The following is a 72089-nucleotide window of genomic DNA, read 5'->3' as shown; positions in this document are numbered from 1 at the left end:
CCATCCCTTCATTTTCAGTCTGGATGTATCCTTAAGTTCAAAATGGGTCTCTTGTAGACAACATATGGATGGGTTCTGTCGTTATAGCCAATCTGCAGCACTGTGCTGTTTTATGGGTCTATGCTTTGTTCTATTTGTATTTAAGACTGCATAATTCTTATTGACTTAAAGTTCACTGATTCTTTTCTGAGCCATACTAAGTTATAGATGAGTCTATAAAGACACTCTTTGTCTCTGTTAGAGTTTTGTTGTTATTTGCAGAATTGTTACTCAAGTCTTTCTGAAATCTATATCTCTCCAATGAAATTTATCATCTGGTCATATGTATTATCTCCTTTTTCATCAGAACTTTTAATATATTGTTATTTTTAATATTGGATTAGGTCAATGATCAATGTCACATCTGAGTCTGGTCCAAAAATTACTTTTTCCTTCGTATATCCATTTATACTTTTTTATCTGCCTTTTTTTTTTTTTTGTCTTATTTTGAAAACAGCATCTTGTAGTGGAGAGGAGAGTAGAGAATGAAATGAAACCTTTTTAAATCAAGATATAATTCACATATCATTAAATGTATCCATTTAAAATGTATAATTTGGTGATTTTTATTAGAAACATAGGTTGTTCAATTACTGCTATCTAATTCAAAAACATTTTTATTACTTCAAAAACAAAAACAAAAACGTACTGCCCCATTAGCATTCATTACCATTCCCTCCTTTCCCCTTCACCAAGAAATAATAACATTTTTTGTCTTTTGCTTTGGCTATTCTGTACATTCCATGTAAATAGAAGCATATAATATGTCCTTTCATGTCTTTTTTCACTTAGCATGATGTTTTCAAGGTTAATTCATATTGAAGCATTTATGAGTATTTCATTTCTTTTTGTAGATGGATATCTCATTACATGGATAGACAATATTTTCTTTATTCATTAGGCTATTGTCAGCCACTTGGATTGTTTCTACTTGTTAGCTAATATGCATAATGCTCCTATGAACACATTTACACATTTTGTTTATAACATGCACTTGGGTATATAGACTTGTTTTCAGTTCTCTTGGGTACATGCCTAGGAATGAAATTTCTAGGTAACATGATGACTTTAAATTTTTGAAGAACTACCTTCTACTAGTGGTATATAAGAATTCCCATTTTTCCACATTCTTGCCAATACTTGCTATCATGAGTTCTTTAAATTTTAACCATTGTGATAGATGATAGATATGAATTGAGATTTCATAGCAGTTTCTTTTTTTTTTTTTTAATAAGCATTGTGATTTATTTTATTTATTTATTTGACAGAGAGATCACAAGTAGGCAGAGAGGCAGGCAGAGAGAGAGAGAGAGGAGGAAGCAGGCTCCCCGCTGAGCAGAGAGCCTGACGTGGGACTCGATCCCAAGACCCTGAGATCATGACCCGAGCCGAAGGCAGCGGCTTAACCCACTGAGCCACCCAGGCGCCCCATTTCATAGCAGTTTCAATTTACACACACACACACACAATTTTATAAATATTTAAAATCTTTAGGTAAACTTCTGGAATCTCCATTTCATACCCTTGATGTATAAACCTAGTCTTATACCAGCTCCATACATTCCTCCCCCCCTTTTTTTTTCTTTTTTAAGATTTTACTTATTTGAGAGAGAGGGAAAGAGAACATGAGAGGGGTAAAGAGGAGAGGAAGAGGGTGCCTGGGTGGCTCAGTGGGTTAAGCCTCTGCCTTTGGCTCAGGTCATGATTGCAGGGTCCTGGGATCAAGGGCTCTCTGCTCAGCAGGATCCTGCTTCTCCCTCTCTCTCTGCCTGCTGCTCTGCCTGCTTGTGATCTCTCTCTCTCTGTCAAATAAATAAATAAAATCTTAAAAAAAAAAAAAAAAAAGAGCAGAGGGAGAAGCAGACTCCTTGCTGAGCAGGAAGCCCAACACAGTGCTTGATCATGTTCTGAGCCAAAGGCAGATGCTTAACCTACTGAGCCACCTAGGTACACCAGTTCCACACATTCTTGATTGCTATTACTTTGCAATAAATTTTGAAATCAGAATGTGCAAGTCCTCTAATTATGTACTTCTATCTTAATCTTGTTTTGTACATTCTGTGTTGTTTGAATTTCCAGAGGAATTTTAAGATCTGGTTACCAGTTTCTGCAAATAAGACAGCTTGTATTTGTTAGGTCTTGTGTTGAATCTACAAGTCACTTTGGGTAGAATTATCATCTTAGTAATATTCAAAGTAGACAAGCTTGTCTTGTTTCTTATCTTAGGGACAATCTCAGACTTCCACCAGTAAGTTTGATACTAGCCTTGGATTTTACATAGATGCTGTTTATGAGATTGAGAAGGTCCCCCCCTTTTTTTTTCTGTGTCAATTTTTTTTATTAACATATTATGTATTATTTGCTATAGGGGTATAGGTCTGTAATTCATCAGTCTTACAGAATTCATAGCACTCGCCATAGCACATGCCCTCCTGAATGTCCGTCATCCAGCCACTCCATCCATCACTTCCCCCCTCCACTCCAGTAACTCTCAGTTTGTTTCCTGAAATTAAGAGTCTCTTATGGTTTGTCTCGCTCTCTGGTTTCATCTTGTTTCATTTTACCCCCTCTCTTCTTGTTTCATTTTAGCCCCTCTCTTCTCTATGATCCTCTGTCTTGTTTCCCAAATTTCACATATCAGTGAGATCATAAGATAATTTTCTTTCTCTGATTGACTTATTTCACTTAGCATAATACCCTCTAGTTCCAACCATGCCATTGCAAATGACAAGATTTTTTTGATGGCTTCATAATTTATATATATATATATATATATATATATATATATATATATATATATTTAACATGTTCTTTATCCATTAGTCTGTTGATAGACATCTGGGCTCTTTCCATAGTTTGCCTATTGTGGGCATTGCTACTATAAACATTGGGGAAAATGTTGCTCCTTCAGATCACTACATTTGTATCTTTCAGGTAAATAACCAGTAGTGTAATCACTGGGTCATAGGATAGCTCTATTTTCAACTTTTTGAGGAACCTCCATACTATTTTCCAGAATGGCTGTCCCAGCTTGCATTCCCACCAACAGTGTAGGAGGATTAAGTTTTCTCCACATCCTTGCCAGCATCTGTCATTTCCTGACTTGTTAATTTTTGCCATTCTGACTGGTGTGAGCTGGTGTGTCACTATGGTTTTAATTTGTATTTCCCTGATGCTAAGTGATGTTGAGCAATTTTTCATGTGTCTGTTGACCATTTGGATGTCTTCTTTGCAGAAATGTCTGTTCATCTCCTATGCCCACTTATTGATTGGGTTATTTCTTCTTTGGGTGTTGAGTTTGATAAGTTCTTTATAGATTTTGGATACTAACCCTTTATCTGATATGCCATTTGCAAATATGTTCTCCAATTCTGTCAGTTGTCATTTAGCTTTGTTGACTGTTTCCTTTGTTGTGCAAAAAAGCTTTTTTTTTTTTTTTTTTTTTTTTTTTTTTTAATCTTGATGAAGTCCCAATAGTTCACTTTTTCCCTTTGCTTCCCTTGCCTTGGGTGATGTGTCTAGGAAGAAATTGCTGCAGCTGAGGTCGAAGAGGTTGCTGCCTGTGTTCTCCTCAAGGATTTTGATGGATTCCTTTATCACATTGAGGTCTTCCATCCATTTTGAGTTTATTTTTGTGTGTGGTGTAAGGAAATGGTCCAGTTTCATTCCTCTGCATGTGGCTGTCTAATTTTCCCAACACCATTTGTTGAAAAGACTTTTTTCCGTTGGACATTCTTTCCTCCTTTGTCTAAGATTAGTTGACCATAGAGTTGAGGGTCCATTTCTGGGCTCTCTATTCTGTTTCATTGATCTATGTGTGTTTTTGTGCCAGTACCATACTGTCTTGATGATTACAGCTTTGTAATAGAATTTGATGTCTGGAACTGTGAGCCACCAGCTTTGGTTTTCTTTTTCAACATTACCCTGGCTATTTGGGGTCTTTTCTGGTTCTGTACAAATTTTAGGATTATTTTTTCCATTTCTTTGAAAAAAGTTTATTGCATTTTTACAGGGATTGCATTAAATGCATAGTGTGCTCTAGGTAGCACAGACATTTTCACAATATTTGTTCTTCCAACCTGTGAGCATGGAATGTTTTTCCATTTCTTTGTGTCTTCCTCAATTTCTCTCATGAGTACTTTATAATTTTCTGAGTACAGATTCTTTGCCTCTTTGGTTAGGTTTATTCCTAGGTATCTTATGGTTTGGGGTGCAACTGTAAATGGCATCAGCTTCTTAATTTCTCTTCCTTCTGTGTTGTTGTTGGTGTGTGGAAATACAATTGGTTTCTCTGCATTGGTTTTATATCCTGACACTTTACCAAATTCCTGTATGAGTTCTAGCAGTTTTGGGGTAGAGTCTTTTGGGTTTTCCACATAAATTAATATATCATCTGCAGGGTGAGAGTTTTACTTCTTCATCTTTGCCAGTTTGGATGCCTTTTATTTCTTTTTCTTGTCTGATTGCTGAGGCCATGATTTCTAGTACTATGTTGAATAACAGTGGTGATAGTGGACATCCCTGCCATGTTCTTGATCTTAGAGCAAAATCTTTCCATTTTTCCCATTGAGAATGATACTCACTGTGGGTTTTTCATAAATGGCTTTTATGGCATTGAGGTATGTACTCTCTATCCCTACACTGAAGAGTTTTAATTAAGAAAGGATGTTGTACTTTATCAGATGTTTTTTTTTTCTGCAACTATTTAGAGTATCATATGATTCTTGTTCTTTCTTTTATTAATATATTCTATCACTTTGATTGATTTGCAGATGTTGATTCAATCTTGCAGCCCAGGAGTAATTCCTACTTGGTTGTGGTGAATAATCCTTTTAACGTACTGTTGCATCCAACTGGCTAGTATTTTGGTGAGAATTTTTGCATCTGTGTTCATCAGGGTTATTGATCTGCAATTCTTAATGGGGTCTTTGTCTGGTTTTGGGATCAAGGTAATCCTGGCCTCATAAAAAGACTTTGAGTGTGTCAAATATTTTCATCATGGAAGAGTATTAGATTTTATCACATTATCTGTCTCTGTGTCTATTGGGAAAATCATATTATCTTGTATATTTTGTCCCAAACTTTGATTTCTGGAGAAAATATTTTCTTATTCATAGAATCAAAAGACCCTTCCAAACTAAAACAAAACATTCCTTTCAATCTCATATGATTTACTTTTTCCCAAATTTCTAGTCGTTTTGGAAGTCTTACCTTGTGCCTATTTTGTGGCAGATGCCTTGCATACATTATCTTCCTAGATCTCATTTCAGTATTTAAACAATGTAATGTTAGTGCATCAGTATCATTGTAGTTAATAGATCACTTTGCAAGTTGCCAGATTAAAATCTAACAAACTCTTGATGCCAAAATCCCATAGATTGTTGCCACTCTATCAAGATTTTCTCTATTATTTGGTTTCTTTTCATCTGTATATTTTAAAAAAAATCTGTTAGTCTGTTGCCACTGAATTTAATAAGTAAGTTGTATTACTTCCTTATATAAATTTATTAGTGAGATGGGGAATTGGTGCACAGAGAAGCAGCACAAAATAGAAGGATGCTTCTGATAGAATTTTTTAAATTGAGCTATAATTGACATACAATATTGTATAAGTTTAAGATATATAACATGTTTATTTAATATATTTATATACTGCAATATGATTACCACCATAGTACTAATTAACATATCTATCATATCATTATCTTTTTGTATGTAGTAAGGGTAATGAAGATCTAGTCTCCTAGCAATTTTTATTTATTTATTTATTTTTATTTATTGATTTATTTTTTTAAAGATTTTATTTATTCATTTGACAGACAGAGATCACAAGTAGGCAGAGAGGCAGGCAGAGAGAGAGGAGGAAGCAGGCTCCCTGCCAAGCAGAGAGCCCGATGCGGGGCTCGATCCCAGGATCCTGGGATCATGACCTGAGCCGAAAGCAGAGGCTTTAACCCACTGAGCCACCCAGGTGCCCCTCTCCTAGCAATTTTGAAGTTTATTATATAACATTGTTGACTATAATTACTATGCTATAGATGAGGTCTCTAGAACTTATTTGTCTACTAGTTGCAAGTTTGTATCCTTAAACATTGCCCTAATTCTCCCACCCCCTATACCTTAGTAACCATCACTCTACTCTGTTCTTATAAGTTTTCCTTTTTTATTTTTTATGTTTATTTTTTGTTTGGCTTTTTTAGATTCCACATACAAGTGCTCTCATGCTATATTTGTTTTTGTCTGTCTGACTTCTGTCTTTAACATAATGCCCTCAAGACTCATCCATGTTGTCACACATGGAAGGATTTCCCTCTTTCTCACTGCTAAAAATACTCCATTGTGTGTGTATATATTCATACACACATATAAACATACATATATATACATACAAGTAACATATATATATACATATATACACATATGTACAAATATCATATATACACACAAACACATATAAACATATATGTACACAAGTGTGTGTGTGTGTGTGTGTGTGTGTGTGTGTATCATCTTTTCCATTCATCTCTTGGTGGACACTTAAGGTGTTTCCTGATCTTGTGTATTGTGAATACTGCTGCAATAAACATGACTGTTAAATAACAAATGTTGATTTTACACTGAAATTTTATCTGACATTTATTATCATCTAAGTTGTCACACATATTTGCAATCCAATATTTTCCCACATGATTTCATCTTTGTGTTAAGTATTGCTCAATGGGAAATTGTTTCTCATAAGCCTGAGTATCTCATGTCTTCTTGAAGCAAAGCTCTATTAGTTGTAACTTAAATTCAGAGGACTTAGCTCACACTGTACTCACAGATTAGGAATTACTAATAGCTTATTTCGTGTTTTTAAAACTATGTTTTTATTAATGAGTTTATTTTAAAAAGTATCAGTGTTATTACCTTATTATTTTCTTTAAATGACAGAACCATATAAACAAATGAAAAACAGCAATTAATATTTGTATTCCCACCAAAAGAAAATTCAGCTACTTTAATAATTCATATTTGTCATAATTTATAATCATTTTTAATACCCTAAAGTAGAAAAAGTGAAAATCTCTGTAGTTATACTCTGTTAATTGAGTATCTGAGTATCTTCCAGGTTATCACAAAAAGAAAAATAGAAATTTTGGATACATTCTCAACTCTATTTTATTATTCTGCCATATGTAAGAGAGTATCTACAATTTCCCAAATGAGGTAATGAGAATAAGAAGCAATCATCCAAACATATGTGTTTTAAAATGGTATCTTTTTTTTGCAAAATAGATGTTCTAAAGATATACATTAAAATAAGGTAAAATCTTAAGACAATCAGAGATTTAGGGGAGCTTATTTAGAGAATATGTGTCAGAAAAATGTTGGCTCCAATGCAATGAAACACATTTTGAGTTTTAATTTTGGATTAGGATTTAGTCTAAGATCAGACTGCTATTGCAAAAATCACCCACTGAGTGAATACTACTCTGTGTGCTCCACAATCACCACCAACCCACAAAGTGCGGAAAGGCACTATGTTTTTTTAGATTATTGAACTTTCATTTTTTCACACCTCCTTCATATGCAGCTGGAGTGGCTTGAAGTCTCTGTAATAGGTTTGATTCATTGCTGCCGCTATGAAGACTCAGTTTTCATATTTTTAGATTTTTCACTAACAGGGATAGACTGTGTTAAGAGTTCATATATTTTGGAAGGAATTTTAGGGTATTATTGATCCTTTTAAATATTTATTTATTTTTATTAGAAATATCTGTAGTTGGAAGTAAGAATGATCAAGGAATGCATTATATTGTATATACTATTAAAGTTTGTGTATATATATTAAGTGTGTATCCCTGACCACTTCAAATTTGATTATGCTATATAAATATAGGTATATATAATTCTATCTTGTATTTTATATATATCATATATATTCAATATATATACATATATACATATGTGTATGTACCAGTGTTGTGTGTGTGTGTGTGTCTATATATGCCTGTGTAAGCATAATGAATTTAAACTCCAGTGGTTGGAATCAACATGAATTTAGAGGTAGTAATGAATAAATATTAATTCAATATATAAATTCCTATCCCATTCAGCTACACATCTACATCTAGATATACAGATAGAAACATATGAATTAACTCTGTGAAGGACAAAAATACTGTTTTTTTTTCTTTTATACCACAACTTATTAACCCATATTCTGTAAATATTTTTCAAGGTTAAGATTGAATAGAATAATCAAGGCACAAAATTAATGATTGTATTTATCTCTTCTGTAAATGCAGTTATTAATATGTAGATTTTGTGCCTTCAGGACGCATTCATTATTTATATTCTACAAATCATTGTGACTGCAGACTCTCCTAGTTAAGGATCTCATTTAAACATTAAAGTGAATTCCTATTTTAGTACCTATATACAAATATTGAAAATAAAATTGTAATTGGAGAATGATACTTTTAACTATGTTAATCTAGGTAGTTAGTAACCTAATTGTATATCTAAGACTAAGCTAAAATGTTTTATTTGGTTAACATTTATGAGCTAGATTGTATTAGGATGTTTTCTATAATCTGAAACTTCTATCATATGTCTTTCATATGAATTATCTTATTATATATTCATGTAGTGTGTTATATATTCATGAAGTGTGTTGTAATGACCCTGCAATGGTGGGCTGAGGCATCTTCATGCAGAATTAGGTTCAAAGTTTAGAGCTGATGATCCTACTTATGCATCAGAAAGGTAGGTATGAAGAGACTTATTACTCATATATAAGGTTTCCTTGGGAGAGCAGGGAAGACTTTTAAACTGGTCTGAACTGATCTGAGAGAGCAGGGAAGGACAACTGCTTTGGTTTTTATTGTATTTGGTGGGTAGAACTGAGGAGAGTTCCCAGGTGGGCAGGGGCTTGCATATTTTTGACTTCCCATTGGTGCCATAGGAGAAAATGCCAGGTCACTCATTAGTCCTAGCTGTGAAAAAGAAGGAGAAGGAGGGGTATTGGGGCTTGAAGTCTGTCAAACAGTCAAACATCCAAAATGGAGTCAGACTCTATAATATGGTAGAAACTACCTTCAGTGAAGTATTATTTACCCAAAGCAGAAATCTAATTTTTCTTTAAGTAGAAAGAACATTTGTTAAAATAGTTATTGATTCACAATATATAACTATACTCTTTATAATGAATAATATAGGGTAATTTATGGATCCCATGCATCATATTTTAAGCAAATGTAGTTGAAGAGCTCTGTCTATCACTGTAAGACTCTGTTTTTAACATAGACAGTATATCTGTCTTGTTCACTGCCAGTCTGCTTGGCATTTTCCAATTTTCTTAAGCATCTCTGAGTTTTGTCTTTAAGAAATAAAATTTCATTATTCCAGTTTCTTACAGGGTAGCACCATCAGATGGGTTTTCACTCTTATCTACGTGGCATTCTTTCAAAGCAGATGGTAACACCATGTACATTTTCTCTTCAACCTAAAATTATTTTTCTTGTCTTTTCATGTCTTTCATAGACCTCCTAATAGGATAAAAATTGCTTTACCTGATGGATATTCACAGTGATGTTTCTGCTTCTTCAAGATATGCCAAACATATCTTCTGGGCAGTACAAAAAAAGAAACAAAAAAAAATCGTAAATGTTACATAGGATATCAAAGTTACTTTTCTTCATTCATGACTTTTTCTTTTTTAACTTTCAAAATATATGCAATGTGGCTTTTTAAGTCCCCCCACCTTAATTAGGATGCCAAAATAGAGGTCATAGAATAGATATTTTTATAAGCCCATAACAATTATAGTAATTATAATTTTGATGAACCTATATAATTTATTTATAGCAACATTAACTGTTAATTAGTTTAAATCATCAAAAGAATTATTCATAGATAATTACACCATACTCTTATTTTTTGTTATATTACCATTTCTTAGACATACTAGTTTCATAACATATACACATATAATTTTCAGAAAAAAAGTCAAGGAGGTATTATTCTTTTGGCCCCTACATTGTTAATAATGATAATTCTATATTCCCTAACATTTTCTTTATCAACTTTTCACCTGAATTATCCTTAATTAATATAATAGAACTAATGCCAATTATTTTTGGAGTGTTAGCATGTGTCATTGAATAATCTTTTGCTCCTTTCCTCAAAGAGAAGAATAATGGACTAGACATGGATTAGACTAAAATAAGCAAGTAAACACATAGGAGGCTTCTGGGCAATATTCTGTTTGAATGTCAGGAGAGGACTGCACTAGTGGAAGAATCCTACATTTCCATACCAAATGTGGTAGGTTGCATGGCTATTTGAGATTGGATAAGAGCAGGATACTGATTAAGATTATTAAGAAGATGGGTTCTGCCAGTCAATGTACTAGATTAATCTATTGCAGATCAGTTATTCAGGAAGCAGAATCATAATAGGAAAATTCTCAGTCTCATATATGCCATGTTGAAGGCTCCTCAAACACCCTTTCCATTTCACTCTATTGTCCCTGAAGGGGGGCTCTAACATATGTTGGGTGAAATGGATCTGGTGTCAAACCAAACTTAAATATTTCTGTAATTTGGTAGAGTGGGTAGTTTTAAGGGCATGATAATTAGGGAAATAAATGAAGACAAAACAAATGTTTTCTTTGTATTTTTTTTTCTAGTAATAGATCACCAGTTTAATGGGAAAATCTAGAGAATTTCAGTTTTGAAACATAAAATATCCTCTGCCTGCAAAGAGTCAACTGAAGTAGATGTTCAGGAAATTTTTTTCTCCAAGAATACACTTTCTTTCCATTCAGTTTGTTCTTTTCATCAAATATTTTCCAAGAAGTTGATGGCTTTGCATACGCTACTCATTCTGTGACTTAAGTTAATTGGTCTGGGGATTGGCAATTCACAAGAGATCTGGGACATCAGTTTGTTTTAGTTATATTTTTCAGAATACGGGTTCAATAAAATCTTTTCCAGTGTCCTTAGAGATAAAAAATTGGGGAATGATGGAAAATTATTTTTCTGACATGGGCTCAAAGTCAGATATAAGATGAATGAAAGCGGAGATTATGCAATAATGTGCAAGTAATATGATAATTACTGAAATAGAGATATGTATTAAGGGTGGGGGGAAACAGAAAAATCCAAATTGACTGATTCAGTGTGAAATTAATGAGCAGGCATTATTTTGCCCGAACTTTAAAGAATACTTTTGCTGAGGGGACAAGAGAGGGCAGAGAAAAGACTCTTTTTCAATATAGGAATATTTTTCAATATAGGAATGTTTGAAAAATACTGTATATTCACAAGTAACTCAGTATCACTGGAGTAAGAATGTGTTCAACAAAGTGATGGGAATTGAAGCTGGCAGGTAAGCAACTATGACATTATACATGGACAATACATGCATACATGGATACATGGGCTTATACAATAAGCCCCAAAGTCATAACATTTACCTTGAAAAGAAAAATGATGTGACAGTATTACATGAAAAAACCAGCATCTTTAGTCATGGATTGGAAATGGTGGAACAAGAGATTGGGACACTCCAAATGAAGATTTTGAGACTACCTCTAGAAAGAGGTAATATTCCTTTACATAAGAAGATAACTTAGGGAGAGACAGGTGTATGGACTATTGGAAACACATAGGAGGTTGTAATTCAGATGCTTATTACTTGTTTTTGTTTTTGGAATTAGGGCATGAAACAAGATAGTTGCTATGATACTCATAAATTTGGTGCTTAAATTTTTGAAAGACTTGTGGTTTCTCACCATGAGTTTAGTGATGGGCACATTGAAGCTTAGTGGTCTTTAGGACCTCCAGGCAGTTGTAATGTACTTGCCACATGCTCATAACATTTGAGGTAGAAGTTTGTAATAGCTCAAACTATGGCAACTATGTTGCACTGAGCTTTGTGGACAGATACATCTTTGTAGTGAGGGGAATGTCCTATATATTATAGGATGTTTAGCAGCATCACTTGCCTTGACCCACTAGATCCCAGTAGCACCATCTTCTATTTAAAAAAAAAAAAAAATTCTGCAGACATTGCCAAATGTTTCCTGTAGGGAGGGGCAAATAATCATTGGCTGGGAACTACTGAGCCAGAGTAACAGCATGATTCATAGACATATGGGTAACTGCCATGTAGTGACTATAGAACAAGCAGAGAATAAAGCAAAGAACAGAGCTCTGAAGAGAATAGCACTGAATGGTAAAGAGAGGTGTCTTAGTCAGTTTAGGCTACTATAACAAAATACCATAAACTAGTTGGCTTACATATACCAGAAATGTATTGCTCACAGTTTTAGAGGCTAGACGCTCAAGATCAGAAGGCCAGAATATATGGTCAGGTTCTGTTGAGGAGTCCTCTTCAGTTTGGGCAGGGCTTATTTCTCATGGTAGAGGTGGAAGAGTTAAGGGAACTGCCTGGGGCATCTTTTGTAAGAGCTCTAATCCAATTCTTGAGGGTTCCACCCCCATAAGATAATGATCTCCCAAAAGCCTCCTAACCAAGACTTTGGGCCTTTGGTTTCTACACATGAATCTGGGGAGAGGACAAAAACATTCAGACTGTAGCACAGAGGAAAGGTGACTGAAAAAAGAGTATATAGTCAAGTATGAGACAGTTGAAGACAAAGGGTTAATAGAAAAGCCAAAGGTGAAGGAAGTCTTCCAGAGACCAAAAAAGAATTATACATGTTAAGTTAAAGATAAGACTGTTAAGAAACATTTTAAATAAAAATGTAACTTAGAAAGTGCTATCCTCATGTCTTTCAGTCTCTTGACATGATGATGGGATTTCATGTGAGGAGGTAACCAGTGTTGCATAGGGGGGAAGAATTTTCAAAATATCATGATAATTTTAATAGCATTAAAAACGTTTAGCTATTCTTAGTGACATTATTAAATCCTAAAAGGTATCTGCCTTAAAAGAAGAATAATACCAGTTAATAATATACTCAGAAATTATTGAGAAGAAATCATAAACAGCTTCAGTGAACATTTAGATAGTATATAAAAATAAATGTGTTTTTTTATTATTATTATTATCATTATTATTTTTGAAATGTTGAATTGGCTTTTAAAGAGCAGGTAAACTGCAACTGAAGAATATAGGCTAGAAAATTTTCAGGTATCTCTTTCATGTCATAAAAGACCTGGCTTTGACTACTTATATTACATTTAGTAGAACTTATACAAGTAGTTCTCTCAGAAATCCAGAAATATTTCTGGATGAACTACCTGAAAAAGACAAAACTAGTTATACATCACTAAGTCCTCTGTTCATAGGTGACAATGAAGCAATGCAAACACGAGAATTTGCCATGAAACAATTTCCTTTGATTTGGAGAAGGAGCAGCACAAAGTATGACATGAATCAAAGACTTTCCCCTAGCCTCTTTACTCCTAGTTAGGGGCCTCTCTTTAGATACTGAAATATATATTCATTTCAAATTTTCTTTTCTTTTTTTATTAATTTTTTATTTTTTATAAACATATAATATATTTTTATCCCCCCGGGGTACAGGTATGTGAATCACCAGGTTTACTTCACAGCACTCACCATAGCACATACCCTCCCCAATGTCCATAATCCCACCCCCCTTCCCTCAACCCCCTCCCCCCAGCAACCCTCAGTTTGTTTTGTGAGATTAAGAGTCATTTATGGTTTGTCTTCCTCCCAATCCCATCTTGTTTCATTGATTCTTCTCCTACCCCCTTAATCCACCCTGTTGCATCTCCACTTCCTCATATCAGGGAGATCATATGAAAGTTGTCTTTCTCCGCTTGACTTATTTCGCTAAGCATGATTCTACACATTCGGCTTTATTCTATGTTAGTAGTGATTGGGGAAAAATATATTGTATACAACTACATTTTCTGCCATTGAAATATGCGACTATCTCATATGAAAATGCCTTTGTTTACATTTTTTAAATTTTTTTTCAGGGTTCCAAAATTCATTGTTTATGTACCACACCCAGTGCTCCATGCAATACATGTCCTCCACAAAACCCACCACCAGGCTCACCCCACCTCCCCAAACTCCTCAGTTGTGTTTACATTTGTGGTAGATAATCTTCCATTTTAACTACTACAATCTTCCGTTTTAACTACTACTCCTTTGCTGTGAAAGGAAAGGAGTTATACATTTCGTTTAATTTATAAGCATTATTATTTTTTAATTTATTTATTTTCAGAATAACAGTATCATTATTTTATGTAGGCTTCCAATATCATTTAAATACTGTGTAGAATAAATAAGTAGTATATAATTTGGTTTCTGTACTGAAATAATTTCACATTTTGTTGGACATCCAATGGCCTTTAAAACCAAATGAAAATTTTACTCTTTTATAGTCCACTTTCTTATTCTAATACAATACAGATGACTTTCATAACTGGGGGAATTTTTAGTATTGACTCATTATATCACATTATATTTAGGAATTTTAAAACATTGAAAAGCACCGAGAAGCTAAAATTGGAATATTAATTAGACTGGTTGAGTTCAAGCAAATAAGGATTATAATAGGGATGTAATTACTAAATGAAATGGAGAATATGAAAGCCAATGTATGAGAATAACTGTTTTACTCTACCTGTGAATACTTAGGTATGAAATGAGTATAGAAATACTCACTTTATATTTTTAAATTTCCTTTTCGTTATGCTTGATATGGAACAGTTTTACATATTAATCATTTTATGATTTTTCTCTTCACATTTTTTACCTGTCATTATTTTTTTTCTCCCTTTGGAAATGTTGGCCTTTCCATTAATTTTTCTGAAATAGTAATTTAGATGGTTAAATCAGGAAAAAAAAAAAAAAGGAGTTTTCAAGTGAGGATAATCTGCATAAGCAAAGAAATAACATAAGGAATGAGTGTTATATCCTAACTAGAGAGTGATGATGTTGGTCTGACTAGAATCAAGAATGTGCATTGATATAAAAGGAAGTTAGTTAGATGGAGGAAAGTAAGATCTATAAGGGAAAATTTTCCAGATATGAATCAGTGGATATTAGAACTATAAAAAATTTAGAATAGAAAAATGGATCTAATGAAAAATGATCTGCTGGTTTATAAAAATTGTTTAGAAAAGACGAAATTATAAACTGGGAATCCAATTAAAGAAACACCTATTGCAGGATTCAAGGTAAAGTTTAATGTGGTCTAGAATAGTTTGGTAATCTTAGTAATGGCCACCTAAGACATACCCTCATCCTAACCTCTGGAATTTGTAAATGTTACTTTATATGAGGGAGGAAGGAAGGAAGGGAGAGAGGAAGGAGGGTGAGAGGAAGAAAAGAGAAAAGGAAGGAAGGCAGAAGGGAGAAAGAAAAGAAAATTAAAAAAAAAAAAAAGCTGTACATGTTAAGGATCTTGAGATATGGAGATATTTCTGTATTATCTGAGTGGCCCTAAATGCAATCTCATACCTTTTTATAAATAGAGGGAAAACAGAGGGAGATTTGACATTCCAAAGAGGAGAAGGTTTTGTGATCATAAAGGTAGAGAGTGGAGTGATATATCCACAACAAAGGAATAACAGCTCTAAGAGGCAAGAAATGATTCTCCCCTATAGCCTCTGAAGAGACCAGGGCCCAATTGACAGGGTGCTGCAAAACTTATTTTGGTCTTTTCTTGTCCAAAACTATAAGAATAAGTCTCTTTTGTTTAAGCCACCATATATGTAGCAATTTGTTAGTCATTTTAGAAAACTAATATCAATGCGATGTGATTTAATTGTTTATCAGAAGCAGTGTTCACAATCTCATATGGCAACCATGGCATTAAGGTTATATTAAAGCATTTTGGGGCAGATACTTTGTAATACATCAAATATTTTAAACACAGTCTATCTTTTGAACATAAGACAGGCTACTGAGTGTCTATAAACATGAGTTTTCTCTCCTGCACAATAGAAATAATGATCCTTAGCTCATATCATTATCATGAAAAGTAAATAAGAAAGCATATGTAAAATACGTTACAGATGATAAATGTACCCCTGATGATAATATAATTATTCTATTTTATTTTATATCTGTTTTCACTTCTAGACAGTTAATTTCACATAGACAAAACTTTGTTATATTAGTCTCTTATTCCACACACTCATCACACAGCTGACATTCATTAGATTTATTTTTGAGTAGATAGATGGAAGAATAGGTAGGATGAATAATGGAAATCATCTTTTTTCAGAATTTGGTTACGATCTATAACATTTGGAAGATAAATATTTAGTTTCATTTTTCCCATTTTGTTTTACCTCAAGGTGTATTTTGCTAGTGGTAGTTTCAAACACAAAAAGAAAACTTTAAATGAATACTTAGGATTACCCACAGAAAAAAGTGAAATCGAGTCCTTGGGATTTACTTGATTTTGCAAATATTAAATTCTAAGGTGAGGGGTATAATAATAACCCAGATATAGAGCCTGATAGCAGATGGAATAAAACAATTCTGGTCATGTCAGAAATGTGGAATTAGTTATAAAAACATATACCAAAATTATGTCGTCTTTAGCACCACTTCAAGATATTTTGCTGTGTTTATAATGATTAGATTTGTTTCTGGAAAATTACCAGATGCTCATAACATTAAGGTCAATTCAATGTTTATTCTGTGTTGCGGAGGCCATGCATCAATTCCAATTTTCTATATTCCTTCTTCAGGCTCTCACTTGCACTTGATAAATTTTCCATCTACTGCTAGATTTTTAATTAGTAAATGTTTTGCCAACAATGTACATAGCAAGTCTTCACAGAGTTAAGATTTCCTCCTGGTGGCTCCTAAGTACATTCCCAACATAGAATGCTGTTTGCAGGCTTCATGCACGCATATTCTCTTTGTTATCTTGTACTGGCTTGTTCAGGTTGTTTTATTTTAGATTAACAGATAATGTTATGAATCACTGCCTTGTCTTTTTCTATCACCTGTCCACATAGTGATGTTCAGTGAGTGCTATTTTATCATCTGGGCGAAAATGCTGTTAAGATCAAATATAACTGTTTCAAACTGTTATAAGCTGCAACCAGTATCTATAGCAAGCAGATGGGAAGTAAATGAAGAAGATGACAACACAACTATATTTCAAACAACTTAGATATTTGATAACTACCTTTATTGCTACATTTCTTTGCTTCATTCCCATACCCAGTTTTTCACATGCATTGTAACATGGTTCTGCTCTTTGAAGGGACTAACATGGATAGAAATGAATATCTGAAAGTGGAATACTTTTTTTTAAATGTAGTCACATAACATTACAGTTAAATATCACACATTAGAATTATTTCTAAATTATATTAGCCTTCCTGAAAAAATAACAATTTTATGTAGTCTTATACGTAAATCTGTACAAAAGATTATAGTCCATATAGAAATTTTATTGTAAATTATGGATTATAGGACATTTAAAATGTATGGTGTCCCTAATAAAACTCATTGTAGCCTTATTGAAAGTTATTGAATCCTTATGAAATGAAATTTCAGCGAGGCTTTAATATTTGGTGATTATCAGAAGAAAATAGTTTGGAAACTTGATTGTCAATTATGAACTGTTTAATTCCTAAAGCCCACAGCTGCATTCCATCATTTACAGTGTTTCATATTTCTATTAGAGAAATTAACAATTACTTCTCCAAGCCAGTCAAAATAAGTAGTTTCATAATACCATGCTAAAATTCCTTTATGAGGCTTCAACCTCATTTTTAAATTTGCTTGAGCCATTTGTTTGAACTGAAATAAAGTCATTTCAAAAGAATGTTGTCACAAGATCAATATTTTTGTAATTGTGCTTTGGCTGTGATTGAGCATTTTTGTAGAATCAGAGTCTGTTATTTGGTGATGGGATACCAAATCTGCTGACATTTATTTTCAGTTATAAGCATCACCATAGTATTTTTTGCTATTGTTACTCATTAAATATTACATCCATACTTTTGATATGTGACACATTATTAATATCTCTTAATTGGGTTATTTATAGACATATACACCCTCAGTATTATTTCCCTGCTCAATTTCACACAGTCACATGTACCAAAGTTGCTAGGAGTTATATAATAAGAGAATCAAATAAAATGTTATTTGAGCACCAATTACATGAAAAATTCATAATCTAGGTAGACAGTATAAGGACACTTGAGGTCATGATATCACTGCCTGGACACCAAGAGGATGAATCTGATATGACTCTTAACTAAACTGTACCATCCTCAAATCTACTTTGTGATTCAGTTTTTTATCTCTCTGACTGTCCTAAACATACTCAATGGAGTGCCAGTGGTATGTTTGGAAATCTCTATCTTCATGCTGAATATATAGCCTGTGATCCTAAGCCCAACTCTGTTCTTGGAGAAAAATTGCATTATTATGGGGTTGGTAATATCAGCCATTGAAGAAAATACAGTCCCCTCAGATCTCTCTATTCTCTGCTCAGTATTTTTACTTATCTCTTTCATCATGTCCTTCCAGATCAGGGTCTCACTTATATCCTCTTCCTGTATGCATCATCTAGAATTTCTATCTGTTATAACAAAAATTCCATCCTCATTCTCTTCATAGAAAATTTTCCTTCCTTGCATAATTAAAACCTACATCTCTCCCATTGATGTTTTTCTGCAAACTTGTCAATGAGAAACTATGTTTTCTCACATATTCTGCTTCATAAAGAGTCCAGAGATAGAATTAGCTTGTTATTATTTGCAGACTACTATTTCTCAATTCATGCAGAATGAACTCTGCTCCTCTGGAATTTTATCCAGGCTCATTCCATCAGTTTCATTATGTGCTGTCCTTGACATCTTTTAACTTGAAGTACCAATTCTCTACATTCATTGAGAACGTAGTTAAAAAGGATTTCAGCTTTATTCCCTACCACTAAGTATGTGGTTACCCAGGACCATTTTAAAATTTATCTAGAATTCTAATTAAAATATAAAGGGAGAAATTTCCAGGATTCATTAAATATAGTTGTTTTTCAGTTGTACCCTATAGTAGTGCTCACATTTTGTACTTTTTTTCTTTTTTTTTTTTTTTAATTTCTTTTCAGCATAACAGAATTCATTGTTTATGCACCACACCCAGTGCTCCATGCAATATGTGCCCTCCATAATACCCACCACCTGGCTCCCCCAACCTCCCACCCCCCACCCCTTCAAAACCCTCAGGTTGTTTTTCAGAGTCCATAGTCTCTCATGGTTCATCTCCCCTTCCAGTTTCCCTCAACTCCATTCTCCTCTCCATCTCCCCATGTCCTCCATGTTATTCGTTATGCTTCACAAATAAGTGAAACCATATGATAATTGACTCTCTCTGCTTGACTTATTTCACTCAGCATAATCTCTTCCAGTCCTGTCCATGTTGCTACAAAAGTTGGGTATTCATCCTTTCTGATGGAGGCATAATACTCCATATTGTATATGGACCACGTTTTCCTTATCCCTTTGTCCGGTGAAAGCCATCTTGGTTCTTTCCACAAGTTTGGTGACCGTGGCCATTACTGCTATAAACATTGGGGTACAGATGGCCCTTCTTTTCACGACATCTGTTTCTTTGGGGTAAATACCCAGTACTGCAATGGCAGGGTCATAGGGAAGCTCTATTTTTAATTTCTTAAGGAATCTTCACACTGTTCTCCAAGTGGCTGCACCAACTTGCATTCCCATCAATAGTGTAAGAGGGTTCCCCTTTCTCCACATCCTCTCCAACACACATTGTTTCCTGTATTGCTAATTTTGGCTATTCTAACTGGTGTAAGGTGGTATCTCAATGTGATTTTAATTTGAATCTCCCTGATGGCTAGTGATGATGAACATTTTTTCATATGTCTGATAGCCATTTGTATGTCTTCATTGGAGAAGTGTCTGTACATGTCTTCTGCCCATTTTTTTTAATATGATTTTCTGTTTTGTGTGTATTGAGTTTGAGAAGTTCTTTATAGATCCTGGATATCAACCTTTTGTCTGTACTGTCATTTGCAAATATCTTCTCCCATTCTGTGGGTTCCCTCTTTGTTTTGTTGACTGTTTCCTTTGCTGTGAAGAAGCTTTTCATCTTGATGAAGTCCCAAAAATTCATTTTCACTTTTGTTTCCTTTGCCTTTGGAGACATATCTCAAAAGAAAGTGCTGTGGCTGATATTGAAGAGGTTACTGCCTATGTTCTCCTCTAGGATTCCTGATGTATTCCTGTCTCACATTGGGGTCTTTTATCCATTTCAAGTTTATCTTTGTGTATGGTATAAGAGAATGGTCAAGTTTCATTCTTCTATATATAGCTGTCCAATTTTCCCAGCACCATTTATTAAAGAGACTGTCTTTTTTTCACTGGATATTTTTTCCTGTTTTGTTGAAGATTATTTGGCCATAGAATTGAGGGTCCATATCTGGGCTCTCTACTCAGTTCCACTGGTCTGTGTGTCTGTTTTTATGCCAGTACTATGCTGCCTTGGTGATCACAGCTTTGTAGGAAAGCTTAAAATCAGGTAGCGTGATGCCCCCAGTTTTGTTTTTCTCTTTCAACATTTCCTTAGCAATTTGGGGTCTCTTCTGATCCCACACAAATTTTAGGATTATTTGCTCCAGCTCTTTGAAAAATATCGGTGGAATTTTGATCAGAAGGGCATGAAAAATATAGATTTCTCTAGGCAGTATAGACATTTTAACAATGTTTATTCTTCCGATCCAAGAGCATGGAATGGTCTCCCATCTTTTTGTGCCTTCTTCAATTTCTTTCATGAGTGTTCTGTAGTTATTTATTTATTTATTTATTTTTTCTGTAGTTCTTCGAGTACAGATTCTTTACCTCTTTGCTTAGGTTTATTCCCAGGTATCTTATGGTTCTTGGCACTATAGTAAATGGAATCGTTTCTCTAATTTCCCTTTCTGTATTTTCATTGTTAGTGTATAAGAAAGCCACTGATTTCTGTACATTGACTTTGTATCCTGCCACATTACTGAATTGCTGTATGAGTTCTAGTAGTTTGTGGGTGGAATCTTTTGGGTTTTCCATATAAAGAATCATGTCATCTATGAAGAGACAGTTTGACTTCCTCATTGCCAATTTGGATACCTTTTATTTCTCTTTGTTGTCTGATTGCTGTTGCTGGAACTTCTAATACTACGTTGAACAGAGTGGTGAGAGTGGGCATCCTTGTCGTGTTCCTGATCTCAACGGGAAGGCTGTGAGCTTTTTCCCATTGAGGATGATATTTGCTGTGGGTTTTTCATAGACATATTTTATAAAGTTGAGGAATGTTCCCTCTATCCCTATACTTTGAAGGGTTTTAATCAGGAACGGATGCTGGATTTTGTCAAATGCTTTTTCTGCATCAATTAGAAGGACCATGTGGTTCTTCTCTCTTCTCTTATTGACATATTCTATCACATTGATTCATTTGAAAATGTTGAACCATCCTTGTAACCCAGGGATGAATCCCACCTGGTCATGGTGGGTTGCAGTCCCTGGGGACACAGGAACTCCAGCTTGTACCCAAAACCATGACAGCGGCGGCTGTCTGGGAAGCTCCATACAGCCAGAGGGGTCCCAAGCAGTGATAGCACACTGAAATTTTCCTGCTGGGCCTGGCAGGGAGTGCTCAGACTTTCTGGGTCTGAGAGGGCCTGGCTGGTGCCTGCAGTACCTCTCTCAGGGGAGGGTGTGGGGTGCAACTCAGACTCTGATAGTCCGGCATGGAGCGTGTGTGGGGAGTGCAAAAGGCTGTGGTTCTGCCAGCTGGCGAGGCACCCAGGCATTCTCAGGCACACTTGTGAGCACTAGTGATTCAGGGACCAAGACCTCCACTGCACTCTCTCTGGCTCAGCACAAGGGGTGGCTGTCCTTTCTCCAGGGACTTAAGCCCCTCTCCCCAACCACCCCGATTCCCACAATTTCCCCCCACAATCCTTTGCTCTATTTGAGTGCTTTCAACCAGACTCCAAGTTAGTGCTGGTACCCAGTGCAGGACACTCTCGTATTGGGGCATCACTTTTCACTGGGTCGCTTCTGGTGGCTCCCTCCCCCTTTTGTTTATCTTCCTATATTCGTCCAAGGTTCCCACTCCACTTTACTTGTCCACTGCTCCTGAAGAGATCCAGATGTGTATAATTATAATCTCAGACTGATTTCATGGGTGATCAGAGTTCTTTGGTAGGTAATCAGCTTACTTTAGGGTACAGGTTGAAACGGCACCTCCTCCTAGTTCTCTGCCATCTTGTCTCATTCATTTTGTACCTTTTAAACACAACAACTATACTGCTTTGAAAACACTAAAATTCATTAGCCAAACGCTTAATATAATGTCTTATCTTTTAATGGTTTTCTTTCTTCATTAATGGAAACTGTTCTTTGAACTTCTCAAGGCCTTCATTCTCTTACCCTTTTTTGGTTAGTATTTAAAGCCTTTTATCCTTATAGAGGGTCTAAGTTTTATGTCCCTGATATGCAAACACATTAACTTTCACAGGAGAATGGAAGAAACAAGGTCAAGAAAGACAAAGACATAGAACATGTTCATGAGATCTTGAGCAGATTGAAAGAGAATATTTTCTTGAGAAGTAAATCGATAAATTATGTCGATATTTATGTAGGGCTGGGTAAAGTAAAACAAAATAATTCAAGGATGGGTTTAATAAAAGAAAATGGTTAAAAATTCTTTGAAGACCAAAAGCACAAAAAACGGTATGGTAGATATTAGAGGATAATGATAAATGAGATAAATGAGCAGTAATAGTATCTGAACAGATGTTGCTTATACCTTTCAGCTGAGCTCACTAGTCACACTAACCACTTCACTAGAGACATTGACCCATTTAGTGCTGGAATCACTGAAGAAGTGTTTTTGTTCCTGCTTCTATTATACCATCATCATCATCATTGTTATTATTATTATTTGGCTATAACACATTTTTATTTTCTTATTTTTATTTATTTATTGTGTGTTTCTTCTATTTCTACTTAAATATAACATAGTGTTATATTAGTTTTAGGTGTACAATGTAATGATTCATTGTACATGATCCATGTACACAATCCATGTAATGATCCATGAATTTCTCAGTGCTTCTTTCCTACATCTCTATCAACTTTCTGCTACCACTTCTGCTATTAGAGTTATAGTTAAGACACTTCTCTTTCCTTCCTGATCTTTTATATTCTAACAGAGACTTAAATCAGAAATCTTGAATATGAATCTATCACACAATGCTATCTGAGACATATAGCTGTTACATTTTTCAGCTCCAACACTACAAAATTTAGCAGAGGGACATGGATGGGGCTTGGTAGACATTAGTTAAATTACCAGCACAAGATTTATTAATTGTGAAAACCCAGTAGAAGTTAGATTAAAGGTAGAAATTCATTTAAACTTACCTGTACATTTTAAAAAGTTCTTCAGGGTTTATCTAAATTTTTTCCTCTCTTTTCAAATTTCCTCACATAATTATTATTGCAGTGAGTGGCACTTGCTCTTATGGAGGTACCATTTTTCACTTGGGAATCAATGGAACCATGGATGCCAATTGCTGCTTTTACATGGCATGGTGTCTTGAATCCTTAGTACTTTAGAATCCATGAAGCATTCAGACTAAAATCATGACAAATAGGCCTTAAATGGAACAGCCTCTGCCTTAGATAAACAAATTTGTGTGGAGCAAACCAGTTCTACTGAAAATTTCTTCTAGAAAAACATCCTATATCATGTGAATGAACAATTTTATAACAGCACTGGATATCCCATTGACAGATTAGAGCCTGGTGATCCCACATGAAAGAAAATGTTTTTCTTTACATCCAATTTTTCCACTACCAATCCCTTTTGATATCACTGATTAAGAGAGAGAGTCACAAAGCTATCTTTAAAGCAGGGCACCTGGGTAGCTCAGTTGGTTAGGCATCTGCCTTTGGCTCAGATCTTGTTTCCAGGGTCCTGGGAATTGAGCCTCACATCCTGATCTCTGCCCATCAGAGAGTCTGCTTCTTCTCCATTTGCCTCTCTTCCAGCTCGTGCTTTCTCTCTCACTCTCTCAAATAAATAAATAAATCTTTTTTAAAAAACACCAAAAACCTATCTTTAAAGTTTCAATTAGCCTATTAATCCAGTAGATCCATATAGGTTTATAGAATTTGTGGAACTAAAGTAGATATAGTATCTCTTCCTACCTCTCCATCATTATTCCCATTATATTTATCTATTTTATTCACTTTTAATGTTTACTATTAATTTTCATCGAATAGGAAAATGAAAACACTGTCAGTTTTACCAAATTATATAATATAAACCACATACATATGCAATTTTATGTTTTTAAACAGACTTTAAAAAAAATCTGAGTCGAGGTGGGGGACAGAGGGAGAGGGAGAGAGAGAAGCTTAAGTGGTCTCCACACCCAGTGTGGAACCTGATACAGAGCTCAGTTTCACAACCCTGATATCATGACCTGAGGCAAAATCAAAAGTAAGACATTTAACTGACTGAGCAACCAGGGACCCCTATCATTCAAAACTGTTTGTGTTTTAATTTCTGAACTTTAGAGGCAAAAACACTAAATGTCTTTTATATATGTTGACATGTCTTCTAGTTAGCATATGATCTGATTGTTTTTCCAGTAGAAAAAGCAGATTTATGTAGATCAATCTAATCTCTATCACTTCATTACCAAAAAATGATTTTTTTTTCTGAAAAGATTGACCCCATTTCTGGGGAAAAGGAAGAAATCACACAAATCAATTAAGTGTTATGAAAAAGCACCAGAAATAGCTTTATTCCAAACTTTTTCTATAACAGAATAATTGAGGTCCCATGATTTTTACTTATTCATGGATTCCTCCTCATTTATTCTTATTCCTGGAATTCTACTGGGAGAACCAGACTTGAAGATGCATAACAAACTCTTGCTTTGCAGGAAATATTTTTTAAACCCCACTTAAAGTCTAGAATTGATCCATTATGTTCACCACATATGATCCATTATGTTCATCCATTATGTTCACCTATCCATGGTTAAGGGAGTAGGATAAGAATAAATAAACAAGATGGGATTGAGAGGGAGACAAACCATAAGTGACTCTTAATCTCACAAAACAAACTGAGGGTTTCTGGGGGGAGGGGGTTGGGGGAAGGGGGGTGGGGTTATGGACATTGGGGAGGGTAGTGCTATGGTGAGTGCTGTGAAGTGTGTAAACCTGGCTATTCACATACCTGTACCCCGGGGGTCAAAAATATATTATATGTTTATAAAAAATAAAAAATTAAAAAAAATTAAATAGAACTAAGAATTCTGTTGCACAAGCTGCATGTCATGTGCTCCATAGTCATACATGACTAGTGGTGACTATATAGGATAGTACAAATTATGAACATTACATCATTACTGATAATCCTATTTTATACTGCTGGTCTGGAGCAAAATAAAGAAAACATGGTAGTTTTGTAGTTGTCATGACCAGTACTCATTAGAGATTTCTTTTTCTTCATAACAGTTAATAAATTTGTTCTACAATAAAACAGAATATACATCCAATACTTACCTAGAGGTAAGCTTATCCTGGTATAGGCAAGGGTAGAAATAAAGAGATCTTAAGGTCAGAATTTAATTTGAAAACCTAATGCCTATTTAATAAGAATAAAAACTTTCACATACATTTTGAGGAATAATCTATTTCTTAAAAATAGCCATGAGTTGACATTCAAATGCCTTATGGATGGAATCAAAATAGAATAAATGCATTAAAGGACTACTAATCATGTGTATTCTCCTCTAAGGCCTCTTGTTTCTTTAAACATAAAATAGTCTCACTGAAACATACACCATTATATCATCTTAGCATGGCAAAGCAGAAACAAAAACAGTCAGTTCCATCACAGTAACTTTTTGGAACCCCTAATTGAAGACTGATTATTTAGTTGAAAAGCAATCAGCACTCTAAGTTAACCAGGTTTTCTAAAACCTTTTTTTTTTTTTTCAGAAAAAAAGATTATAAACACTAATATTTAATAAGTTTTCTGTTTTGACCATTAGTTTAAGGCAATTGTTTGCCTCCTTTTCAGCTCACTTTTTCTATAGGGAAGTATGAAAAATTAATCCATGACTCATACAGATGCCTAAAATCTTTGGGTATGATTGTTTTCTGTTAATTAGACATTCTAGAGGAATACTTCCTGAGATCTTTAATATTCAACATTGTGGTTATCACTACTGCAAGCTCATTTCCTTAGTTTTGAAATATGAAAAAGGGCCATAATATCTTCTCCATGTGATTATTTGGGGTTATTAAATTAATACTCTATCAATCGAAAACAAAGTGAAGCAAATGATAACATCTCTCACTTGGTAATTATCTTATTTTAGCCTAGGAGACTGGAAATATGAATTATGTATTATAGATCTTCAAGAATATTTTTAATAACTAAAAATTAATAAATTTGAATGGTACCAATGTTACAAAAATGATATAGTGACTATTATATCACATTAACACTTATAAGAAGTGTGGTACAAAGTTTATCATGCAAGTAAATGCCAGGTATAGTCAGTGAATGTGATATATAGACTGAAGTTCTCAGTAATATATACCTGGGAACTGGAGAATTTATGGCATAGTTCCATGTGAAGAAAAGTTTACAAGATTATCTACCCAGGTAGCATTTAGGAGTAGAAGCTACAGTCTACATATTTTATATTGTAAAATATAGGTTCAGTATGGTTGTAGACATGCAAGCTCTTTAATGTTCAATAGAAATTCTATTGTCTTTCTTCCCACTATGTAGGAAAAAATTAGTTTTGCTTTCATTTACATATTTATTTCAGTATTCCTGATCTATAAATGTATGTATCCTTTCAATTATCCTTTGAGATAATTTCAAAATCTGTCTGGTTCTTCCAGTAGGGAAAATCTTTAACACATGTTTATTTTTTTTTAATTTTTTATTTTTTATAAACATATATTTTTATCCCCAGGGGTACAGGTCTGTGAATCACCAGGTTTACACACTTCACAGCACTCACCAAAGCACATACCCTCCCCAATGTCCATAATCCCACCCCCTTCTCCCAAACCCCCTCCCCCCAGCAACTCTCGGTTTGTTTTGTGAGATTAAGAGTCACTTATGGTTTGTCTCCCTCCCAATCCCATCTTGTTTCATTTATTCTTCTCCTACCCACTTAAGGCCCCATGTTGCATCACCACTTCCTCATATCAGGGAGATCATATGATAGTTGTCTTTCTCTGCTTGACTTATTTCGCTAAGCATGATATGCTCTAGTTCCATCCATGTTGTCGCAAATGGCAAGATTTCATTTCTTTTGATGGCTGCATAGTATTCCATTGAGTATATATACCACTTCTTCTTGATCCATTCATCTGTTGATGGACATCTAGGTTCTTTCCATAGTTTGGCTATTGTGGACATTGCTGCTATAAACATTCGGGTGCACGTGCCCCTTTGGATCACTACATTTGTATCTTTAGGGTAAATACCCAGTAGTGCAATTGCTGGGTCATAAGGCAGTTCTATTTTCAACATTTGGAGGAACCTCCACACATGTTTACTTTTATATCTGTATGATAGGCATTTTTTCCTTAAAATTATCTTTATAGTAATTGCTCTTATAATCAGTATCCTTCTACTGAGATTCCTTTTCTGTGTGAAATGGATAGTAGAGAATTCTCAGTGCCTTGTAGTACCCAAGAAGAAATCTGCTTCTTTCTTTCCTTTGGTGTAAGAAACAAAGAGTCAGAAAACCACTTTATCTCTTCACACGCCGCCTCCTCATCTGCTGGTGGAAATCAACACAATTTTTCACTAACTATATATTATAAATAAGAGTGTGTGGTCTGCATTCATTAAGTATACAAGAAAAAATGAATAAAGATGAATGGTTTTTTATTTGGGAGTCCCAGATACTTTCTGGGGAGTATTAGAAGTTGGAATTGGATGTCAAGATCACTAATTCCTTTATCAATAATGGTTATTGCCTAAAAAACCTAGAAAGGCTTTCCATTTATTACTTGATGAGACTTCTTAGAATAATGAGGTAGTCTCCAGCTATGTCATCACCAGTAAATACAGCAGTCTCCCCACTTATCCATGAGGGGTAAGTTCCAAAATCTCTAGTGGATGCCTAAAACCATGGATAGCACCAAACCCTATATATACTATGTTTTTTCTCCCCTATACATGTATACTTGTGATAAAGTTTAATTTGTGAATTAGGCAATTAGAGATTTGTAATAATGATTAATAATAAAATAGGATAATTATAAATATGTGCTATAATATAAGTTACATAAATGTGGTCTAACATATTTTACTGTACTCAACCTTCTTCTTATGATAATGTGAGATGATGAAATGCCTATATGATGATATACAGTGAGGGGAATGTCATAGGCATTTTGACATAGCATTGGGCCATTACTGACTTTCTAATATATCAGGAGGAGAATCATCTGCTTCTGAACCATGGTTTACTGCAGGTAATTGAAATTGTGGAAAACAAAACCATGGATAAAGGGGATGCTGTTATACTTCAAATATAATATTTAACAACTTTATCAAAATACCTGACTTCTTGTAGATATTAGGTACATTTAAATAAATTAGAGACTTCAAAAAAATAAAAATAAATTAGAGACTTCTATATACTAAGTACTTACATTATGGTAAATGTTCTGAATACAGGGGTTATAACCATAAACAAAACAAAACAAAATAAATTTCCAAAATATAAATTAATATATTATAATAGAAAATCAAGTAATGCTAAATGTTATAAAGGAAAAAATAGGGCTGTGTGTGTAGGAGAGATATTAAAATCGGATAATTAAGGAAGTCAATGAAAACATGAAATTTATATATGAATTCAAATGAAAAGACTTGAATTACTTAATAAGAAGATTCTGTGCAACTGCTGACTAAGTGTTTCCTGACTTTATTAGATCCCAAGGGGAGAAAACATATTAAAAATGACACAAAGGCCCAATTTTAGTCATGCATGATGGCACTGAACTAAACCAACTGCCAGCCTCCCATTGATTTCAAAGAATCTGTATGCTCAGATCAGCTCTGCAGAGATACAAAGCAAGGTGAGAAACTGACTCAGAGATACTTGACATCCAATATGCTTGATTCAGTTTTTCTAACACAGATGAACATAGCATTCTCTCAGGTTAAACAGAAAACAAAACAAAACAAAAAAATGGGGAATGCTCTGTATGGCTCTATTGAACTTGAAGTTATTTTTACAAGTATTCCTTCTGATGATATTTCTTATAAATAATTAAATAATTCTTATTTTTCTTCTAATAAAGTGTTACTAAAAACTTTCATGGAAAATAGAACTCAGTATCACATATTTTGAAAAAAATATTTCCATCTGCTAAGAAAAGAAACCATTGATTTATGAGCCTAAGGGATATAATCGGAGATATTTTTATTATTGGGCAGTGTAAAATAAAAATCCATGTGGGTAGTTAGATATAATTCAGAAATTCTTTATTTGTGTATGTATGTTTTTTTAGTAAATCATACTGTGAAGGATAGCTGACAGAAGAAATATTATCCCACTAGATGACACAAATATTGTATGAAAATTCAACTTAATCCTCAAAGTCTATAAAACATCTCAGTATAAGTCTTCCATTAAAAAAAAAAAAGTTAAATTTTAGTCTCTGTCCTTAGGTATTCTTCACATTACTGCAGAGCCCTTACTTAAAGAAACATAGTAGGGATTAAATAAATACATAAATGTCTATATATAAATGTCAAGTTTCCATGTCTCCTAAGAAAGATAGAATCTTCTTAGATGGTAAATTTCAAAAGATGCTGAAAGGTATTTTATTTTGTCCTCAGCCCACAGTTATCATATATACAGGCATACCTCATTTTATTGTACTTTGCTTTATTGTGTTTCACAGATACTGCAGGTTTCTTTATAAACTGAATGTGGCAACCTTGCACCTCTCAATGTGCAATTATTTCAGTGCTATTTTTCAACATTTGCTCACTTTGTGTCTCTGTGTCACATTCTGGTAATTCTTGCAATATATCAAATATCTTCATTATTATTATATTTATTATGATGATCTGTGATGAGTTATCTTTGATGTTACTGTTATAATTATTTTGGGGCCCTGCAAGCCACACCCATATAAGATGGCATGCTTAATCAATGAATGTCATTCATTCTGACTGTTCTGACTGTTCTACCAATTGGCTGTTACCCAGTTTTTATCTCTCTCCACAGGTCTTTCTATTCCCTAAGAAACAGCAATATTAAAAATGAGCCAATTATCATCCCTAAAATGGCCTCTAAGTGTTCAAGTGAAAGGATGAGTCACATACCTCATACTTAAAGTCAAAAGCTAGAAATGATTAAGTTGAGTGAGTCAGGCATGTCAAAAGCCAAGATAGCCCCACATCTAGGCCTCTGATACCAAACAGTTACCCAGGTTGTGACTATCAAAGGAATGTTGAAGAAAAGTAAAAATGTTACTCCCTTTAATGCATAAATAATACAAAAGCAAAACAGCCTTATTGCTGATATGGAGAAAGCTTTAGATGTTTGGATAAGAGATGAAGTCAACTACAGCTTCCCTAAAACTACAACCTACTCCAGAGCAAGGACCTAACTCTCTTCAGTTCTATGAAGGCTGAAAGAAGTGAGAAAGATGAATTGAAGAAAAGTTAGAAGCTAGCAGAGGGTGGTTCATAAGGTTTAAGGAAAGAAGCAATCTTTATACCATAAAAGTACAAGTATAAAAGTATAAGACGAAGCTGCTGTAGGAGTGGCAGCAAGTTACTTAGAACATCTAGCTAAGAATATTAATGAAGGTGGTTACAGTAAACAGATTTTCATTGGACACAAAATAATATTTTTTAAAGATTTATTTGTTTATTTTAGAGAGAGAGAACATGTGTACAGGCACAAGGGACAAGAGGGGCAGAGGCAGAAGGAGAGAAGCAGGCTCTCCCTGCTGAACACAGAGCCCAAAGCAGGGCTCAATCCCATGACCTTGAGATCAAGACCTGAGCTGAAATCAAGAGTTGTATACTTAATGGATTGAACTACCCAGATGCCCCCAAAATAAACCTTTTGAAGAAGATACCATGCAGTATTTTCATAGCTAGAGAGAAAAAGTCAAAGCCTGGTTTCAAAGGAATAGGCTGACTCTCTTGTCAGGGGCTATTGTAGCTGATGACTTTAAGTTGAAGTCAGTGCTCATTGACCATTCTGAAAACTGCAAAGGTCCTTAAAAATTACATTAAATCTACTTTGTTTCTGCTCAACAAATGAAACAACAAATCCTGGGTTGTTTAAGTAGACAGCATGTCTGCTTATACCATAGCTTTACTGGCTGTTTTAAGTCCAATGTTGAGATCTACTGCAGAAAGAAATTCATTTCAAAATATTACTGCTCACTGGCAATGCACCTGATCACCTAAGTGCTCTGATGGAAATGTCCGACAAGACTAATGTTTTCACACCTGCTAACACAATATCCATTCTGTACCTCATGGATCAAGAAATAATTTTGGCTTTTAAACCTTATTATGTAAGAAAAACATTTTATAAGGCTATAGTTGCCATAGATAGTGATTCCTCTTATGGTAAAATAAATTGAAAACTCTGGAAAGGATTCACCACTACAGATACCAATAATAACATTCAAAATAACATCGCTCACAGGAGTTTGGAAGAAATTTATTCCAATCCTCATGGATGACTTTGAGGGGCTTTGAGGGGTTCAAGACTTCAGGGGAGGAAGTAATTGCAGTTGTGGTAGAAATAGCAAGATAACTAAAAATAGAAGTGGAACCTGAAGATGTGACTACATTTGCTGTAATCTCTAATAAAATTTTAAAGGATAAGAAGCTGCTTCATGTCCACAATAGCCAAACTATGGAAAGAATCTAGATGTCCATCAAGAGATGAATGGATAAAGAAGATGTGGTGTGTGTGTGTGTGTGTGTGTGTGTGTGTGTGTGTATTGCAGCCATCCAAAGAAATGAAATCTTGCCATTTGCAACAATGTGTATGGAACTAGAGGGTATTACGCTTAGCAAAATAAGTTAGTCAGAGAAAGACAATTATCATATGATCTCCCTGATATGAGGAAGCTGAGAGGCAACATGGGGGATTTGAGGGGTAGGAAAAGAATAAATGATACAAGATGGGATCGGGAGGAAGACAAACACTAAGAGACTCTTAATCTCATGAAACAAACTGAGGGTTGTGGAGGGAGGGAGGGGGGAGGGAGAGGGTGGTGGGGTTATGGACATTAGGGAAGGTACCTTCTATGAGGTGTGTAAACCTGGCGATTCATAGACCTGTACCCCTGGGGCTAATAATATACTATATGTTAATTTAAAAAATTTAAAAAAATTTTAAAAAGAAAAAAAAAAAAAAAGAAGCTGCTTCTTATGAAAGAGCAAAGGAAGTGGTTTCTTGAGATGGAATCTACTCCTGGTGAGGATATTGTGAAGATTATTGAAATGTCAACAAAGGATATAGAATATTACATACACTTAGTTGATAAAGTAGTGGTAGGTTTTGAGAAGATCAACTCCAATTTGAAAAGAAGTTCTATGATGGATAAATGGTATCAAACAACAGCACATGCTACATAGAAATCATCTGTGAAAGGCAGAGTCAATCAGTATGGCAAAATTTACTGCTGTCTTATATTAAGAATTTGCCACAGCCAACGCGGTCCTCATCAACCACTACCCTGATTTGTGAGCAGCCATCGGTATTGATGAAAGACCCTCCACTAGCAACAAGTGTTATAACTCACTGAAAGCTCAAATGATGGTTGGCATTTTTTAGCTATAAAGTATTTTTTTAAGTAAGGTATGCACATTTTTAAAGATATGTGCTACTGCATACTTAATAGATTATAATATAATGTAAGCACAACTTTTATAAATGTTAGGAAGCCAAAAAAAAAAAAATTTGCCTCACTTTGTCTTGACAAAAATATTTGTCTTGCTGTGGTTTGGAATCAACCCACAATGTTTCTTTCCAAGGTATGCCTGTACTATATTTGTTGCTATAAATCCTTCTAGTTTTAAGCTTAATTTATGTCTTCATATGCTGTTGTCTAATTTGTTTGTAAATGGGCCTGGAGAAGACTTATTACAAATAAAGATTCTTATTGTTTGGGACCTGGGATTTCAGAAACATGCTATCAGACATCTTTTTTTTTTTAAATCAAACATCTTTTATTCAACGCATGATAGAGGAGTTAAACTTAATTTCTAATAATTCATAATTAATGAATATATATATAATTAGTAATTAAAACAATAAAAATACTAAAAATTAGAATGGTAAATATTTTACAATTATAAATATTATAAGATCTAACAGATAACTTTGTGATAACTTGACATTGATGTACACCCATATATGTCCATCTGATATAGATGTATTGTCAAACATTCTTTCAGTCATATTTTTTATCTTATCTATTACAATCTTTTCTTTCAGTGTTCAGTATACTTTCCTAAAATAACAGTTTGTATTAAAAAAAAAACTGACAGGTTTTTTTACCAGAAGAATTTTATTCTTCTCAAAAATGAAGGGAATATTTTCTGTCTTGATCTATCTTTAAACAGAGAAATCCTACTGATTTTTGTGATGAGATTCAAGGACCACAGAGCAAGATGAAACAAGCCTAGTGCTACTGAGATCTGCCAGGCTGCATGCATGACTGCACTGTGGTGTCTTAAAAGAGATCATTAATATATAGTATTTGGGAAATTAATACTATGCATTACCCTGTGCTATCCTCATAATAATATTTTTCATCAGTGACTTTCTAAGACAAAATAATGATGACTTGCCCCTTTTTTTAATAATAAAACTCACTTTTGTGAACTCATGTAAGGAATTAACAGAAATCAAGACAACAGTTATGTCTGTTGATTAATTCATTGCATTATTTGGAATTCTATTATTAATTTGGAAATGTAGTTGTATCCATTTAAAAATCTATTTATCAAGGTGCCTGGATTTTTCAGTCGGTTAAGCATCCATCTCTTGATCTCAGGGTCATGAGTTCAAACCCCACACTGGGCTCCATGCTGAACATGGATCCTACTTAATAAATAAGTATCTATTTATTCAATCAACTTTTCTGTAAAATGAACAAGGCTTCTTTATATTGAACTCAATGTGGAAGATAGGAGGATAATTTAGACATGATTTAATCTTTATGAAAGTTCAAAACTTGACAAGGAGGGGAAAAAATAAAACCTGGTAACTATATAAAGTAAGGTCAATAGATCAATAGAGCTTTGTGCAACAATAGAGTCATTTGGTATCTGTGATATTAGAGTAGTCACTGGCCATATATCGCTTATTGACCACATGAAATATGGCTAGATGGCTGATAAACTGATACTTAGAATGTATTTAATTTTAACTAATTTAAAATAAATAGCCACAGGTGTCTAGATGATACCATATTGGACAGTGCAGATATATGATAAGACATTTTATATATTACATATCAGGGAATAAATACACATTATGTATTTTTAAAATCCTGATTTTTGTATATCTTCCTTCTTTGGACTTAGTACTTTCTGAGAATGAGACAGAAAATAAAGAAGTTTTTATCTAGAAGGGTGAAACAAAATATATACTATCTCTGGTGGTGTTAATTGCTATGAACAAAAAGGCAAAAGCAAGCTAAGGTAATAAAACCTGTCTGCAAATACTCTTCATAGAAGTGGAGACATTAATGCTTTTATAATAGAGTGACATGTGAGTGCAGATTTCAGCAAAATGAGAGGAAGGAGCCAGTTAATATTCAAAGAAAAATATTTCAGAGAAGCTGTCATAATGATGGATATAAAGACCCTGTGGCAGACACACTCTAAAGAGGGTCCCAGGATTCTCAGCTCTTGATATCTATGCCTGCATAATTTTGAATGTGGGCAAGAAACAGTGACTTGCTTTTAATCGATGGAATAATGCAATGGTGATTAGATGTCACTTCTCCAACTACATTGCAAAAGATTGCAATATCTCTCTTGCTAGAAGACTGTGTCTCTAGCTGGCAGATAAAACAAGTAGCCATTTTAAGAGGCCAATGTGGCCAGAAACTGAGGACAGCCTCCTGACAACAACTAGCTATGAAATGAGAGTGAGGGCAGCCTCTGGCTACAGCTAGCAAGAAATGGGTCCTCGGGCCAATAGGCCTCAAAAAGTAATTCCTACCAACATCTGTGTTTTGGCTCAGATCCTCCCAAATCAAGCCTTAGATGAGACTGCCACCACAAGTGATATATTGATTATACCCTTGTGGAGCTTGCAAAAGACCACCCAATTAGGTTATGCCTGAACTTCTGACCTACAGAGACCGAGATGTTCAATGAGTGTTTTATACTGCTGTACCTATGGTGATGTTATGTTAACATAGACCTTAAGGAAGAAGCACATTTTGCACGTTCTAAAATGCAAAGTGGTAGCGCATGGGGTCAAAGAGGAGGGAAAATATCATTTAGAGTCTGGAAATTAATTTGATATTTTTAAAAATTTGACTAAGAACAAAATTATAGCCAGAGTTTCTGGGTGGCACAGTTGGTTAAGCATCAGCCTCTTGGTTTTGGCTCAGGTTGTGATCTTGAGGTCACGGGGTTAAAAGCCCCACACTGGGGTCTCTATGCTCAGTGCAGAGTCTGCTTGAGATTCTCTCTTTCTCTCCCTCTGCCCCTTATCCTCTCTCTCTCTCTCTCTCAAATAAATCTAAAGAAAAATAAAATCATAGCCATTGGGAGTGTTTCATTTAGAATCTTACATACTGTGCATTGAGAAATATTTATGTAGATACTAGGTGAATAAAAACCATAGGGGGCAAGACAAAGTAATAAGTAGACCTATTAGTTGGCTATTGGGATAATTTGGATGAGAAGTGAAGATGGGCTGACCTGGGGTGATAGCAGCGAAAGTGCTAGAAAGTGAAAGAATTCCAGATATGTTTGAAAATGTGGCACAAAGGATTCGCTATTACTAGTGATTTGAAAGGAAGATTATGAATAAAAGAAAGAGATTATAATGACATTAAGATTTTTGGCTTTCTAGGTTTATATACGCATTTTCATGGAATACATTTATTTGTGATTTTTATAAAGCAATCATCCAAAAATTGTACTTGGATTATTTTAATTCAATTGCACGAATATCTAACTGCCTTACTGTATGTCCAAGAGCAAGGTAAATGGCTCATTACATATACAAATAAGTATGAAGCGGGCAAGCCTACTAAAATCTACCGACCTCAGGCATTAACTTTGTTTTGTTTTTGTTTTTTTGTTGTTGTTGTTTTAATGGGGTTTACTAATATGAACTCAATAGATTTAAACCACAGTAAAAGGAATAAATGATAGGAAAATGACTATGTATTAAGGGCTTATCACTGAGAAAGAAAACAACTTTAACAAAACATTAGGTTTTTATTTACTCATAAATTCATTAATTTTTTTTCAAATATATGATAAAATGCATTCCATTGTCTGTTAAAAATGCCTAAATAGCTACTTTAGCTTTATATTTTAAAATAAAGCAAGCAACGAAATTTGAAGGGGTCATCACTGACCTCATTATTCATTTCTTTCCTTTTTTGAGTGTAGTTGACCCATGAAATCACATTAGTTTCTGGTATAAACATAGTAATTCAACAGCTCCATACATTATGCTATGCTCACCACATCTGTAGCTACCATTTGTCACCATGCAATAATGGTATATCATTGGCTCTATTCCCTATGCTGTACATTTTATTCCCATGATTTACTCATTAAATAACTAGAATCCTGTACCTTCCTCTCCTCCTCACCAATGGTACCCATCCTCCATCCCCCTTCCCCAGGCAACTGGCAATTTTTTTATGTATTTATAGGCCTAATTCTGCATTTTGTCTGTTTATTCATTTGTTGTGTTTTTTAGATTCAATATAAGTGAAATCATATAGTATTTGTTTTTCTGTGTATGACTTATTTTACTTAGCATAATTTCCCCTAGATTCATCCATGTTGTCCAAAATGTCCTTTCTATTGATGAGTAATATTTCATTGCATTTATACATTCCACATGCTCTTTATCCATTCATCTATCAGTGGGAACTTCAGCGGTTTCCATAGCTTGGCAATTGTAAATAGTGCTACAGTAAATGTAGGGATGCATATATCTATTCTAATTTTCTTTTAATTTTTCTATTCTAATTTTGTTTTCTTTGGATAAATATCCAGTAGTAGAATTGTTGAATTATATGGTATTTATATTTTTAACTTTTTGAGGAACCATCATACTGTTTTCCACGAGATATAGTAAATATATATAAACACAATAAATATTTTTAAAGTGTTTGATGCCAGATATATAATGGGCTCATATTTTTGGCTCTATTTGTATAATATTGTATTATTTTTGTTCATCTTTCTATTTTCCTCCAAACGTAGAATATGAACAAAATTTTCAACAATAGAAAACTAGATAATTAGAACAATTACATAATTAGAACATTAGATAAAATCATCTTTATAAAATAAATGAAGTCATATCCTTCTAAACAGGCATATTTGAAACTGCTCTTCTTTGGGTCATTTCAGCCCTTTGATCTCAAAAAAGGAGATAAATATAATACTAACCTAATAATAACTTATGAATACCATACATATGACAAGTCTTTTCATCATCCAAAGTCACTTGTTTTATGAACTCCTCCTTAGATTAGTTTGGCTCAGTACATCCTCAGAAATCCTAAGCACATTACAATAGAACAAAATACAATAATATCTACAAAATAATTACATGTTTGTGTATAACAAATTTTCCATAAATTTATTTATTGAATGAATATATAACATTTTCCTCTTTGATTCATTTATCACAGTAACAGCTTCAACTCATACATGATTATTGTAGAATAGTCATTATTTAATAAAGGTTAAGTACACTGGAAGTGAAGCATAAAATTGTTTGTAGTACTGACCTTTGAAGATTAGTAGCTCTTAAATATGGTCACATCTTCAGAGAATCATAGTAACATTTCCACCTATAGTATCTCAGCAACAAGGGTATTCACTGGCCTGGAAATGTGATGGTTAGATCCCTAAATCACCTGACTATAGATATAAACACATTACTGATTAGTGTAGTATGTTGTATGAGGTTGCAATGGAGGAATGAATTAGACAAAATCAGAAATATACATGTGCCCTTTCTAGATTAAAAAAAATGTAATAGACTAAATTACTTGTAAAGCATATTTCATGGTATTTTGAAAGATGTTACAAGTTTTACAGAAATAATTCAAATAATGTCTTTCTAAAAATAATGTGCTGTGTCCCATTCTACATTTCAGGATCTTTTGAAGTCAATGTTGCAGTAAAAATTACATTTTATTTCTCTACCAATATATGAAATATTTTCAAACAATTACTTGTATATAGTATTTTTCTTTATATCTATTTCCTTTTTTATTTTTAAATATGATGTATTTGATGCTAATAGAAAATCAAGAATTATAGTTACTAAATATGGAACACTGGCATCACTTCTAATTCTCCTTCAAGCATGAACCTATAGGAAAGGAATATAGTCATAGCCACTTGCAATGTAGTTCCATGTAAGTATATTTCATATGTAATTATGCCCCTAAGTTATAAGGGAAAGTGTGAATAGGAATGAAAGCATTGATAGAAACTGTGGCAATCAAGAAGTGAGGATGTCTTTAATCTGCTTTTCCCCAAATATGGTCTATGAAAATCCTGATGAGCATCTACTGAATTATTATCTCAGGGCATTAAGTTTGGACATCTGTATTTGGAAGAAAACTACAACCTTGTTATACACAGTAACATTTAAAATGCCCTGAGTTGTATTATTTAAGAACACAGAATATTTGTAATCTGAATTTTATAGTTTCATAATATTAATTTCTTAGACTTCTTTGTTGCACTTTGTTTTATGATTAGCTTATCAAATGTTTACTGGGAATTAAAATCTTTCAGTAAACTTATTTTTTTTTAAAGCGTACTATAAAATGCAGATGAAAGCCATGCCATTGTCCTCATTCTCTGCAGCCTCTCCTAACTCACTTTGTGCAACTCCATTGCTTCACAGAACTGCTTGAAAGCTATGTGTTTAAGCTCATTAGTGAACTAAAATTTCTTCAGTATATAAACAGTTAATAAAAATATGTGATAAGAGATAGGTGTAAGACAAATCCTGTGATACTGCTTATACAGCCACAAAGTATTAAAATGCCTCAATACACTGCCTTTGCGACACTGTATCAGAAGTCAAAAAATACACATCATGGGACAATTCATTGCTTTTGCTAGCAATTTTCCCTCTATGTTCTAGGACAATGTATCATGTCTGAACTTTCAAAAAACTCAACTATTATATAATAATAATCACTATTGTTAAGTTTCTTACAAATGTTTCATCTGAATAGTATATTAATTTTGCTTCTCTAGAATAGCACAATCTGGTGATGTTATTCATTTATTCACACTCAGTTACAAACAGCTTGATTTGCCTGCAGAAGAATAGTCTTCCAGGGTGAATTTAAAGTATAAAAATCAGCTAAGTATGTAATTCCAAAAATTAATTGCAGATATTTCTGTGATATTACTATTGTTTAGTGACTGAACTATCATTATTGAATCTTTTCCATTTGCAGAGTATATCTCTCAATTCTTTGGCTACTCCCTCAGGAGAGCTGAGATGCCAGTAGCACTTTGTTATATTTGCTTGGCAACTTTTTCTGACAAGTGCATTTCCTCACAGAATCAAAGTGAAATTCTAGTCTTCTATGAGACAAATTTTGTCCTTGTAATCAGATGCATTGCTTCAGGAGAAAGTAAGGATGTAGGTATTTTTTTTCTCACTCAGCCTTAAAAGTTTGTCAACTGGTTTTAAAACTGATTTTTATACATCAGGCACTATGGCCTGATGTATAAATGCCTGATGTATAAAGGCCTTATGACTCTCCTATTTGTGTGTATACACACACACACACACACATATATATATATATATATATATATATATATATATATATGTATATAGTCAACGATTACCCCCTTTAAAAAAACTAGAACTAAAAATTAGAATAGATATATGCATCCCTACATTTACTTCAGCATTATTGTACTATCTCTTCAATTTATGACAGAGTTCAGTGTTTTTTTTTTAATTTTTTTAAGATTTTATTTATTCATTAGACAGACAGAGATCACAAGTAGGCAGAAAAGCAGGCAGAGAGAGGAGGAAGCAGGCTCCCTGCTGAGCAGACAGCCTGATGCAGCTGGATCCTAGAACCCTGAGATCATGACCTGAGCTGAAGGCAGAGGCTTTAACCCACTGAGCCACCCAGGAACCCCAACTTCAGTGTTTTTAATATATATCTTTTTTGCTCAGTCTACCAGGACAGTCCTTTTCCAGCTGATGTACTAGGACTACAGTTATACCTTTCTTTCTCCAAATGGGATTATACGCCCCCTCTCCCCCGTAATGGGTGAAAGAAATCTTGCCACTTCAGTTGTTTGATTTTTTTCAGCCATTGTTAAGGTCCTGAAAGGAGCTAAAAACCAAGTTTTATTTGATAGTTTAAGTTGTAATTACAGGTACAGGAGGAAGATAACTTTGAATTTGATCACAACCACAAAGCAAAAGGTGTCTCTACAGTGGAGTTACAGAAAGCAGAGAGCCACATTTTACAGCAAAAGCAGAACAACCCTTTTTTTTTTTATAATTTTTTTTTGAGCAACTGCACCAGACAGAATGAATCTAGAAATTAGAATGACACAGTGCTAAATATTAAACTTGCAAATATATTTACAGAGGATTATTTTATCATTGTGAGTTGCAAACAAAATTTTTTCTAACTTGATCAGCTAGTTATAAAAAAACAGGTGATAGTATAATATAGTGAAGTTGATTCTCTTAACACAGAAAATGGTGAAAAAAAGGATGTGATAAGGCAGAAACCATGTATCTGTAACAGAAGAACTAGATTAGACTTAAATTTTCCAGATGTTTGAATATTTTGTACTTTAAACTTAAGTTTTTTTTTTAAATATTTCAGGGAAAAAAACTTCAGAAAATGAGGCTAAAATAGATTATTTTCCTTTTATATACATAATATTTAATAGTCAGGAAATTTGTTTCAAATTATATTCAATAATATATTTATGTAGTTATATGTTGAAGGCAGAATATTTTAATATGCTATATGTTTTTTTTCCAAAAGAGGAAAAAATAACACATTTATGTTCCTTAATGAATATTTTTATTTTGTGTTAAGACAGTTCTGATGGATTGCTTGTATTTGTTCAATTTCCATCTGGGCAATGAAGTTCACTGTCTTCACTTTCTCTATCAATTTGAATTAATTTCATTCCAGTTAAAAGTAAATTAATGTTAAAACAAAAGAAAAATCCAGCATAATCTTTTATTTCAAAGCATTCTGCATGATTTAACACTACATAAAACATGTTTTAAAGAATAAAAGTTTTCTGCCTCTCTAGCTATTTTGAATCACTACAGAATGTCAAATCCACTAATAGCCAGGAAAGGTAAACATTGGAATTAAGAGATTTCATTGTTACATGTAACAATGTAATGTAACAGACAAGACAATGCTTGTCTGTTATTGTCTGTATTGAGGTATTTAAATTACAGAAAAACCAGATCATTGACCAAAAGCCAGTACACTATACTCATGTATCGTATGTTCATCCCTTCTGTGATGACTACATTCAAGCATTAATGTTCCAAATATGTTTTCTTTCTTTTTTGGGGGGCGGTTGTTTTTACTTTTAAAAGTTTAAATTAACTAGAAATTGCAAATATATAATAGAGATTTCCACATACCCTTCCCCTAATGATTATATTTTATGTAACTAGAATCTAATATTAAAACCAGGAAATTGACATTGGCAAATGTGTGTGTATAGTTCTATGCAAGTTATCCCGTGTATAGTTTCATGTAAGCTCTACTACCAGAAAGATGCATAATGATTCCATCACCACAAAGATCTAATGCTACCACTTGAGATATTTTTCCTCCACTATCCTAACCTCTGTTAACCACTAATTTATTCCCTACCTCTATAATTGTGTCATTTTGAGAATATTATATAAGTGAAATCATATAGTATATGACGTTTCTGGATTGGCTTTTTGCAGTGAACATGATACCCTTGAGATGTATCCAAGTTGCTACATGTAATAATAGCTCATGCTTTTTTTTTTTTTTTTTTCCCCTGAGTATCCTATGGAAAGGCTATACCACCACAAATTGGATAAACATTTACCAATTGAAGGACATTGGCTGTTCCCTGTGTTTGAATATGAATAAGGCTAGTAGTGTACAGGATTTTGTGTGGTTATATATGTTTCATTTCTCTAAGATAAGTGCCAAGGAGTGTGACTGTTGAATTTTATGTAAATGTATGTTTTCCAGACTGCCAAAGTGTTTTATCAGAGTGCTGTACTCAAGCAAACCCATTAGCAATGTATGAGAGATCGAGTTTCTCTGTATTCCTGCCAACATTATGAAATTGGTACTTGTTTTGGCTGTTCTGATATGTGTGTAGGGATAACTCATGCTCTTCCTATGCATTTCCCTAAGGGCTACTGATAGTCAACATTTTTTCTTGTGTGTTTCCACATACTCTCTGGGTGAATCAGTACAATGTTCCTCCTTTTACCAATTTATTAATAGAATTTTCTTAACTGTCAACTTTTTAGAATTCTTTACACTTTTAGGTATTAGTCCTTCAATCCATGAAATAGATCCCAGTGGCCATGACATGCAATTCTATTTTATATTTCTAAAATCTATTTCCTAATAGTTTAGGAATTTTTATGTCTGTATTTGTGAGTGTTTTTAAGTGTTTTGGTTTTGTTGTTGTTATTGTTTTGTGTTTTTGCCTGATTTTGATAAGAAGGTAATAATACTAGCTTCATAAAATCATTTCAAATAATTGTCTTTTTAGGTTATGTTCCTTCACTTCCTAAAATGCATTTAAGATTCCTCCATCCTTGTGTTTCATGGCATGATAGCTTATTTCCTTTTTAGCAATGAATAATGTTCCACTGTCTGGATATACCATAGTTTATTTGTCCTTTTACTTACTGGAAGATATCTTGGCTGCTTTCAGGTTTTGATAATTATGAAGAAAGCTACCACATACATATACATATAGGATTTTGTATGGATATAAGTTTTCAGTTCCTTTTGGTGAATACCAAGGAGTGTGATTACCAGATCAGATGATAAGAGTATGTTTAGTTTTGTAGGAAACTGTCAGTCTTTCAAAGTGACTTTATCATTTCACATTCCTACCAACAATGAATGAGAATTTCTGTTGCTCCTCTTCATTCTCACCAGTATTTAGTACTATCAGTATTCTGGATTTTGGCCATCCTAATAAGTATGTAGTGGTATCTGCTGTTGTTTCAACTCACATTTCCCTGATGACATATAATGTGGAAAATTTTTTCATATACTTATGTGCCATCTGTATATTTTCTTCTTATGCGTTGAGGTTATTGGCCCATTTTTTAAAAAAAGATTTTGTTTGTTTATTTGACAGACAGAGATCACAAGTAGGCAGAGAGGCAGGCGAAAAGAGAGGAGGAAGCAGGTGCCCCGCTGAGCAGAGAGCCAGATATGGAGCTCCACCCCAGGACCCTGGGATCATGATCTGAGCTGAAGACAGGTTTTAACCCACTGAGCCACCCAGGCGCCTCTTTTGACCCATTTTTAATTGGGTTATTTGTTTTTTTTACTGTTGAGCTTTAAGGTTTCATTGCATATCTTGGATAGCAGTCCTTTACCAAATGTATCTTTTGCAAATATTTTATCCCAGATTGTGGCTTGTCTTCTCATTATTCTGACATTGGTTTTAATAGAACAGAAATTTTCAATTTTAATGACTTTCAGCTTATCAACTATTTCTTTCATGGGCTATTTGTTTAGTGTTATATCTAAAAAGGATCAGCACACCTAAGGTCATGTAGGTTTTCTTCTAAGTTATCTTCTGAGAGTTTTATAGTTTTGTGTTTTGAAGGTGATTATACGGTCCATTTTGAGTTACATGAAGGTTATAGTGTCGGTGTCTAGATTTGTATTTTTATGTGAATGTCTATTTATATTCAATGTTTTTCATACTTAACTTCAGTGTATCCATCCAAATAGGTAAAAAATACTTAGCACAACAAGAATATATAATATTTACAACTGATATATCATACACATTCAAATATTATTTGTATTAATGTATTTCATTATGTAGCATAAATTTATATACAAACAAAATATCTGCCTTGGATGTTACCCAGAATATATAAACATGGGAAAGAGTAATCAGCACACATTTATTAATACACATATTGTAGGTATTTGTTAAATACTTCAAGTTGAAGTATACCTATTTTGTTATAAATTATATCAATGAAGAAAACTCTAGTGCTTTAAGATGAAGTGGATGTTTCTGGCTTATAGCCAGAAAATTAAAAAAAAATGTTTTATTTAACATTTGCCAAAATGATATCTAAAATTAGATCACTATGTATACTTAGACAACACCTTTGATTCTGAAATTAGTTCCACTTTCTTATGACATCAAATTTTTCCAGTCATAAGTTATTTCTATTACTATAAAGTTAGGCTCTAAGGTTCCTATTTTTTTTTTTAAGGTTTATGTATTCATTTTAGAGAGAGAGAGAGAGATGGGTGGAGGGGCAGAGGGAGAGAAAGAGCCTCAAGCAGTCTCCCCACTGAGCACAGAACCTGAAATGGGTAGATACCAGGACCCTAAGATCATGACCTGAGCTGAGATCAAGACTTGATTGCTTAACCCACTGAGCTACCCAGGCGCCTGGAAACTTTCTATCTTAAAGTAAAACAAAAGAAGGGAGTTGGGGGAAATTGGAAGGGGAGGGAAATTGGAAGGGGAGTTAAGTATGAAAAACAAGTTAAGTCCATGAAAGACTATGGACTCTGAAAAACAATCTGAGGGTTTTGAAGGGGTGGGGGGGTGGGAGGTCGGGGTACCAGGTGGTGGATATTATAGAGGGAATGGATTGCATGGAGCACTGGGTGTTGTGCAAAAATAATGAATACTGTTATGCTGAAAAAATAAATAAAAATTAATTAAAAATAAATTTTAAAAAAAAGTAAAACAAAATTCCCTGAAAAAAAAAAAAAACTCCCTTGATCCCACATTTTACTCTATAATACCTTTGTGTTATAGAGTAATATATTTTTACTCCATTCTTCAGAGACAATTGTCCATAGTTTTTGTCTTGAATTTTCAACCTTTAATTTTTTTTTTATCAAGTACTCTATTTGCATTTAGCTTCCACTATTTCACTGACTTGTATTTATCAGATTACGAATGGCATCCCTATTGCCCAGGCAAATATCTGTTTCTGTTTTCTTATCTATTTTCTCTCTCTTTTTCCAAGTGGGTATGATACATTTTCCTGTATGCAACTTTGTGAAACATTTTTATTCTTAGCTTTCTGGATTCTATACTTTCCTTGCCTTTCTTTTTATTTCATTCACTATTCATTATTTAATATTATTTGATAACTTTTTTGATAATATTCTAATAGTTGGATATCCAACTATTTGTGCTTGGTCTCTTTTTCTTCTCCATAAGAATGAAGAAAAGTAAAAATTTTAGGATTTCTTTTAGTTTATAAAAAGTTAACTCTAAAACTTACATGTAAATGCCAACACTTGGCTAATTGAACATATTAATAATAATAATAATAATAATAATAATAATAAAATTATATGTAACTGCAAAAAGACAAAGATATCCAAATAATCCGGAAGAAGTGACAACACATTGCATGTAGATGACATTGAATCAGTAGTGACCTATTGTCCAGAGTGCTGATTTTAGTGAGTTTATGGTTTTGTGTTTGTCTTTATTATTTTTATAACCAGAAGGTAAAATTTGATCCTGGAAAGCAAGAAAGCAGTTGACTATATTATATGAAGAAGCATATGTTTAGAGAGCAATGTAGTTAAACATTCATGTAAAAACTGATTCCTGATAAGAGAGAGAATGCAGTGATATTTCTCAGATCATGTTTGTAATCAGTGATCATAGATATATGATCATATCATATATCATATATATATAAATGTGATATGTATATATCGCATATATTTATCACATTTAAAAAATATGTGCTATCAGTCAAATAATGATGAAAAAGAAAGTAATAACACTGTCTGTAATTAGCTACATTAACCCACAAGAGAGTGGATTTCTGATTTATAAGAGTATTCTCCCAGAAGATAAGATGTGAGAGGATAAAATAACTGATGTTTGATTATAAATTTTCAATTCCTACTTCAACCTTATATTATTTAAAATGATCTTTTTCTTTTTCTTTTTTTGTTTAATTTTTTTTCTATTTACACATTTTATAGCACAGCTTTATTTCAATATTTGTATTTATTTTCTATGAACACAAGAACTTTTTTTATTTCTTTTCAGCATAAAAGTATTCTTTTTTTTTTTTTTTGATTTTTTAATACAGTGGTTTAAGGTTGAAAATTTAAGTGACTCATACAGGTGTGAAATATGGGGAGATTGGTAAAAGGGTACAAATTTTCAGCTATAAGATGAATAAGGTCAGGGTGCCTGGGTGGCTCAGTAGGTTAAGCCTCTGCCTTCAGCTCAGGTCATGATCTCGGGGTTCTGGGATCGAGCCCCGCTTCAGGATCTCTGCTCAGCAGAGAGCCTGCTTCCCCCTCTCTCTCTGCCTACCTCTCTGCCTACTCGTGATCTCTCTCACTGTCAAATAAGTAAAATAAAAGAAATCTAAAAAAGAAAAAAAGGATAAATAAGATCTAAAGATCTAATGTAAAACAAAGTGACTATAGTTGGTAGCATTGTATTGTATAATTGAAATTTGCTAAGAGTAGAAATTAAATTTTCTCACCAAAAAAAAAAAAAAAATAGACAAATATATGAGGTGATAGATGTGTTGATCAGATGGCAAACCTTCCCACAATATATATGTGTATCAAATCACTGCCATGTACCCTTCAAATATTTTATAATCTTGTCACTTATACCTCAATAAAGCTGAAAAAAAAAAGATGAAACGGAAAAGAATTGACAAATGCCTAAATTTAAATTATAGCTAACACCATTTTTTTAAATTAACATATAATGTATTATTTGCCCCAGGAGTACAGGTCTGTGAATCATCAGGCTTACACAATTCACAGCACTCACCATAGTACATACCCTCCCCAATGTCCATAGCCCAGCCAGCATATCCCTACCCCCTCACCCCCTAGCAACCCTCAGTTTGTTTCATGAGATTAAGAGTCTGCTATGGTTTGTCTCCATCCTGATCCCTGTTTCATTTTTTCCCTCCCTACCCACTATGATCTCCAGGCTGGTCTCTCAAATTCCTTATATCAGAGAGATTGTATGATAATTGTCTATCTTTGATTGACGTATTTCGCTTACTGTAATACTCTCTAGCTTCATCCTTGTCATTGCAAATGGCAAGATTTCATTCTTTTGATGATTGCGTAGCATTCCTATTGTATATATATACCACCTCTTCTTTATCCATTCATCTGTTGATGGACATCTAGGTTCCTTCCATAGTTCGGCTATTGTGGACATTGCTGCTATAAACATTCGGGGGCACGTGCCCCTTTGGATCACTCATTTGTATCTTTAGGGTAAATACCCAGTAGTGTGATTGCTGGGTCATAGGGTAGCTCTATTTTCAACTTTTTGAGGAATCTCCATGCTTCTCCAGAGTGGCTGCATCAGCTTGCATTCCCACCAACAGTGTGGGAGGGTTCTCCTTTCTCCGCATCCTCGCCAACATCTGTTGTTTCCTGACTTACTAATGACTTATTACTTTTAGCCATTCTGACTGGTATGAGGTTGTATCTTATTGTGGTTTTGATTTGTATTTCCCTGATGCTGAGTGATGGTGAGCACTTTTTCATGTGGCTAACACCATATTTAATGGTTAAAAAATTGACTCATTTACTCTAAGTAGGAACAAGACAAAGATTTTCCCTCTTACTACTCCTGATCAATATTGTACAGGAAGTCTTAGCTAGTGAAGAAAGAAAGTAAATACATGAGTAAGAAGAAATTAATTATAATTCTCTATGTAGGAAACCCCTGGAATATAGCTAGGTCCCAGAATATAACCTTAAAATACAGTGTCAATTGCTTTTCTATAGAGAGAAATGAACAACTGGAATTGAAACTTAAAAAAAAAACTCTGTCACTTAAAATAGCACCTCAAAATGAAATACATAGGTATACATCCAAGAAAATATGTATGTATCTATATTTGAGAAACTAAACAACTTTGAGGAGAGAAATCAAAGAAAATATAAATGGAGAGATATTCCATGTAAATACATGAAAGACTCAATACTGTTCAAGTATCAGATATTCCCAACTTGATCTACAGAGTCAATATATATCTAATTAAAATCATAGAATGCTTATAGGGTTATTGATTAACAATTTGACATGGCTACACATGTCTCCTATAATTGAACAATTAAGTAAAAGGATGGTGGATGGTGGAAGATGGGTTTCTCATTGTTAGAGTGGAAATTGGCAGATCAGATTAGAAAGGGAAGTAGGCTAGAATGATCTGTAGATTACATGAATTATAATGGATTATATTTGGAGACATTGGTAAGAACTCATAGTACAGATGCAGAGCACTGCATATAAAAATATTTATACATATATGTATATATACAGGTTAGTGTACACACACACAAACACACACATATAAAATTTGGGTTTTTTTGGCTCTGTAAGCTGAAAGGATTTTAAAGACACTATGTCTCAGTAGCAAAAGTACAGAAAGCACCCTGAATGAATACCACTCTTCAGTAAAAGGAACCAGAGACCTTTGGAGAAATGATTTCAGGACTGCAGCAGACAAGATACAAGATTGCCTTGAAACATGTTTTACAACCAGAAAGTAGTATTTAAGAAAATAAATCACTGGGGCACCTAGGTGGTTCAGATGGTAAAGCATCTGCCTTTGGCTCAGGTCATAATCCCAGGGTTCTGAGATCAAGCCCCAACTAGGACTTCCTGCTTGGCGGAGAGGCTGCTTCTCCCTCTCCCTCTACTGCTATCCCTGCTTTTGCACTCACTCTCTCTCTCTCTCCCTTCTCTCTTTCTCTCTGTTGAATAAACAAATAAATAATCTTTTAAAAATTAAAAAATAAATAAAAAATAAATTACTGATCCAGATATGTGAAAGAGGCATAAGAACCAACTGAAATTACTTCTGTCAAAACTGGAACAAAATTAATAGCTTGGATTATAATCTACAGTATTAAAAATAAGTGTCTATAGATCTATATTGATATGAATGACTGAATAAATTAATAAATGGTAAGAAGAGACAAATCTCCCATGCAGAAGAACTAAACAAATTTTGTATTCAGCCATAAATGAAAGGAGCATACCTTCTCACTTATTAAGTGTGGGCTCATGTATAGGACTTCTCCAGTGACTACAGTATGGAAAGGGAAGGAAAAGAGAAAATTTACAGTGAAGATACCTGACAAACATATTTCAGGCAGATGATCAAGGTTTATATCAATACTCAGAAGTAATACTGATATACACTTTTGGAATGATGTAATGAAAGTGGTTACCTCTATGATCTTTCTCCCTAAACCCATAACCCCAGTGTAATCATGAGAAAGTATCAGAAAAACTCCATTAGAGGAGTATCATACAACATGTCTGGTTCTTCAGGTACAGGTTTGGCTTGCTTCTCAAATTCTCACATGGCAATCTTTCTGGAGTCTCTGCCAATTTACATAAGTTAATACCGCCCCCCCCCCATCGCTGATATCTTCAGTCTCTCTCTCTCTCTCTTTTCTTTTCTTTTTTTTTTTAAGATTTTATTTATTTATTTGACAGACAGAGATCACAAGTAGGCAGAGAGGCAGGCAGAGAGAGAGGGGAAGCAGAGAGCCGTATGTGGGACTTGATCCCAGGACCCTGGAATCATGACCTGAACTGAAGGCAGAAGCTTTAACCCACTGAGCCACCCAGGCGCCCCCAGTCTCTCTTAATCATTCTTAGTTCTTCACTATAACATCATCAGCTGACATATAATACATATATTTGTTTATATACTCAATGTCTATCAATTCCCACAAAAATATAAGCTCTAATAGGAAAGGAACTTTAGTTGCTACATTCTCAACTTTAAATAGCACTTGACATGTAGTAGGAACTCATTAAATATTTGTTGGGTGAATGAATTACTTTCCTCATCTACATTAGGAATTTAAGAATTCTAAATTATTCGTTGTCACTGAAGTTTAAGTTATACCCTTGTTACATGATGGATGGTCAGTGGATATTAGTTTCTTTCTTTCACTCTTTGAATTACTTTATATTCATATTTTATGGATAATGTTTCCCAAATATGTTTCTATAACAATATTTACTGGTATTGCACATTCATTAGCTCAGGAATTTAGACAATGTTAAATTACAAGGTAGTTTTCTCTCCTACTACATGTTCTGAAAAACATATGTAGCATTTGTCTATGTCTTGGGATTGGCTTCTTTATGTCTCCTCTATGCAACGGACATAGAGAAATTTTACTTTTGTGAATTCAGTTTTAGCAGAAGAAAAATAATTGTCTTATAATTATTAAATATTTATTTATTTCTCCATGTTTTATTTTAGCAGTGGTGGTGGTTTATTTTTAATGATCAATTTACAAGAAATTCTATGATCATTGAAGACTTTTTTTTTTTAACATATTACATGTACCATAGTATGACTTCAAATTATAGCAGTTTTCAACTCTCACATGAAACCACTGTACATAAACTGGGGCAGCATGTCTGAATAGAGAAATCTGTTGCTTTAAACATCCGTATATTGCCTACTCTTCCTTTTGTTGTATATGGTGGGCCCAGGCCTTCCCTTCCATTTCTGTGTCCTTGATTAACTATTTGAAATGAAAAAAAAAAAAAAAAAGTGTTCATTTTTAAATCACCACCATTGAGGGACATTATGGAATTTTTTGGTAACTATTCCTGCTCTTAGGAAAAAAGGCCATATTTGTCACCTTATCCTTAGCTAAAGAATTTAATTCTGTTTAATACTGAAGGAAATTTTAAGATTCATGTTGTGGTAATTTTTTAACATTTAGTTTTATAAGCAAATATAGGGATTTGAATATAAATTATAATTCTTTTACTAGTACTACGGAAGGAAGGAAGAAAGGAAGGGAAGAAGGAAAAGAAGAGAAGGGAAGCAGGCTAGTTGGGTCAGAATTTTTTTTAAATTACAAGCAATAATTAACTTAATTAATCTGATGAGCACTTTTATTTGAATTGGCCGATTCTTGTTGGCAGATCCTGGAAAACTGGTAACATAGGTCCATTGTACTTTAACTGAATTATTGCAATTTTCACTTCTGAATTACATTACTAGAGAAGCATTCTATAAAATAAAGCATGACATGATTGTATGTATCCATTCTGTTAACATTTCTTGAGCACTGGCAATGTATCAGGCATTTTTTTGTAAGTTGCAGTGAGTAAAACAGACTACATTTTTTTTTTAAAGATTTTATTTATTGGACAGAGAGACAGCAAGAGTGGAAGCACAAGCAGGGGGAGCGTGAGAGGGAGAAGCAGGCTTTCCACCAAGCAGGGAGCCCGACACGGGGCTCCATTCCAGGACCCTGGGATCATGACCTGAGTGGAAGGCAAATGCTTAACAATTGAGCCAACCAGGCACCCCAAAAAGACTAGATTTTGAAGTATTAATTTTAAACTTAAACATTTTTAAGACTCAGAGAAAGACATCTCTCTATTGGGAAATCTGTACATTCTGAGACAAGGATGGAGGAACTTTGGGGAATGGTCTTTTTCTCCTTTCTCTTCCAATAATTTTGTGTAGGTAGAGTGGCAGCTACCACTCTATTAGACATAATTAATTGAAAGTCTAAATAAATATTAGTTTTTATTTATATTCATTTATGAATCATCTAGTTAATTAACAGGTGATATCATGGCTCAGTTCTTATTTTCAAAAAAAATTTGCCCCTGTTTTATTACCATAGTACCTATCTCTGTGAAGGAAAAATATATATAGGTATAGACGCTATTAAAAAAATCAAAATTAGTATAATTCATAAAAATGATTGAAGTGGCTGGGGCACCTGGGTGGCTCAGTCCTTAAGCTTCTGCCTTTGGCTCGGGTCATGATCCCAGGGTCCTGGGATAGAGCCTTGCTGCATCAGGCTCCCTGTTCAGCGGGAAGCCTGCTTCCCCTTCTCCCACTCTCCCTGCTTATGTTCCCTCTCTGTCTCTTCCTCTTTCTTTCTGTCAATTAAATAAATGAAATCTTTAAAAAAAAATGGTTGAAGTGGCAAATAATGCAATAAAATGAGTTCTAATGGCTACAATTTATTTATCTCAATAAATAAAATGCATCTCTATTCATCATAATGAGTGAAATGACCATAGCTCACTAAAATTTTAATTTTTACTTAATTGGAAAACTTGTGAAAAATGAAATGACTTCCCTCTATGCACTATTGCTATTTGTAAGATGTCTATATTTCACACAGAAATCCCTTTGATTCCTTTTGTCAATTATGCCTTCTGTAATTGTTTCCTAGGCAGTTACAAATCTTGAATATCAAGTTCAATATTTTAAAAATTGCAAAATTAACTGAGTTGAAAAATAATTTAAAATGTTGTTTCTAAGACTAATATTGCTGAATCCTCAAATATATTATCAAGTTACTGTCTAATGACTTTAGAGACAGTATTGGATTCTCCCTAACATAGAATTTCAGGTTACAAGAGTTGTGAAAGCAAACTCTTTTTTACCTAGAGTTCCCAGATAAGAAATTTAAAAAAAAAAAAAAAAGGCATAGGTTATTAAATCCCCTGCTCTCTACAATTTGATTGTCTGATATGCCCCCTAAAGGACCATTAGAACTATGATGCAATGAAAACGCTAGGGAAATATTTGATTTATTTTGCATTTGTGAACTTCTGTTCATTAGTTCTATTTAATATATCTTTCTGATTGCTGGAGCTGGCTACTAAATTAAAAATGTTATTGTTTAATTAGGCACTGGCAACCTTTTGTTAGACAAACACACCTAATTCTCCTTAACATATGGGAGTAGACTGTTGCTTCTTGTAAGTTTTTTGTAATACGTATTATTAGTTGTATAAGAAAGTATTTTCTCGGGGCGCCTGGGTGGCTCAATCAAAGTGTTTGCCTTCACCTCTGGTTATGATGGCAGGTCCTGGGATGGAGACCTTGCATTAGGTTCCCTGCTCAGCGGGGAACCTGCTTCTTCCTCTCAGTCTTCCTCGTGCTCTCTCTCTCTCTCAAATAAATAATTAAAATCTTAAAAAAAAAAAAAAAAAAAAAAAAAGGATTTCCTCTTCTGTGTTTGTCTGCTCTGTTAGCTTAACCCTTCCAATGGTTTTAGGTACCATCTCTCTAAGTTAAAACTTTTTCATTCTGTGTCCAGGTGAAATTTCTCCTCAGATTCCATGTCTCATTTCCAGCTTGGTATTTGCACTTAAATGTTGAACTTATACTTCAAATTCAGTGAGTCTAAAACTGGTGGTTTCAAAGGCAGATTTAGTAGGTGGTTAAGAGTGCAGTCTCTGCAGACAGGAAGCCGTTTTTTTCAGTTCTACCATATACTAAAATCAGGATACTGAGCATATTTTCCTCATAAGACTATTTGAAGATAAATGAGTTAGTATGTATAAAGTATTTAGAATGGCGCTCCTACAGAATAAGTACTAAATTATTTCAGGCAGAACAGTAACACAAAATTTAGAATTTAGGAAGTTGTCTGGCAGTCTGAATTAATATCTGTTTATAGCTTTGTGACAATGGGTAAATTACTGAAACTTATTTTGACTCAGTCTCCTCATTGTTAAAATCAAAATAATAATAGTTCATATCCTGTATTTTATTGTGAAGATCAAGACAATATATATAAAGCACTTAGAATTTCTCATATATACTATGTCTTTAGAATCTCTGATTATTATCCTAATACCTAGAATGCCTCTTCTTAAATTCCCTGCTTTCTCTCAATGACCCAGATATTTGCTTACCTTTATTTACCCACATTTGACATCAAAGATTTATCTTTATTCTGTTTCCCACTCATTAAACCACATCAGTTGTCATTCCTCTTTCTCTTGTTTTTCTTAATTGTTTCATTTTATTCTTACTCTATCCAAGGCAATTTAGACTATTTTTATCTTTCTTATAAAAGTAGGTTCTTGATGTCTTCAATATCACTCCTCTGTAATCAAATCTGCCTGTAACTGTCAGACTATCCTCTGAAGAGCCTAGCACTAAGTTTGGCTCTTACCTCTTCATGACCTAAGAATGGTTCCCTAGTGCCCAACTGACCCCCATCTAATACCATAATGTTGTAACCAGAAGTGGAAGGTTCTCTTCTATGTAGCCCCATTGCCAACTCCGCTTAAGAGGGGAGGCTTTCCTAAATAGTACCTCCTACTTTCTTTAGAGTGTTTTGTTTTTCTTAAGCATTAGAAGAGGTTGCCTCATTGTTGTGTACTATTCAAGCCTCAGTATCATTTTCTTCCAAGAAACTTTTCATCATGCTCCCACATATAAATTGTATTTCCCTTTTCTATATTGTGTTAAACTCTCTTCATACTCATTCTACATGAAAACCTCTTGGCATGTTCTCTGTTTTCCTGAAGTACTGTGTGTCCTAATATGTTTATCATGTTGTGGATGCCCAATAAATCATAATTAAGGGAACAAATGGATGCAATGAATAAATTCATTCAGATTTATCATCTAAGAATTTTTAAATTTTGGATTATAATAAAGTATCACTATTTTCAGTTTTTATTTTCTTAGGTTAGCTGTACCTACAGGGAATGACATTAAAAATACATTCAAATTAAAGTAAACTTTAAAAAAGTCAATAGTAGATATATAGCTTTGCTAGCTTCCCTGGTAAAAGTCTACTGTTTTTATGCCAAGTTTTATCAGATATAACAACCAAAAGTTAAGGTACTATGACCACCAAACAGGACAGCTTGCTGTAACTATATTTTATCCTAGCAAAGTGGAAGCCATGGTATTTCTAGTATTACAAGACTGGAACAAACTTATAAACTTGCTAAATGAAATTCCCAAAAAGAGAGATTACTCATGCTGAAGGCATAGGTATACGTAGGCTATAGCATTTTTTTAAATTGAAGTATAATTAACGTGCAGTGCTATATTCATTTCAGGTGTACTACATATTGATTCAACAGTTCTATATTACTCAGTGCTCTCAGTAAGTAAAGTCACCATCTGTCTCCATATTGTAAAATTGACTAAATTCCCTATGCTGTACTTTTCATCTCCATGACTTATTTATGTATAGCTTAAGTTATAACTTAATCCTCTTTATGTATTTTACCCATCCCCCCACCCATGTGTAACATTTTTTAACTTGTTATGCAAAAGATTTATAAGTAGCCAATCATTTGCCATAGTCCTTTTTTATCTACTTGATTTTAGAAATATGCCAATTTTATCATGATTGAAGCTTTTACAAACACTTATCCATTTCATCATTTTCAATTTTATTCCAGGTCCTTATTTAAATGAACTTTGCTATTTTTCCTTACTACCCTAATCTGAATAGTGATTTATTATCCTAATGCAACTCAATATACAGAGTTATTGAAATAAAATTTATAAATTAAAGAATTAAAAATATATCTGAATAAATTGAAATGTGAGGCTGCGTTGAAACTATTTCTGAATGACTGGAAGCAACATTGAACATGTTAGGGGGTCCCAGTTTGGTTTCCCATTTTGGTTTCTTTCATCTCTGTGTCTATGTTTTTGTAGGAAAGTTGTGTTGCTTAGCTTCATTATTTTAACATTTATTTGGCATCCTTCTTCTCAAGAAGTCCTAGTTAATACCGGAAAAGACATGTAAATTTATATTTTACATATAATACATCTGGAAAACAACTTTGGATAAGATTGCCCAAGAAGGAAGACTTAAATAGTGTGCCTTGCGGTTGGAGGCTTCACAAAGGAGGAAATAGAATATTAACTAGGGGGGTGCCTGGGTGGCTCAGTGGGTTAAAGCCTCTGCCTTTGGCACAGGTCATGATCTCAGGGTTCTGGGACCGAGTCCCGTATCGGGCTCTCTGCTCTGCAGGGAGCCTGCTTCCCCTTCTCTCTCTGCCTGCCTCTCTGCCTACTTGTGATCTCTCTCTCTCTTTCTCTCAAATAAATAAATTAAAAAAAATAAGAATATGAACTAGGTATATGAAAATGTCAATTGCTTCAGAGTAAGAATGAAAATAATTTAGGAGGATAGAGTATATAGGCTCAGAAATCTCCTTAAAATTGTTTATCACCTCACATATTTCTAGCATATTTCTTAACTGGTGAGGGAAAGTGAAAAATCATATTAAGATAATCAGACAGAGTACCTGATCTATTATTATCTATTATTATTACGTTTTCTAGAGAACTTGAAATAACAAGAATAACAAGAAGACTTACAGAATACCCTTAAATATCTCACTTCCCACATCCCCATGACCTCACACAACAAAATTGTCATAGTTTCTGAGAGTTTAAAACATACCTCCTCAACTATGCCACTTTGGCATATTGACTATTTTGAGTTAAAGGCATTTGAAAAATAACAGTTACAAGAAAAATGCTCTGACTTTCCTTCTTTTTCTCAAAGCAGGTGGTAAAATTCCTATGTGAAAGATGGTCTCCCTATGCCAGAAGGAAGGTACCATTCTTATCATCAAGGATGGGAAGTTGGGACCAAGAGAACTCAGCATTAAACAGACCTTGTCAAAATATTTCTTATATTCCTTTAGCTTCCCCAGATAGTTTAGTTACTTTTCCATAATTGCCTGTCTTTGTTCAGCCTCATATAAAGCACAAAGGTTTTGCCACTTCTTTGGGTCCTCATTTCCTAATGAAGTCTCCCATATCATATACAACTTGCATTAAATAAATCCTTAATTTTTTTTCCTGTTGATCTATCTTATGTCAACTATTCACTTAAGAGGGCACAGATAAGAGTATAAATATGAGTTTTCTTTCTTTTTTTTAAATGTTTTTGAGTATGAGTTTTTGAATCAGTATATCAAATATTTTTGTAAATTCAGGTGAAATGCTTAACAAACTGTAATCCCCAGTTTCTTCATCAGTGAAGCATAGCTAATCACACTGGGCTTTTGTGAATATTGAAAGGGATAATGAATGCATCTATTAACATAATGAGGAGTCCAGCTCCTGGCTAAAAATCTATGTGTGACTTTCCAGGCCAGGACACAGGAAATTACAAAGGTTTTATCTAGAAGGTCTCATTCCAGAAAGCTGCTCTTCTCCACCAGACTTGTACAGCCATTACATTACAGTGTCTAAGTCGAGTTACAGTCAAGGACTCAGGCTCCCTGGGCTGGTCATACATGTTTGCATTCCTTGCTCTAGTTGCCTGAATTCCTGGGTCTCTTTATCTGAGGCTCCTCTTTGTGTGCCTCTGTGGCAGCCTTCTTTGCTGTGGAAGAGGGGAATATCTTAAATAAATTTTTCCCCACTCTAAGTACCCACTACTTTTCTTCTCTAAGCCTTCAGTCTTCACGCTGCCTCCAATGCCAGGGGCCATAAAACTGCTACAGCCTTTTGTTCTGGGCTTCCTCAGCAGGGATATGATCTCTATTCTGTTTGGATCCACCTGATCATGTGTGCCATTACATGGGAAAAAAAGAAAAAATCAAGAGTTGTCATTTGCTCTGGTTTTAACCTCTTGCTTATCCCATCTCAGTAAGTTATTATAGACTTAACTCTCATTTTTGGCATTTTGCTTTACTAGGCTACTCAGACACATGGTAGCGCAGGTCTCTCCCAGCTCAGGTGAGCTCCTGATCATAGTTGATATCCCTCAATGATAAAACTTAAACCCAGAAAATATACAGAAGGTGAAACCCATGTCCCATCAATAGATTGGAAGCTTAAGAAAAGCAGGTGTCTATTACCTGGTCATTATATTTACTGTGGAAATATGTTGATAACTAATTGCTCATTCTTTAAATGTCTTTTGTTGGGGGGGACAAGATGGTGGGGAATAAGGAGGAGGCACCTTTTCAACTTGTACCCTAAAGTAAGCTGATTACCTACTAAAGAACTCCGATCACCTATGAAATAAGCCTGAGATCAGAATTATACACATCTGGATATCTACAGGGGCAGAAGACGCCAGTGGGCAGTGTTTCTGTGTTTTTGTGTTTGTCCTGATAGTATATAAATTTTACACTTGGGGTTCTTTTTGATGAGGTTCTTCCTTTATTTGCATATATATATTTTTTCTCTTATAATATACTTTTATCAGTCTTTTTGTTTGTCTGTTTTTGTTTGTATACTTCAAGTCTTACCTTGGGGCCCATTTGGGCTGAATCTTCTCTTTTATCTTCCCTTTCTTTCCTGTCTCTCTCTCTCTCTCTTTTTTTTTCCTTTTCTTTTTTCTCTCATTTGGGTGGGGAATCCTGATTGCTCAGAAGTGTTCCAGGGTGCACCTTGACTGCACCATGGTCGATACATCCAGCTACATCTGTTCAGTCATCTCTCACCAAAATGACTAGGAGGAGGAATGCCCAACAGAAGAAAAATACAAAGGATGGACCTTCTGCAACAGAGCTAATGGCTATCAACATAGACAATATGTCGGAAAGAGAATTCAGGCTAACAATTATCCAGGCAATAGCTAGGTTGGAGCAAGCCAGGGATGACCAAACAGAATTGATTAGGGCCAAGCTGAAAGCGACCAGAGATGATGTTCACAATGTTAGGGCAGAGCTAAAAGCTACCAGGGAAGAGGTTCACAATGCTCTCAATGAGTTCCAATCTAATCTAAATTCTCTCAAAGCTAGGGTAACTGAGACAGAAGATAGAATTAGTGATCAGGAGGACAAACAGATAGAGAGAAAGGATCAGGAGGAAGCCTGGAACAAACAGCTTAGAAACCACAAAAACAGAATCAGGGAAATAAATGATGCCATGAAACGTTCCAATGTCAGAATTATTGGAATCCCTGAAGGGGAGGAGAAAGAAAGAAGTCTAGAAGATATAGTGGAACAAGTTCTTCCTAAAAATTTTCCCAATCTCGTGAATGGAACCAGCGTTCATGTACTAGAGGCCGAACGGTCTCAACCCAAGATTATAGATTCCAAAAAAAATCAAGGCACCTGATAGTCAAATTGAGGAATCATAATTGTAGGTATAATCTCTTAAAAGCTGCTAGGACAAAGAGGCTCCTTACTTACAGAGGAAAGCCCATCAAAATAACATCAGACCTGTCCACAGAGACCTGGCACGCCAGAAAGCCTGGCAAGATATATTCAGGGCACTGAATGAAAAGAACATGCAGCCAAGAATACTTTATTCAGCAGGACTGACATTCAAAATGGATGGAGAGATAAAGAGTTTCCAAGACCGGCAAGGCTTAAAAGACTATGCAACCATCAAGCCGACACTGCAGGAAATATTAAGGGGAGTTCTATAAAAGAGGAAAAATCCTAAGAATATCATTGAACAGGAATATAGAGACAATCTACAGAAAGACTTCAAAGGTAACACTATGTCAAAAAAACATATCTATCAATAATCACTCTCAATGTGCATGGCCTAAATGCACCCATAAAATGGCACAGGGTTGCAGATTGGATAAAACTACAGGACCTATCCATATGTTGTCTACAAGAGATCCATTTTGAACCTAAAGATACACCCAGACTGAAAGTGAAGGGATGGAAAAGCATCTTTCATGCCAGTGGGCCTCAAAAGAAGGCTGGGGTAGCGATTCTCATATCAGATAAATTATATTTTAAACTAAAGACTGTAGTCAGAGATACAGAAGAACACTACATAATTCTTAAAGGGACTATCCACCAAGATGATCTAACAATTATAAATATCTATGCCCCCAATATGGGAGCAGCCAATTACTTAAGAAAACTGTTAATCAAGATAAAGAGTCATATTGATATGAATACATTAATAGTAGGAGATCTTAACACACCTCTCTCAGAAATAGACAGATCATTGAAGCAGAAAATCAATAAAGAAACAAGAGCATTGAATGACACATTGGACCAGATGGACCTCATAGATATATACAGAACATTCCACCCTAAAACAACAGAATACTCATTCTTCTCAAGTGCACATGGAACCTTCTCAAGAATAGACCACATACTGGGTCACAAATCAGGACTCAACTGATACCAAAAGACTGAGATTACTCCCTGCATATTCTCAGATCACAACACTTTGAAACTGAAGCTCAATCACAAGGAAAAGTTCAGAAGGAACTCAAACACCTGGAAGCTAAAAGCCACCTTGCTTAAGAATGCTTGGCTCAACCAGGAGATCAAAGAAGAACTGAAACAATTCATGGAAACCAACAAGAATGAAGATACTTCGGTCCAAAACCTATAGGATATAGCAAAGGTGGTCCTAAGGGGGAAATACATAGCCATCCAAGCCTCCCTCAAAAAAATTAAAAATCCAGAATATACCAGCTGTCTCTACACCTTAAAGAACTGGAGAATCAACAACAAATCAAACCAGCTCCACACATAAGAAGGGAAATAATCAAGATTAGAGCTGAGATCAATGAGATAGAAATCAGAGATACAGTAGAACATATTAATGAAACTAGAAGCTTGTTTTTTGAAAGAATCAATAAGATTGATAAACCATTGGCCACACTAATCCAAAAGAAAAGAGAGAAAGCCCAAATTCATAAAATTATGAATGAAAAGGGAAAGATCACAACTAACACCAAGGAAGTAGAAACAATCATCAGAAGTTATTATTAACAGTTATATGACAATAAGCTAAGCAACCTAGATGAAATGGATGCATTCCTGGAAAACTATAAACTCCCAAAATTGAACCAGGAAGAAACTGACAACCTGAATAGACCGATATCTAGTAATGAGATTGAAGCAGTGATCAAAAACCTCCCAAAAAACAAGAGCCCAGGACCTGATGGATTCCCTGGGGAACTCTACCAAACTTTCAAAGAAGAAATAGTACCTATTCTCCTGAAGCTGTTTCAAAAAATTGAAGCAAAAGGAAAACTTCCAGACACTTTCTATGAAGCCAGCATTATCGTGATCCTAGGCAAAGATCCTACCAAAAAGGAGAATTTCAGACCAATATCACTGAGAAATATGGATGCTGAGATTCTCAACAAGATCCTAGCAAACAGGATCCATCAGCACATTAAAAAGATTATCCACCATGACCAGGTGGGATTCATCCCTGGGCTACAAGGATGGTTCAACATTTGCAAATCAATCAACGTGATAGAACAAATTAATATGAGAATAGAGAAGAACCACATGGTCCTCTCAATTGAAGCAGAAAAAGCATTTGACAAAATCCAGCATCCATTCCTGATTAAAACACTTCAAAGTATAGGGATAGAGAGAACATTCCTGAACTTCATCAAATCTATCTATGAAAGACCCACAGCAAATATCATCCTCAATGGGAAAAAGCTTGCAGTCTTCCCGTTGAGATCAGGAACACAACAAGCATGCCCACTCTCACCACTCTTGTTCAACATAGTATTAAAAGTCCTAGCAACAGCAATCAGACAACAAAGAGAAATAAAGGGTATCCAAATTGGCAATGAAGAAGTCAAGCTCTCTCTCTTCGCAGATGACATGATTCTTTATATGGAAAACCCAAAAGACTCCACCCCAAACTACTAGAACTCATACAGCAATTCGGTAACATGGCAGGATGCAAAGTCAAAGTACAGAAATCAGTAGCTTTCTTATACACTAACAATGAAAATACAGAAAGGGAAATTAGAGAATTTATTCCATTTACTATAGCACCAAGAACCATAAGATATCTGGGAATAAACCTAACCAAAGAGATAAAGGATCTGTACTCGAGGAACTACAGAACACTCATGAAAGAAATTGAAGAAGACACAAAAATATGGAAGACCATTCCATGCTCTTGGATTGGAAGAATAAACATTGTTAAAATGTCTGTACTGCCTAGAAAAATCTATACTTTTAATGCCATTGCGATCAAAATTCCACTGGTATTTTTCAAAGAGCTGGAGCAAATAATCCAAAAATTTGTATGGACTCAGAAGAGACCCCGAATTGCTAAGGAAATGTTGAAAACAAAAATAAAACGGGGGGGGGGGGGGCATCACGTTACCTGATTTCAAGCTTTACTACAAAGCTGTGATCACCAAGACAGCATGGTACTGGCATAAAAACAGACACATAGACCAGTGGAACAGAGTAGAAAGCCCAGATATGGACCCTCAACTCTATGGTCAAATAATCTTCGATAAAACGGGAAAAAATATACAGTGGAAAAAAGACAGTCTCTTCAATAAATGGTGCTGGGAAAACTGGACAGCTATATGTAGAAGAATGAAACTGGACCATTCTCTTACACCATACACAAAGATAAACTCAAAATGGATAAAAGACCTCAATGTGAGACAGAAATCCATCAGAATCCTAGAGGAGAACATAGGCAGTAATCCCTTCGATATCAGCCACAGCAACTTCTTGCAAGATATGTCTCCAAAGGCAAAGGAAACAAAAGTGAAAATGAATTTTGGGGACTTCATCAAAATCAAAAGCTTCTGCACAGCCAAGGAAACAGTCAAGAAAACAAAGAGGGAACCCACAGAATGGGAGAAGATATTTGCAAATGACAGTACAGACAAATGGTTGATATCCAGGATCTATAAAGAACTCAAACTCAACACACACAAAACAGACAATCATATCAAAAAATGGGCAGAAGCTATGAACAGACACTTCTCCAATGAAGACCTACAAATGGCTATCAGACACATGAAAAAATGTTCATCATCACTAGGCATCAGGGAGATTCAAATTAAAACCACATTGAGAGGGTGCCTGGGTGGCTCAGTGGGTTAAGCCGCTGCCTTCGGCTCAGGTCATGATCTCAGGGTCCTGGGATCAGGTCCCGCATTGGGCTCTCTGCTCAGCAGGGAGCCTGCTTCCTCCTCTCGCTCTCTCTCTGCCTGCCTCTCTGCCTATTTGTGATCTCTCTCTGTCAAATAAATAAATAAAATCTTTAAAAAAAAACACACACACACATTGAGATATCACCTTACACCAGTTAGAATGGCCAAAATTAGCAAGACAGGAAACAACATGTGTTGGAGGGGATGTGGAGAAAGGGGAACCCTCTTCCACTGTTGGTGGGAATGCAAGTTGGTGCAGCCTCTTTGGAGAACAGTGTGGAGATTCCTCAAGAAATTAAAAATAGACCTTCCCTATGACCCTGCCATTGCAGTACTGGGTATTTACCCCAAAGATACAGATGTAGTGAAAAGAAGGGCCATATGTACCCCAATGTTTATAGCAGGAATGGCCACGGTCGCCAAACTGTGGAAAGAACCAAGATGCCCTTCAATGGACGAATGGATAAGGAAGATGTGCTCCATATACACTATGGTGTATTATGCCTTCATCAGAAAGGATGAATACCCAACTTTTGTAGCAACATGGACAGGACTGGAAGAGATTATGCTGAGTGAAATAAGTAAAGCAGAGAGAGTCAATTATTATATGGTTTCACTTATTTGTGGAGCATAACAAATAGCATGGAGGACATGGGGCGTTAGAGAGGAGAAGGAGGCGGGGGAAATTGGAAGGAGACGTGAACCATGAGAGACTATGGACTCTGAAAAACAATCTGAGGGATTTGAAGTGGCGGGGGGTGGGAGGTCGGGGGAACCAGGTGGTGGGTATTAGAGAGGGCAAGGATTGCATGGAGCACTGGGTGTGGTGCAAAAATAACGAATACTGTTATGCTGTAAATAAATAAAAGAAAAAAAAAGAAAAAACTCATTGCACATCTGAGTAGAAGCTCAGTAGGAGATTCAGTAAAGAACAGGATTTGAAATGACTTCTGTGAGGTTGAACACTCCTGCTCAATTATTTTTGGAGCTTTTTATAATCTTTCTTGTCAGCTCTTCTTTTTGCGGTGACCTAATTGCCAAGATCTCTTCTAGGTAATCTGGTATTTAATCAAAAGCTAGTGTATGTTCCTTTAAATCAATGTCTAATGCTAAAGTAGGTATTGCATGTTACATTACTGTTAGAAATAGAATTCTGCTATCTCACAGGTTGATTCGAATTTTGTGTGTTTTTCCAGGGAACACACACTTCTATCTTCTATGATTAAAATGTTTTATTTTGGCTTTTTTCTTTTTGAAGATTTTTATTTTATTTATTTGACAGAGAGAGAGATCACAAACAGGCAGAGAGATAGGCAGAGAGAGAGGGGGAAGCAGGCCTCTGCTGAGCAGAAAGCTCAATGTAGGGCTTGATCCCAGGACCTTGAGACCATGACTGAGCCGAAAGCAGAGGATTAACCCACTGAGCCACCCAGGTGCTCCTATTTTGTGTTTTTATCCAAGTAATATTTCTCCTAAAATTATTCAGTAATGATGTTGTGCCATTTATGCATAAAAATACAGAAAACAAGCAGCAACATAATGAGCATTTGTGAATAAATAATATATATAGCATATAAACACTGACACATATACAACTATACATATAAGTATGTATGTAGTCAGATATGTGGTGCATTAATTTGTGTGTGTGTGTGTGTGTGTACATGTGTAAAGACATCCACACTCACAGACACACCTATGACATTTTTATTGTAAGATATATCTTTTGTTATATGGACCAATTCATATTGTAATACATTCTTTTTTTTTTTTTTAAAGGTTTTTATTTATTTATTTGACAGAGAGAAATCACAAGTAGATGGAGAGGCAGGCAGAGAGAGAAGCAGGCTCCTTGCTGAGCAGAGAGCCCGATGCGGGACTCGATCCCAGGACCCCGAGATCATGACCTGAGCCGAAGGCAGCGGCTTAACCCACTGAGCCACCCAGGCGTCCCTTGTAATACATTCTTTTTCTGGTTGTATATTTGGCAACACATTCCTTCATGTTGGCGTGATACAACTGTGCTGTATTTGCAAATAACAAGTGTAATATAATTACAATGTGCCATGTTGAAGACACAATACAGTTAAGAAGTACAAACTCAAGTTTAGAAAAGGAACCAGTTTTTGGAATATTTCATATCAAATCTTAAGGGAAACAAAAACAATCAGAAGAAAGCAAACTGGGATTTCATCAAGATCAAAAGCTTTTGCACAGCAAAGGAAACAGTTAACAAAATCAAAAGACAACTGACAGAATGGGAGAAGATATTTGCAAACGACATATCAGATAAAGGACTAGTGTCCAGAATCTATAAAGAACTTAGCAAACTCAACACCCAAAGAACAAATAATCCAATCAAGAAATGGGCAGAGGACATGAATAGACATTTCTGCAAAGAAGACATCCAGGTGGCGAACAGACACATGAAAAAGTGCTCCATATCACTCGGCATCAGGGAAATACAAATCAAAACCACAATGCGATATCACCTCACACCAGTCAGAATGGCTAAAATCAACAAGTCAGGAAATGACAGATGCTGGCGAGGATGCGGAGAAAGGGGAACCCTCCTACACTGTTGGTGGGAATGCAAGCTGGTGCAGCCACTCTGGAAAACAGCATGGAGGTTCCTCAAAATGTTGAAAATAGAACTGCCCTATGACCCAGCAATTGCACTATTGGGTATTTACCCTAAAGATACAAATGTAGTGATCCAAAGGGGCACGTGCACCCGAATGTTTATAGCAGCAATGTCCACAATAGCCAAACTATGGAAAGAACCTAGATGTCCATCAACAGATGAATGGATCAAGAAGATGTGGTATATATACACAATGGAATACTATGCAGCCATCAAAAGAAATGAAATTTTGCCATTTGCGACAACATGGATGGAACTAGAGCGTATCATGCTTAGCGAAATAAGTCAAGCAGAGAAAGACAACTATCATATGATCTCCCTGATATGAGGAAGTGGTGATGCAACATGGAGGCTTAAGTGGGTAGAAGAAGAATAAATGAAACAAGATGGGATTGGGAGGGAGACAAATCATAAGTGACTCTTAATCTCACAAAACAAACTGAGGGTTGCCGGGGGGAGGGGGTTTGGGAGAAGGGGGTGGGATTATGGACATTGGGGAGGGTATGTGCTTTGGTGAGTGCTGTGAAGTGTGTAAACCTGGTGATTCACAGACCTGTACCCCTGGGGATAAAAATATATGTTTATAAAAAATAAAAAAAATTAAAGTCTAAAAAAAAAAAAAAAAAAGAAGAAAGCAAACTATTTTGCCCCATTAGAAATGTAAACACAATATACCTATACAGAGATACCACAGGAACATATTCCCTTAACCTAGTGAATAGTAAATATTTTTCATATACAGTGAATATCACACTGTATTTATTTTAAACCACAAATCACAACATATATTACTGTCATCTAATCTTACTAAATATGATATTCAGATAGAATATCCAATTTTTGTCATTTGTGAACCATTATGTTCTTATGTGAACATAAGAAACATGTTCAATTTTGTAAGTCAACTAAAGAATGTGAACTACTCTCTAGAATTTAGTAAAACTGCTTATTTACAACTACAGGCACTCCTATCAATGAAAACCTTTCATGCAAAGAAAAAAAAAGTAGATGAAATTTTCAGGTTACTTTGTACCCAAAGAAATGTGATCTTATGATAGTGTTCATAATAACCTAACATGCTATTATAGTCAGAAAAGTGTCTCTCAATTCAAGCTGAGTAATCAACTTGAAAATGAAAAAAAAAAAAAAATGAGTGAACTAAACATTGAAAGTTCAAATACTCATAACAAGTTTTCAACAAATTCAATAAAGATAGCATTTTTCTTCCATTGTTACAGCTATTGATACCATTTCAATACCCCAAGTAAAAATTAAAATTGTGACATGATACTCTTTTACACAAAATCTGTACAGATTTATACTCAAGAATGGACTTAATAGTTCCTGGTACCTTCAAGGAATGTCAGAAATAAGAGGAGGGGCCCACTTTATAGCAATCAGTTGACAATGTCTTAAGGCTAGAGCATAGAAGAGAGCTCCAGCTGTTACAATTATTGTTTTCTAGGGCAGCCTATAGCATGAGACTACAGCTATTCATTCTTTGAGGAAACTTCCAAAAATCACATAGTATGTTATCCATTAATCATTTTAATGGATGCCTCTTGAATTTAATGGATACCTGCATTACTGGGTGCCTGGTTGACTCAGTCCTTAAGTGTCTGCCTTTGGCTCAGGTCATGATCCAAGAGTCCTGGGATGGAGAAACCCCATTTCCTAGGGCTCCCTGCTTGGTGGGGAGCCTGCTTCTCTCTCTCCCTCCCCCCTTGCTTGTTTTCCCTCTCTGTCTCTCTCTATATATTAAATAAATAAATAAAATCTTTAAAAAATGATGCTGCATTGCAAAAGAAAGCATACACACCATAGTAAAGACTATTTCCAGTGCACATATTTTTTTAATCAAATTCAAATCAGCATTTGACCAGACAAAGATTTTATGAATTTAAAAATTTTAAATTTTCTTCTAGCATGAATGTAACAAGGATAAAATTTTCCAAATGTTTCAAATGCACATACACAAAAATACACAAGCATATATTTATAAAATGTTAATTAATTACATATCTTATGACAAAATGTAATCTATATATATATGTAATAGCTCAATCCTTTAATAAAATTTGCTTCTCCTTTCAACACCATAAAATATTATGACATTTTTACTGATTTCTAGTTATAGCTTGACTTTAATACCTTAAGAAAATATAAATTTGATTAAAAAATGAAAGTATAGTAAATTACTAGGTAAGCAGTTAGTAAGAGCTTACTGAGTGCCTTTAATTTACTTAATGTTTTAAAATTTCTGTACTAGAAGCTGCAAAAATAAAACCTGCATTATCTGCCTGGAAATTTCAAACTATTTGAAAAGGAAAAATGCTTTAAACATTTTTGAATACTTATCCATTGTAAGCATTATATAATTAGGTATTAAAATTTAGAGCAAAAAGAATGGAAGCTCAGACAGAAATTATTTTGTATGTAACAACTGAGGAAGAGCCAATATAATAGGTCCTTAATTGATAAATGCTGTTCAATACAAGAATGAAAAATTAGAAGAAATATGGAAGAGGAATAAAGTAGGCAGAAGAGGATGAAGAATACAGACTACTTCAGCTGTATTTTAAATGATGGATCCATTTACAATGGAAATGGAAGTATAAAAATGGTATTTTTGAAAGGTTTAACTAAAACATTAGAAGAAACAGAAGTCAATACAATATGCTCCTAAAATATGTAGAGATTGATTTCTCTGAAGGCTGGAGTGGAAAATAGTAGAAAGTTTAGATGTGCAAAATGATGGCAAAAATCATATCAGCAATTGTTTAGTACAAATAGTCTATAGGACTGAAATGTGCTCTCTTTTTTGGTGTAAATTATAATGATAGAAGAAAGTTAAGTAAATACTAAGAGATTATAAGTCTGCTTTAATATGAAGATCATGACCATATAAATTTAGTGACATTCTCAGCCAGGACTGAAAAATAATACTGTATAATATAATAGGGAAAATATTCAACTAAAGTCAGAAAACTTGTCTATGCTCTTCCCTTAGTTCCTCATTTAGTAACTCTTTACATCTAAAATCTACTCAAGAGCGCTAGGGTGACTCAGTGGGTTAAGCTGCCTTCAGCTCAGGTCGTGATCTCAGGGTCCTGGGATCAAGCCCTGCATTGGGCTCTCTGCTCAGTGGGGAGCCTGCTTCCCCTCTCTCTCTCTCTGCCTGCCTCTCTGCCTACTTGTGATCTCTTTCTCTCTCTGTCAAATAAATAAATAAAATCTTTAAAAAAATAAAATAAAATCTACTCAAAAGGTGTTTACCTTATCTAGTAAATTAACGTTTCTGATTCAGAGCCTTCATCTACGAAAGAGAATATATAATGCTACCTACTCCTAGAGGTTGTTTTGTGGATTAAATTAGATAATTAATGTAAAGCATTTAAATTTAGGACATGATGCATATCTGGCATAGAGAAAGTACTTAATAACTGGTGAGCTAAATGCATATTATTTCCATTTACTCCACCACCAGTTTCCTTCATTTTGATTAGATCTGTAACATTGTCTCTGAACTATTGTCCATCCCATCATTTCCCTCTCTTCACAGTGGTCCTTCCTCCACATTTCTATGAGCAACTTTCAAAGAAAAACAAACTTGCTCCAATAGACAAAGCTGTGGGGAAACCAGTAGCTGTGGAAACTGGTAAAAATTTTAGTGAAAAAATTCAGCAGTAGCATATATCACATGGCAAAAGAGAGTTCGTATTGACCTGGTGTCACAATTTTGGAATTCTAATAAAAGTGTGTGGGAGTTCTATGCACAACAGAATATAAGTATTACTTATAATGTAGTACTATTTGAAAGCAACTGAAATGTTCATGGAGAAGAATGTTTAATTAAATTGTAAATTATGGTACATCTTACTAATGAAAAACTATATGCCTATTAGAAATGGTAATTAGAAAAATTATGAAGCACTATTGAGAAAAATGAATATGATATGTTAAGGGAAAAAACGCATTATAATATAATATGAATGTCCATTATGATGGTAATTTTGCAAAGAATGTATATGCATAATAAAAATATTGAAATGAGATTCATACAAAATAAAATATTAGCTAAGTTAGTCTGGTGGAACTAATGATTTTTCCTATTTTCTAACATTCTGTAATGTCCAAATATTTTTCAAATAAAAATTATAACTCCATTTTTCCCTTGGTGCTTAAAGACTCTGTACTAATTTCATATTACCCTAAAAGAAATATATCAAATTCATTGTCATGTCAGGCAAGGTATACCACCAGTTTATCATAAACTACTTCCTAGGCTCCAATACCTTCAGTTCAGTTTGTGTGCATGATTTTTCTGTTACGTGAAATTTCTCATTGTTTCCCTAAATGTCATGCATAGAAAGTTCTGTTGAAGTCAATGAATTATGGATTAACATAATTGTGATAATAATATGAATCACACTTCGTGATTCCAAACATGACATTATTTAATACCTATGCTTCATTTTCTTCAGGTGTAAAATAGGGAAGTGGAATGATAAAAGTAGGTACAATATAGACTTGTTAGGATTGAAAGCATTAATACAAAGCACTTAGAACTGTGACTGCCATTTAATCAGCACCATATGGACTTAGGTTTCAACAATAACAAAAAATGGCTAAAATCATTGAGTACTTACTCTATTGAAAGCTTTGTTTTGTTTTGTTTTGTTTTGTTTTTCCTTGTTAAGCAATTACATGTATTGGAAATCCATGTATGGTACCATGGAATCCCATGTACCCAATTCTATGTATGTTTTTATTTAACCCTACACTATAGATGCTATTGCTATATTGATGTATATACAAGAGAGTCAAGGCACAGACAAGTTGAATAACTTATCTGTGGTAATAGCGCTAAGGAGTAGGAAAAGTAAGTGATTTTTTTTTTTGCTAAATGCTGGACATATTTTGTCTTTATTTTTGTCATTATTAAATTCAGGCCAAAGGAAGAGCATAGCCAAATTTTCTAACTTTCAGTCCAACTGTTTTCCATTAAATCATACTGCATTATTTGCACTACAATGTATTTGTCCTATGACATACTTGGAAATGGTATTCACAGTAAACAGAGTTAGAATCTGTCAACTCATTAAATTATTTTCTAAAAAATTATAGTTAATTATTGTTTTCAGAGGAATTTTTAGGTTAGTGGAAGCTTTAAATGCCTTGGTAATGCATGCATTTCTGTTTCTCAAAACTGTGACTTTTTTTCTGCAGATATAGATAGGAAGAAGTATAGTGCTCTGTGCTGTAGTAACCATTTTAAGTATAAAGTTCAGTGATGTTAAGTACATTCATATTGTTGTGGAACCATCAATGACATTCACCTCCAGAACTCTTTTCAAATTGCAAAACAAACTCTATAACCATCAAATAATAACTCCCCCCCTCCCCCACTCCTTCCAGTACCTATCAACCACTGTTCTACTTTCTATCTCTAGGAATTTGACTACTCTAGCTGTCTTACATAAATGAATCATATTTATTTGTCTTTTTGTGACTGTCTTATTTCACTTATCATAATGTCCTGAAGTTTCATCCATGTTATAGAATATATTAGAATTTCTTCCTTTTTAAGGTTGAATAACATACCATTGTGTGTCTATACAACATTTTATTTATCCATTCATCCACAGTGGACACTTGGGTTGCTTCTATATTTTGGCTATTGGAAACAATGCCTCTATGAACATTGGTGTACATATCTTTTTGAGACCTTGCTTTCAAATCTTTTAGGTATATATCAGAAGCAGAATTGCTGAATCATGTAGTAAGTCTGCTTTCAATTTATCGAAGAAACATTATACTGGTTTCCACAGTGCTATACCATTTTACATTTCAACCAACAGTGCACAAGGTTTCCAATTTCTCTATATCTTTGATCTTTTTCTGTGTTTTTGAAAGTAGCCACCTTACCAAGTGTGGGGTATCTCATTGTGGCTTTCATTTACATTTCCCTACTGATTAATGATGTTGAGCACCTTTTCATAATCTATTGGCCATTTGTATGTCTTCCTTGGAGAAATGTATTTTCAAACATTTTGTCCATTTTTGAATCTGGTCATTTATTTTCCTGTTGTGTTTTAATAGTTCCCTATATATTCTGAATATGTATCCCTTAACAGAGACATGATTTGTAATTATTTTCTCCATTCTGTGGCTTGTCTTTTGATACATAAAAGTTTTTAATTTTCATGAGATCAATTTATTTTTCTTTTGTTGTC

The sequence above is a fragment of the Mustela lutreola genome, chromosome 13, assembly GCF_030435805.1.
Source record: "Mustela lutreola isolate mMusLut2 chromosome 13, mMusLut2.pri, whole genome shotgun sequence".
NCBI classification, from domain to species: Eukaryota; Metazoa; Chordata; class Mammalia; order Carnivora; family Mustelidae; genus Mustela; species Mustela lutreola.
Note: the sequence above shows the minus strand (reverse complement) of the source record.